Source organism: Pan paniscus, chromosome 3 (assembly GCF_029289425.2).
Source record: "Pan paniscus chromosome 3, NHGRI_mPanPan1-v2.0_pri, whole genome shotgun sequence".
Lineage (NCBI taxonomy): Eukaryota > Metazoa > Chordata > Mammalia > Primates > Hominidae > Pan > Pan paniscus.
In genome coordinates, this window is record NC_073252.2 from 102,787,835 (window position 1) to 102,859,923 (window position 72,089).

Sequence of the window (72,089 nt, forward strand, 5' to 3'; positions counted from 1 at the left end):
TAGGCTCCACCTCTGGGGGCAGGGCACAGACAAACAAAAAGACAGCAGTAACCTCTGCAGACTTAAATGTCCCTGTCTGACAGCTTTGAGGAGAGCAGTGGTTCTCGCAGCATGCAGCTGGAGATCTGAGAACGGGCAGACTGCCTCCTCAAGTGGGTCCCTGACCCCTGACCCCCGAGCAGCCTAACTGGGAGGCACCCCCCAGCAGGGGCACACTGACACCTCACAGGGCAGGGTATTCCAACAGACCTGCAGCTGAGGGTCCTGTCTGTTAGAAGGAAAACTAACAAACAGAAAGGACATCCACACCAAAAACCCATCTGTATGTCACCATCATCAAAGACCAAAAGTAGATAAAACCACAAAGATGGGGAAAAAACAGAACAGAAAAACTGGAAACTCTAAAATGCAGAGCGCCTCTCCTCCTCCAAAGGAACGCAGTTCCTCACCAGCAACGGAACAAAGCTGGATGGAGAATGATTTTGACGAGCTGAGAGAAGAAGGCTTCAGACGATCAAATTACTCTGAGCTACGGGAGGACATTCAAACCAAAGGCAAAGAAGTTGAAAACTTTGAAAAAAATTTAGAACAATGTATAACTAGAATAACCAATACAGAGAAGTGCTTAAAGGAGCTGATGGAGCTGAAAACCAAGGCTCGAGAACTACGTGAAGAATGCAGAAGCCTCAGGAGCCGATGCGATCAACTGGAAGAAAGGGTATCAGCAATGGAAGATGAAATGAATGAAACGAAGCGAGAAGGGAAGTCTAGAGAAAAAAGAATAAAAAGAAATGAGCAAAGCCTCCAAGAAATATGGGACTATGTGAAAAGACCAAATCTACGTCTGATTGGTGTACCTGAAAGTGATGCGGAGAATGAAACCAAGTTGGAAAACACTCTGCAGGATATTATCCAGGAGAACTTCCCCAATCTAGCAAGGCAGGCCAACGTTCAGATTCAGGAAATACAGAGAACGCCACAAAGATACTCCTTGAGAAGAGCAACTCCAAGACACATAATTGTCAGATTCACCAAAGTTGAAATGAAGGAAAAAATGTTAAGGGCAGCCAGAGAGAAAGGTCGGGTTACCCTCAAAGGGAAGCCCGTCAGACTAACAGCAGATCTCTCGGCAGAAACCCTACAAGCCAGAAGAGAGTGGGGGCCAATATTCAACATTCTTAAAAACAAGAATTTTCAACCCAGAATTTCATATCCAGCCAAACTAAGCTTCATAAGTGAAGGAGAAATAAAATACTTTACAGACAAGCAAATGCTGACCGATTTTGTCACCACCAGGCCTGCCCTAAAAGAGCTCCTGAAGGAAGCGCTAAACATGGAAAGGAACAACCGGTACCAGCCGCTGCAAAATCATGCCAAAATGTAAAGACCATCAAGACTAGGAAGAAACTGCATCAACTAACGAGCAAAATCACCAGCTAACATCATAATGACAGGATCAAATTCACACATAACAATATTAACTTTAAATGTAAATGGACTAAATTCTCCAATTAAAAGACACAGACTGGCAAGTTGGATAAAGAGTCAAGACCCATCAGTGTGCTGTATTCAGGAAACCCATCTCACGTGCAGAGACACACATAGGCTCAAAATAAAAGGATGGAGGAAGATCTACCAAGCAAATGGAAAACAAAAAAAGGCAGGGGTTGCAATCCTAGTCTCTGATAAAACAGACTTTAAACCAACAAAGATCAAAAGAGACAAAGAAGGCCATTACATAATGGTAAAGGGATCAATTCAACAAGAGGAGCTAACTATCCTAAATATTTATGCACCCAATACAGGGGCACCCAGATTCATAAAGCAAGTCCTGAGTGACCTACAAAGAGACTTAGACTCCCACACATTAATAATGGGAGACTTTAACACCCCACTGTCAACATTAGACAGATCAACGAGACAGAAAGTCAACAAGGATACCCAGGAATTGAACTCAGCTGTGCACCAAGCGGACCTAATAGACATCTACAGAACTCTCCACCCCAAATCAACAGAATATACATTTTTTTCAGCACCACACCACACCTATTCCAAAATTGACCACATACTTGGAAGTAAAGCTCTCCTCAGCAAATGTAAAAGAACAGAAATTATAACAAACTATCTCTCAGACCACAGTGCAATCAAACTAGAACTCAGGATTAAGAATCTCACTCAAAGCCGCTCAACTACATGGAAACTGAACAACCTGCTCCTGAATGACTACTGGGTACATAACGAAATGAAGGCAGAAATAAAGATGTTCTTTGAAACCAACGAGAACAAAGACACAACATACCAGAATCTCTGGGACGCATTCAAAGCAGTGTGCAGAGGGAAATTTATAGCACTAAATGCCCACAAGAGAAAGCAGGAAAGATCCAAAATTGACACCCTAACATCACAATTAAAAGAACTAGAAAAGCAAGAGCAAACACTTTCAAAAGCTAGCAGAAGGCAAGAAATAACTAAAATCAGAGCAGAACTGAAGGAAATAGAGACACAAAAAACCCTTCAAAAAATTAATGAATCCAGGAGCTGGTTTTTTGAAAGGATCAACAAAATTGATAGACCGCTAGCAAGACTAATAAAGAAAAAAAGAGAGAAGAATCAAATAGACACAATAAAAAATGATAAAGGGGATATCACCACCGATCCCACAGAAATACAAACTACCATCAGAGAATACTACAAACACCTCTACGCAAATAAACTAGAAAATCTAGAAGAAATGGATACATTCCTCGACACATACACTCTCCCAAGACTAAACCAGGAAGAAGTTGAATCTCTGAATAGACCAATAACAGGAGCTGAAATTGTGGCAATAATCAATAGTTTACCAACCAAAAAGAGTCCAGGACCAGATGGATTCACAGCCGAATTCTACCAGAGGTAGAAGGAGGAACTGGTACCATTCCTTCTGAAACTATTCCAATCAATAGAAAAAGAGGGAATCCTCCCTAACTCATTTTATGAGGCCAGCATCATTCTGATACCAAAGCCGGGCAGAGACACAACCAAACAAGAGAATTTTAGACCAATATCCTTGATGAACATTGATGCAAAAATCCTCAATAAAATACTGGCAAACCGAATCCAGCAGCACATCAAAAAGCTTATCCACCATGATCAAGTGGGCTTCATCCCTGGGATGCAAGGCTGGTTCAACATACGCAAATCAATAAATGTAATCCAGCATATAAACAGAGCCAAAGACAAAAACCACATGATTATCTCAATAGATGCAGAAAAAGCCTTTGACAAAATTCAACAACCCTTCATGCTAAAAACTCTCAATAAATTAGGTATTGATGGGACATATTTCAAAATAATAAGAGCTATCTATGACAAACCCACAGCCAATATCATACTGAATGGGCAAAAAGTGGAAGCATTCCCTTTGAAAACTGGCACAAGACAGGGATGCCCTCTCTCACCGCTCCTATTCAACATAGTGTTGGAAGTTCTGGCCAGGGCAATCAGGCAGGAGAAGGAAATAAAGGGTATTCAATTAGGAAAAGAGGAAGTCAAATTGTCCCTGTTTGCAGACGAGATGATTGTTTATCTAGAAAACCCCATCGTCTCAGCCCAAAATCTCCTTAAGCTGATAAGCAACTTCAGCAAAGTCTCAGGATACAAAATCAATGTACAAAAATCACAAGCATTCTTATACACCAACAACAGACAAACAGAGAGCCAAATCATGAGTGAACTCCCATTCACAATTGCTTCAAAGAGAATAAAATACCTAGGAATCCAACTTACAAGGGATGTGAAGCACCTCTTCAAGGAGAACTACAAACCACTGCTCAAGGAAATAAAAGAGGATACAAACAAATGGAAGAACATTCCTTGCTCATGGGTAGGAAGAATCAATATCGTGAAAATGGCCATACTGCCCAAGGTAATTTACAGATTCAATGCCATCCCCATCAAGCTACCAATGACTTTCTTCACAGAATTGGAAAAAACTACTTTAAAGTTCATATGGAACCAAAAGAGAGCCCGCATCGCCAAGTTAATCCTAAGCCAAAAGAACAAAGCTGGAGGCATCACACAACCTGACTTCAAACTATACTACAAGGCTACAGTAACCAAAACAGCATGGTACTGGTACCAAAACAGAAATATAGATCAATGGAACAGAACAGAGCCCTCAGAAATAACGCCGCTTACCTACAACTATCTGATCTTTGACAAACCTGAGAAAAACAAGCAATGGGGAAAGGATTCCCTATTTAATAAATGGTGCTGGGAAAACTGGCTAGCCATATGTAGAAAGCTGAAACTGGATCCCTTCTTTACACCTTATACAAAAATCAATTCAAGATGGATTAAAGATTTAAACGTTAGACCTAAAACCATAAAAACCCTAGAAGAAAACCTAGGCATTACCATTCAGGACATAGGCGTGGGCAAGGACTTCATGTCCAAAACACCAAAAGCAATGGCAACAAAAGCCAAAATTGACAAATGGGATCTAGTTAAACTAAAGAGCTTCTGCACAGCAAAAGAAACTACCATCAGAGTGAATAGGCAACCTACAACATGGGAGAAAATTTTCGCAACCTACTCATCTGACAAAGGGCTAATATCCAGAATCTACAGTGAACTCAAACAAATTTACAAGAAAAAAACAAACAACCCCATCAAAAAGTGGGCGAAGGACATGAACAGGCACTTCTCAAAAGAAGACATTTATGCAGCCAAAAAACACATGAAAAAATGCTCATCATCACTGGCCATCAGAGAAATGCAAATCAAAACCACTATGAGATATCATCTCACACCAGTTAGAATGGCAATCATTAAAAAGTCAGGAAACAACAGGTGCTGGAGAGGATGTGGAGAAATAGGAACACTTTGACACTGTTGGTGGGACTGTAAACTAGTTCAACCATTGTGGAAGTCAGTGTGGCGATTCCTCAGGGATCTAGAACTAGAAATACCATTTGACCCAGCCATCCCATTACTGGGTATATACCCAAATGACTATAAATCATGCTGCTATAAAGACACATGCACACGTATGTTTATTGCGGCATTATTCACAATAGCAAAGACTTGGAACCAACCCAAATGTCCAACAATGATAGACTGGATTAAGAAAATGTGGCACATATACACCATGGAATACTATGCAGCCATAAAAAATGATGAGTTCATATCCTTTGTAGGGACATGGATGAAATTGGAAACCATCATTCTCAGTAAACTATCGCAAGAACAAAAAACCAAACACCGCATATTCTCACTCATAGGTGGGAATTGAACAATGAGATCACATGGACACAGGAAGGGGAATATCATACTCTGGGGACTGTGGTGGGGAGGGGGGAGGGGGGAGGGATAGCATTGGGAGATATACCTAATGCTGGATGACGAGTTGGTGGGTGCAGCGCACCAGCATGGCACATGTATACATATGTAACTAACCTGCACAATGTGCACATGTACCCTAAAACTTAAAGTATAATTAAAAAAAAAAAAAGAAAGAAAATGTGGCACATATACACCATGGAATATTATGCAGCCATAAAAAAGGAACAAGGTCATGTCCTTGGCAGGACATGGATGGGGCCATAAGCCATTATCCTCACAGGAACAGAAAATCAAGCACTACGTGTTCTCACTTATAAGTGGGAGCTAACAAAAAAAAAGAAGAAGAAGTCAGAGTGGGCAGTCTGTAACCTATATATGATCCCAGATTCGCAATTTCAGGATTCCCTTTTCTGCAGTGCAGACTCTCCCATCCCCCAGCATGCAGGGTTAATAACTTTCATCTCTGCCCCAGAAACCTCATGTTTACTTTCAAGATAAATATAGGTATCAAAAACTTGTCAAACAGGAGCCAAATCATGGGAGTTTTCTATACCACGCAAAAAGTGTCTAGATTAATGTTATTGCCATTGGAAAGCATTGCAGGATTCTAAACACAGAGAAAAGAGCATATTTGAGTATAGAAAGATCACTTTGGCAGCAATATGGAAAATAGATTCAAGGCAGTCAAGACTAAAGGCAGCAAGATGATTTAGAAGACAACTGCAATGGTCCAGGTAGGAAATGAGGATATAAACACTGGTAATGGAGGAAGAGCAGAGGGAATGGACATGAGCAGAGGGAATGGACATGAGCAATGTCACAGAGATTGGACTCTCAGGATTTTATACTCCTATGAGATGTGGTACTAGAGAAGGAATTATCATGATATACCACCAGTGCCTGGTTGAATGCCATTAAAACGATCTGAGCAAAACAAAACAAAACAAAACAAAACAAAAAAAAAGAAAAAAAAAAAAAGAAAAACAATTTCATTGAATCAGGATCAAAAGCATATATCAAGGGTATTTAGTCCTTAGAAATAAGTCGGTTCTCAAAAGTACTTTTAAAAACTTAAATAAAGCAAATTTTAATTATTCATATGAATAAAGAATTAATACTTAAGGTGAATTTTAATGTTCAGTAGATATGCATAATTATGTGTCTATTGTATTGACTTTATATACCCTTATGAAAGCAGATAAGAGCATGTAAAGTTTGTTTCTTCTGCTAAGTAATGTTGATTACATCATTACTGGTATTTTAAAAAATATGTATTTCACGTGATATTGAACATCAATGTAATTTTTTTCCTTTTCTATCCCAAAAACAATACATACAAGTGAAACAACTTAGAATATATATATACAATATGGGTACAGTTGTTTGCCATCACTATGAATTCTAATTTTTGCATTAGGATCTTTTAGAATGAGAAAATTCCAAGTTATAGAAGGATTCAGAGATGAAAATGCACTTTTATTGAATCCCTCTTTTTTGCTCCTCTCTCCCTCTGAAGTTATCAGAAAGCTTATCACTTGTCAGTATAAACACATAAGGTTAGGAAAAAATAGCATGAGAATGGTATACATTTACTTTTCTGGAATAAACAACATTGATGACATATTTAAATTGTTGGTCATTGTTCAGTTCACCTTGCTATTGACTTATTTTCACGTAAAAGTACTGGCTTGACAGTTGCACAGTTGTGTAAAAACATTAAATACTACTACTATTACTAACAGCTAACATTTGAGGATTTAGCATATGCCAGGCACTGTATTAAGTACTATACATATTTCTTCTGATTTTCTCAACGAAACACACTATAGGGCAGGGGCAATGTTATTATCCATAATTTGTATATAAAAATATTTGAAAATACTAAGTGTAAAGAGTCTATATAACTAGCACAATGTTACGCAACAGAACATGGATAGAAATCCACACAATCTGAGGGACTTCAGGACCATACTTTAAACCACTATGCTAGCATGTTGTAGATAAAATATGCTGTTGATGCAATATTTAAATGCAAATAAGCATTCACATAAAAAATAAGCCACACTGCAATTGTTTACGGACATGATGAGTTTAAGAATGATGAGACCTACAATAATAAAATCTTAGAATATAATGTGTTATAGAGTCATCCAAGTCTAACACATTTTTACTGACTCTTATCATGGGCCCAACATTGTCCTCACCATTGTAGATATAGTAGTTAAACAAAGTTCTGCTTTTATGAATCTAACATTGCAATTAGAAAGCACACAAGAAGAATGGAGGTTTTTAGGGAATGACAAGGGCTATGGGGGAAAAAAATAAAACAAAGAGCTATAACAATAAGAAGGAAGAATTCCTTAACAAAAGTAGCTAGGTAAGGCCGCTCTAAGGAGGAGGCCTTTGAGTAAATGCTGAATGACAAGAAGGAGTCAGCAGTGGAAGCAGGTGGGAGCCAAGTGTTCCATCAGAGGCAACAGCAAATGCACAGGTCTGAATTTGACAAGGAGTTTAGTTTTCTTTCTGGAAAAGAAAGATGGTCAGTATGGCTGGAACATATGGAGCAAGAAGGAAAAGGACAGAAACAGAGAAGGCAGAGTGGATCACTTAGGACCTTATAGGCAATGCAAAGGAATTTAGAGTTTATACTTTTATATCAAGTGAGAGAATGCTAGAATGGATATAGATGGAGAAAGCAAAACTTCATTTAGGTTTTAAAAATCTCAGTCCCAGGCAAGATGGCCAAATAGGAGCAGCTCCAGTCTGCAGCTCCCAGCGAGACCCAATGCAGAAAACGGGTGATTTCTGCATTTCCATCTGAGATACCTGGCTCATCTCATTGGGACTGGTTAGACAGTGGCTGGAGCCCACGGAGGGCAAGCCAAAGTATGGTGGGATGCCACCTCACCCCAGAAGCACAAGGGATTGGGGAACTTGCTCCGCTAGCCAAGGGAAGCCATGAGTGAGGGACAGTGCTATCTGGCCCAGATACCATGCTTTTCCCACTGTCTTCACAATCCACAGACTAGGAGATTTTCTCAGGTGCCTACACCACCAGGTTCCTGGGTTTCAAGCACAAAACTGGGCGGCTGTTTGGGCAGACAACAAGCTAGCTGCAGGATTTTTTTTTTTTTTTTCTGTAACCCCAGTGGTGCCTGAAACACCAGCAAGACAGAACTGTTCACTCCCCTGGAAAGGGGTCTCAAGCCTGGAAGCCGAGTGGTCTTGCTCAGTGGATCCCACCCCTATGGAGCCCAACAAACTAAGATCCATAGGCTGGAAATTCTCCCTGCCAGCACAGCAGTCTGAAGTCGACCTGGGACACTCGAGCTTGGTGGGGGGAGAGGCATCCGCCTTTACTGAGGCTTAAGTAGTCAGTTTTCCCCTCACAGTGTAAACAAAGCTGCCAGAAAGTTCGAAATGAAAGGAGCCCACCACAGCACCACAAAGCCGCTATAGCCAGACTGCCTCTCTAGATTCCTCTTCTCTGAGCAGGGCAACGCTGAAGGAAAGGCAGCAGCCCCATCAGGGGCTTATAGATAAAACTCCCATCTTCCAGGGACAGAGCACCTGGGGGAAGGGGCGCCTGTGGGTGCAGCTTCAGCAGACTTAAACATTCCTGCCTGCTGGCTCTGAAGAAGGCAACAGATCTCTGAGCACAGCGCTTGAGCTCTGCTAAGGGACAGACTGCCTCCTCAAGTGGGTCTCTGACCCCTGTGCCTCCTGAGAGGGAGACATCTCCCAGCAGGGGTTGACAGACACCTCATACAGGAGAGCTCCAGCTAGATTCTGGTGAGTGCCCCTTTGGAATGTAGCTTCCAGAGGAAGGAGCAGGCAGCAATCTTTGCCATTCTGCAGCTTCTGCTGGTGATACCCGGGTAAACAGGGTCTGGAGTGGACCTCCAGCAAACCAGCAGACCTGCAGAAGAGGGGCCTGACTGTTAGAAGGAAAACTAACCAACAGAAAGCAATAGCATCAACATCAACAAAAAGCATGACCACCCAAAAATCCCATTGAAAGGTCACCAACATTAAGGACCAAAGGTAGATAAATTCAAGAAGATGAGAAAAACCAGCACAAAAAAGGCTGAAATTTCCAAAAACCAGATAGCTTCTTCTCCTCCAAAGGGTCACAACTCCTTGCCAGCCAGGGAACAAAACTGGATGGAGAATGAGTTTGATGAATTGACAGAAGTAGGCTTCAGGAAGTGGGTAATAACAAACTCCTCAGAGCTCAAGGAGCATGTTCTAACTTAATGCAAGGAAGCTAAGAACCTTGATAAAAGGTTCCAGGAACTGCTAACTAGAATAATCAGTTTAGAGAAGAACATAAATGACCTGATGGAGCTGAAAAACACAGCAAGAGAACTTTGTGAAGCATACACAAGTATCAATAGCCAAATCAATCAAGCAGAAGGAAGGATATCAGAGATTGAAGATCAAGTTAATGAAATAAAGCATGAAGATAAGATTAGAGAAAAAAGAATGAAAAGGAATGAATAAAGCCTCCAAGAAATACAAGACTATGTGAAAAGATCAAACATACGTTTGATTGGTGTACCTGAAAATGAGTGGGGAGAATGGAACCAAGTTGGAAAACAGTCTTCAGAATATTATCCAGGAGAACTTCCCCAACCTAGCAAGACAGGCCAACATTCAAATTCAGAAAATACAGAGAACACCACAAAGATACTGCTTGATAAGAGCAACCCAAAAACACATAATTGTCAGATTCACCAAGTTGAAATCAAGGAAAAAATGTTAAGGGCAGCCAGAGAGACAGGTCAGGTTACCCTTTCTCTTCTGAAAGGGAAGCCCATCAGACTAACAGTGGATCTCTCTGCAGAAAACTTACAAGCTGGAAGAGTTGGGGCCAACATTCAACCTTCTTAAAGAATAGAATTTTCAACCCAGAATTTCATATCCAGCCAAACTAAGCTTCATAAGTGTGGAAGGAGAAATAAAATCCTTTACAGACAAGCAAATGCTGAGGGATTTCATCACCACCAGGACTGCCTTGCAAGAGCTCCTGAAGGAAACCCTAAATATGGAAAGGAAAAACCGGTACCAGCCACTGCAGAAACATACCGGATTGTAAAGACCATTGACATTATAAAGAAACTGTATAAACTAATGGGCAAAATAACCACCTAGCATCATAATGATGGGACCAAATTCACACATAACAATATTAACCCCAAATATAAATGGGCTAAATGCCCCAATTAAAAGACACAGACTGGCAAATTGGATAAAGAATCAAGACCCATCAGTGTGCTGTATTCAGGAGACCAATCTCACATGCAAAGATACACATAGGCTCAAAATAAAGGGCTGCAGGAAGATTTACCAACCAAATGGAAAGCAAGAAAAAAAAAGCAGAGGCTGCAATTCTAGTCTCTGATAAAACAGACTTTAAACCAACAAAGATCAAAAAAGACAAAGAAGGGCATTACATAATGGTAAAGGGATCAATGCAATAGGAAGAGCTAACTAGCCTAAATATATATACACCAAATACAGAAGCACCCAGATTCATAAAGCAAGTTCTTATAGACCTACAAAGAGACTTAGACTCCCAAACAATAATAGTGGGAGATTTTAACATCCCACTGTCAATATTAGACAAATCAATGAGAAAGAAAATTAACAAGGATATTCAGGACTTGAACTCAGCTCTGGGCCAAGCAGACCTAATAGACATCTACAGAACCCTCCACACTAAATCAACAGAATATACAGCCTTCTCATCACCACATTGCACTTATTCTAAAATTGACCACATAATTGGAAGTAAAACACTCCTCAGCAAATGCAAAAGAATGGAAATCATAACAAGCAGTCTCTCAGACCACAGTGCAATCAAATTAGAACTCAGGATTAAGAAGCTCATTTAAAACTGCACAACTACATGGAAACTGAACAGCCTGTTCCTGAGTGACTACTGGGTAAGTAACGAAATTAAGGCAGAAATAAGTACGCTCTTTGAAACAAATGAGAACAAAGACATAACATACCAGAATCTCTGGGACACAGCTAAAGCAGCATTTAGATGGAAATTCTTAGCACTAAATGCCCACAAGAGAAAGCAGGAAAGATCTAAAATTGACACCCTAACATCACAATTAAAAGAACTAGAGAAGCAAGAGCAAATAAATTCAAAAGCTAGCAGAAGACAAGAAATAACTAAGATCAGAGCAGAACTGAAGGAGACAGACACAAAGAACACCCTTCAAAAAATCAATGAATCCAGGAGCTGTTTTTTTTTTAAACATCAACAAAATAGATAGACCACTAGCCAGGCTAATAAAGAAGAAAAGAGAGAAGAATCAAATAAACACAATAGAAAATTATAAAGGGGATATCACCACTGATCCTATAGAAACACAAACTACCATCACAGAATACTATAAACACCTCTATGCAAATATACTAGAAAACCTAGAAGAAATAGATAAATTTCTGGACACATACACCTTCCCAAGACTAAACCAGGAAGAAATCAAATCCCTGGATAGACCAATAACAAGTTCTGAATTGAGGTAGTAATTAATAGCCTACCAAACAAGGAAAGCTCAGGACCAGACTTACGGTCAAATTCTACCAGAGGTACAAAGAAGAGCTGTTACCATTCTGTCTGAAACTATTCCAAACAATAGAAAAAGAGGGGCTCCTCCTCATTTTCTGAGGTTGGCATTATCCTGATAACAAAACCTGGCAGAGACAGAACAAAAAAAGAAAATTTCAGGCCAACATTCCTGACAAACATCGATGTGAAAATCCTCAATAAAATACTAGCAAACCAAATCCAGCAGCACAACAAAAAGCTTATTCAACACGATCAAGTCAGCTTCATCCCTGGGATGCAAGGCTGGTTCAATATATGCAAATCAATAAATGTAATCCAGCATATAAACAGAACCAAAGACAAAAACTGCATGATTATCTCAATAGATGCAGAAAAGGCCTTCGATAAAATTCACCACCCCTTCATGCTAAAAACACTCAATAAACCAGGTATTGATGGAACATATCTCAAAATAATAAGAGCTATTTATGACAAATCCACAGCCAATATCATACTGAATGGGCAAAAGTTGGAAGCATTCCCTTTGAAAACCAGCACAAGACAAGGGTGCCCTCTCTCACCACTCCCATTCAACAAAGTATGGGAAGTTTTGGCCAGGGAAATCAGGCAAGAAAAAGAAATAAAAGGTATCCAAATAGGAACAGAGTAAGTCAAATTACCTCTGTTTGCAGATAACATGATTGTATATTCAGAAAACCCCATCATCTCAACCCAAAATCTCCTTAAGCCAATAAGTAACTTCAGCAAAGCCTTAGGATACAAAATCAATGTTCAAAAATCACAAGCATTCCTATCACCAATAATAGACAGAGAGCCAAATCGTGAGTGAACTCCCATTCACAATTGCTAACACGAGAATAAAATACCTAGGAATACAACTTACAAGGGATGTGAAGGACGCCTTCAAGGAGAACTACAAACCACTGCTCAAGGAAATAAGAGAGGACACAAACAAATGGAAAAAGATTCCAGCTCATGGATAGGAAGAATCAATATCGTTACAATGGCCATACTGCCAAAAGTGATTTATAGATTCAATGCTACCCCCATCAAACTACCACTGACTTTCTTCACAGAATTAGAAAAAGCTACTTTAAGTTTCAAAAAAGAGCCTATATAGCCAAGACAATCCTAAGCAAGAAGAAGAAAGAAGCTGGAGGCATCATGCTGCCTGACTTCAAACTATACTACAAGGCTACAGTAACCAAATCAGCATGGTACTGGTACCAAAACAGAGATATAGACCAATGGAACAGAACAGAGGCTGCAATGGGGAAAGGATTCCCTTTTTAATAAAAGGCATTGGGAAAACTGGGTATCCATATGCAGAAAACTGAAATTGGACCCCTTTATTACACCTTCTACAAAAAGTAACTCAAGATGGATTAAGTATTTAAACATAAGACCTAAAACCATAAAAACCCTAGAAGAAAACCTAGGCAATACCATTCACGACATAGGCATGGGCAAAGACTTTTTGACTAAAACACCAAAAGCAATGGCAACAGAAGCCAAAATTCACAAATGGGATCTAATTAAACTAAAGTGCTTCTGCACAGCAAAAGAAACTATTATCAGAGTGAACAGGCAACCTACAGAATGGGAGAAAATTTTTGCAATCTATCCACTGACAAAGGGCTAATATCTAGAATCTACAAAGAACTTAAACAAACATACAAGAAAAGAACAAACGACCCCGTCAGAAAGTGGGTGAAGGATATGAACAGACACTTCTCAAAAGAAGACGTTTATATGGCCAACAGACATATGAAAGAAAGCTCATCATCACTGGTCATTAGAGAACTGCAAATCAAAACCAGAATGAGATACCATCTCACACCAGTTAGAATGGCGATCCTTAAAAAGTCAGGAAACAACAGATGCTGGAAAGGCTGTGGAGAAACAGGAACACTTTTAAACTGTTGGTGAGAGTGTAAATTATTTCAATCATTGTGGAAGACAGTGTGGTGATTCCTGAAGGATATAGAACAAAAAATACCATTTGACCCAGCAATCCCATTACTGGGAATATAGCCAAAGGATTATAAATCATTCTACTATAAAGACACATGCACATGTATGTTTATTGCAGCACTATTCACAATGGCAAAGACTTAGAAGCAACCCAAATGCCCCTCAATGATAGACTGAATGCAGAAAATGTGGCACATATACACCATGGAATACTATGCAGCCACAGAATGAATGATTTCATGTCATTTGCAGGGACATGGATGAAGCTTGAGACCACTATTCTCAGCAAACTAACCCAGGAACAGTAAATCAAACACTGCATGTTCTCAGTCATAAATGGGAGTTGAACAATGAGAACATATGGGCACACAGAGGGGAACATCACATGCTGGGGCCTGTCAGGGAATAGGGGGCAAGGGGAAGGATAGCATTAGGAAAAATACCTAATGTAGATGACGGGTTGATGGGTGCAGCAAACCACCATGGCACATATATACCTATGTAACAAACCTGTACGTTCTGCCCATGTATCCCAGAACTTTAATAATAATCTCTCTGGCTTCTCTTTGAAGGATGGATTGGAGAAGCAAAAAGAGTAGAAATAGGGAGACCAGATCGCAGGTTATCAATGCAGTTGACATAAGTGATGATTGTGTCTTGGACTACAGTTTATGTGAAGGGAAATGGAAAGATCAGAATATGTCGTAGAAGTGAAGTCAACAGGGTTCGCTTCCTTATATTGACTTACAATGGTCTGCATATAATCTTTACCCACTGACCTTGTTTGGTTCTTGGAGGAAATACAGAATAGATTTAATCCCTTCAGATTTTAAAAAGCAGGACACGTGACCTCTCTTAAATATCCCTATTTCCAGACTAACAAGCCCTACTTCCCTCCAACTATCTTCCGATATCTTTTTAACTTTGCTGAATATCCTGGATACCTCCCATTGATTATCTTCCTTTTTGGCAATGTCTCTTTTAAAATGTGGTGTCCAGAACTAAATGAAGCACTTCAGGCATTCCCTGACAACTACAGAGTCCAATGGGGCAATTTCCTTCCAGAGTGTACTGCATTTCTTTTAATACAGCCTAGGGCGTATGCATTTCATGCTTAACAAAGGAAGGTAGTGGTAGGACAATATACTTTGAAGAGTCAAAACCAGGATTACCACCTGCCCATTACTGGATAATATTTGTGAAAGTAGATTTTTTGTGTGTGAAGTAGAGCTATGGAGAGTATGGTTTTCTTGGCAGACGACAATCTTAAGAGAAGGTGCTAAATTAATAATTAAATAAAGGTGCCACTAAAAAGATCTGCTGGGGTTGGAGGTGAGGTGAGGAGAGCACATGGTGAAGCAGGACAGGAGAGTGATTGAGCAAAGCAAGGTTAATAATGAGAGATGTTTCTGAGGAATGAGGCGAGTGAAGTGGAAAATTCAGGTGAACATAAAACAATTATTTCAAGTTGAAAACAATGGTAAACATGATTTTTGCAGTCAAGTTCTCTGGGATCTTTAAGGACCTTAATTGGTTTGACTCTGTGTTTTGCATCAGTCACAAATGATACTTCGTGAACCAAATTTTAATCACTACAAAGGTGATGTCTTAACTATGTTTTAGCTAATTTGTTTCCTTATCAGTTATTTCTATTCCATGGTTCCACAGGACATGGAATAGTCCTTATTGTTAATAGACAATAAGTCTATTAACTCTGAAGCAGTCTAAGGATGTGAGAATTTGTGGCATATTAAAACTGTCTCCTAAATGCCAGATCTGATTTTTTATCTTTGTTATATTTTGCTTTTATTACTCCATGCAGAATATTGCCTTATTGTGTGAATGAGCATCTGAAATTGGGGGAAGACCACGAGATGGTGAAGAGGGACATTTTGAGAGGAAATTAACTCAATCCCTAAGAGGAAATGTGCCACATTCAATGAATGAAAATATATCATTCCATTTATCCTCATTCAGGAAAGAGGGCATTATACACATAGTACTTTTCTCAATAACGAAATGAAATTATAAAAGTTAATATTTAACTCTAATCTTTCTTAAAATTTGTGCTGCAAATGTTGAGTTGGGGTAGACATAAATAGGAAGGTCCCAAATAAAGCTTCCAAAACAGTGTTTTTAAGACAAAATATTTAATATTCACAATCTAGAGTACAGTAGAATACAATCCAGGAATCAAAAGAAGTATACCATTTAATAAGAACTAAAACAGCAACAATATCTCATTTTTAATGCTTTCTAGAACTTGTGAGAATTTTATAGAAATTAATCCATTCATCTTTACAGCTTTCTGAAGAGTAAGTTGAAATAAAAAGGAATAATTTACAAAAAAAAAGCCATCTATTAAAATCTTACTATGTGCTAACCTTATGTTTAGTGGATTATCCTGATGCCTTAGAAAACACCTCAATTCATCCTTGCCAACTGACACAGACAGTATTTCAAAACATTCAAATAACAAAATCATTATCTAAATTCCTTAATGAGGTACCCAAGTACCACACTTCACTGTACTTCCTGAGTAACCTATAACATCTATATGTTAAACTCTGCAGCTTCATCATGCTATGTCAACTCAATGTCTATAAGGAGATTTTAGGTTTGACTAATACCATAAAGATATTTGAGGAAAAAAATGTTACTATTAATATATAAGGAAGAAACATTAGATTCAGTGTAAATATTCTAAATACTTTTGGCAAAACTCTGCCCCAAAGGTTAAGTCCACTGTTTTGTAGATTGGAAACCAGTTGAGGTTTACAAAACAAAGGATAAGAATCAGTTTATTAAGAACTGTTAATTTTTAACCTGGACTGGGACAATTTTTATTGAACCTTTCATAAACTAACTGGAGGTGGTTTATAAGTTGCAGACAACACTAAGGTCTTCCAGTTAGTGAAGAGGTAAACTGATGAGAGTACAATATAGCCAGATAACCTGAGATTATGAGTTGGCATAAAAGTGGTAGCCAGACTCCTCAAGGACAAAGTGCAAAGCAATGCATTTAGCTATCAGTTATATTGCTTAAAAAGACTGGACCTGAGTATCTTTTGGGAGTATTTATTCAAGACATTGGAGCAATTGTTTTCATAGCCAAAAAGATTTAAAAAATCAAGTCAAAGTGCAAACATTACTTTGCCTTTTTATAAGTAAGACCTTCCATTTGCTGACATGGTATATAGTAAGGCAATAACTAATTAATATTCTATTAAAAACAGAGTCAGTGTGTCATTTGGAAGCAGAATATGTTGTTTCTAGTCCTGGCTCAAGTACTTATTATTTTATTCAATAAATCATTCATTTAGTCATTCATTCAAAGTAAGATTTATTAAGTATTTATTATGTATCAGACACTCTGCTGGGTACAGTTAAGTATGTATAGATGATAAAATTACATTCTCTATCCCGAAAGAGCTAATGCTGTATAGGGGAGATGAACAAAATAGCAAACAATGACAATATAATATATTGTCAATACAAGTTTATGGAGCAAACGTGATACATAAGAGACAAAACTATTTCAGATGAGGGTAGAAGATGTTTTGTAAGTAGTTCAGTGTGGCCAAAGTGTGAGGTACAAGAAGAATGGAAGAATGGCAATAAAACTGAGATACAGGAGGAAGAGCTGGTTTATGAACAACCTACTAGGCTAGGCTAAGGTGTTTGTTTGTTTGTTTGTTTTAATATAGCTAAGGTAATGAAAAGTCATAGTGAACTTTAAGGAGAGATGGGCAATGGCAATTGTTAAATTTATATTTCCAAAAGGATAGTTCAATATGGTTACAAAAACTAAATTGGATTATATTCAAGTTTGGAGACAAAGGAAACATTAGAGTACTACTGAAGAAGTTTGGACAAGAAATAAGAAGGATTTTTTAGGGAAAATAAAGAGAAAAATAGGAGGACTTGATGACCTATTAGAATAGGAGATATGTAAGGGAGGAACCAGGGATAAACCCCAGGTTTCTGGGTTGGGCAACTGGGTATATTATGAAAATAATACTGACCAAGGTAGGAAAAGTAGGTGTGTGTTAAAATTTGGGAACTATTGATTTTGAAGAAACTGAATATCCTCCAAGAAAGGAAATATGCACAAAATATTTGCACAAAACAAAATTCTAGACATAAAAGTAGATATTTATGCTATAGACACCGATTTTGAAATTATCAAATTGGACAGTTGAAGCCAAAAGTTTGAGTGAGATTTAAAAATGTCGTCTAGTAATGGAACCTTGAGAGTGTTCAACACCAAACCAGCAATAGGACTATTTATAGATAGATACAAATGTGTGTGTGTATATATATATTTATATTTTAATTTAATTTTAAATAAATATAAATTTATTTTATATTTAATAAAAATAATAAAATTTAATAAATATAAATTTATTTATATATTTAAATTTCTTTTAAATTCCACATTGAACATTTATTCAAAATATGTCCTTAGAGTATAATGGAATTAAAGAAGTAATTGATAACAAGAAGATACCTAGAAAATTATCAAGTATTTGGAATTTAAACAATACACTTCTAAGCAACCCATGGGTCAAAGGTAAAAAATCTCAAGGGAAATTAGGAAATATTTTGAACTGACTGAAAATGAAAATACAACATAGCAAAATTTGCAGGAGGCAGCTAAAGAAATACAGGAAAATGTACAGTATGTAATACTATGTTAGAAAAGTATAAAGGTCTCAAATCAATAATCTAAGTTTCCATGTTAAGAAACTAGAAAAAGAAGAGCATACTGAATACAAATTAAGCAGAATGAAGTAAATAATAAAGAGCACAAATCAATAAAATTAGAAACAAAAATAGGGAAAAATCAATGAAAACAAAAACCAGTGCTCTGAAAAATCAACAAAATTGATACATTCTAACCAGTCTGACAAAGAAAAAAGAGATAAAATGCAAATTACAAATATCAGGAATAAAAGGGATGATATCACTACACACCCCACAAACTGTAAAATAAAATTAGATACTAGAAATAACTGTATATTTTAAATTCAAAAAATAGATTACATGGGCCAAATTCTTGAGACACAAACTATCAGAACTGACTCAAGAAGAAATAGATAATCTATAATTACTGAATTGAGATTGTAGTTTAAAATCTTTCAAAAAAATGAAGACCCAGAAGAATTCTACTACACATTTAAGAAGAAAAAAAAAGTATTCTGCATAATATCTTTCAAAAAATAGAAGGTAACAACTCACAAGGCATTCTATGAGGCAAGTATTACCCTAATTTCAAAACCACAGAAAGACTTTGCGGGAAAAGAAAACTGTAGACCAACCAACATCTCATATGAACACAGACTCAAAAACTATCAACAAAATATCAGAAAATTATATCCAACAATATATAAAAAGAATAATATACCACAATCAAGTGGTTTCTTCTTTCCAGGGATGCAAGCCTGGTTCAATTTTGAAAAATCAAACAATATAATTCTCCACATTAAGAGATTAAATAGCAAAAAATACACGATCACCTTAATACACGGAGAAAAAGCTTTTGATACATGTCAATATGCATATGTGATTTTAAAAATCCTCGGCAATCTGGTAATAGAACTTCCTTAATCTGTAAGAAGCCATCCTTAAAAAAACAAAACAAAACAAAAAACAATTAACATCATACACAATTATGAAAAACTTAATGTATTCACCTAAAGATCTGGGACAAGGCAAGAATGTCCTTTCTCATAATTCCTTTTCTAAATCCTACTAGAAGTCTTAACTAGTCTGATAAGTCAAGGATAATAAACAAAAGACATATAGCTTAGAATAGATGAAATAAAATTGTCTCTCTTTAGAGATTTTTTTTTCTTTTTTCTTTTTAGATGGAGTCTCACTCTGTTGCACAGGCTGGAGTGCAGTGGAGCAATCTTGGCTCACTGCAACCTCTGCCTCCCAGGTTCAGGCAATTCTCCTGCCTCAGCCTCCTGAGTAGCTGGGACTACAGGCATGTCCCACCACACATGGCTAATTTTTGTATTTTTAGTAGAGACATGGTTTCACTATGCTGGCCAGGCTGGTCTCGAACTTCTGACCTCAAGTGATCTGCCTGCCTCAGCCCACCAAAGTGCTGGGATTACAGGAGTTAGCCACCGCTATTTTCTATATGCTTGCAATTAATTCAAAAATTTTCAAAATACCCTTAACAACAGCACCCGAAATGAAAGATTTTGATATAAATCTAAAAGCATAATATCAAGGTCAATATGCTAAAAATTACAAAACACTGATGAAAGAAATGTCAAATCTATATAAATGGGGAGATATACTGTGTTCATGTGCTAGAAGAGTGAATACTACTAACATGTTAATTCTCTCCAATTTAATCCATAGATTAACATAAAGCAACGGAACATTCCAGCAGACCTTTTGTAGATACCAACAAATTGATTCTAAAGGAACTAGAATAGCCAAACAATTCTGAAAAATAAGAACAAAACTGGAGAAATCACACTACCTGATTTTAGGACTTACTATAAAACTAGATTAATCAAGACAGTGTGATATTGATGAAAGATAGATACATAGATAGGTGAAACAGAATAGAGCCCAGAAGTAAGCCCTTGCATATAGTCAATTGATTTGTAAAAAAAATATAAAAATAATTTAATGGAAAAAGTTAGCCTTTTCAACAAATGGTGTTAAAATAATTGGATATATGTAGGCAATCTATTCCTCACACCTAATGCAAAAATTAGCACAGAATACATCATTGACCTTAAAACTGTAAAACTTCTAGAAGAAAATGTAGGAGAAAATCTGCATGACCCTGTGCTTGATGAGATTTTAGAGACATCACCAAAAACACAATCTGTAAAAGAAAATATAAATAAATTGAACTCTATCAAAATTAAAATCTTCTCTGCTAAATACACTGATCCAAGAATAAAAAGACTGGAGGTAAATATTTGAAAATCACATTTCTGACAAAGATCTTGTATCTAGATTATAAAACAAATTCTCTAAACACAACAGAAATAAACAAACAACCCAATAAAACAAATTGCTGAAAGATCTGAAGAGGCACTTTACCAAACAGGGTATATGAATAGCTTATAAATACAAGAAGAGATAGTTAATAAATAAACTGCAAATTAAAACTATGTGCTACCGTCCACATCTATTAGAAGGATGAGGGTTGGAGGAAAATGGCACTACCAAGTCCTGACAAAGATGCAGAATAACTGAAACTCTCATACATTGCTGGTGGGAATTGAAAATGGTACAGTCTCTTTGGAAGACAGTATAGAGGTTTCATATAAAGTCAAACATATATGTACAATATGACTCAGCAATCTCACTTCTGTTTATTGACTAAAAATAATTGGAAACTTCATGCAAAAATTTCTATATAGATATTTATAGCAGCTTTCTCATAATCATATGCACGCCTTTTAAATGGTAAGTTAATATACAAAATGTGGTACATACATACAACATAAAAAGAAACAAGGCCGGGCATGGTGGCTCATTCCTCTCATGCCAGCTCTTTGTGAGGCCAAGGCGGGCAGATCACCTGAGGTCAGGAGTTTGAGACCAGCCTGGCCCACATGGTGAAACCCTGTCTCTACTAAAAGTACAAAATTAGCTGGTTTTGGTGGCAACCCAGCTACTCAGAAGAGGCAGGAGAATCACTTGCACCCAGGCGGCGGAGTTTGCAGTGAGCCAAGGTTGAGACTGTCAAAAAAAAACAAAAAACAAAAAAGAAAAAAAAATATTCTGCATGGATGAATCTTAAATGTATTTTACTAAGTGAAAGAAACCAGACCCCAAAGGCTACACATAGCTTGAGTACATTTATATGGTACTCATATAATTAAGCAAAAAATAGATACATAGAAAATGGATTAATTGGAAAGATCGGTACTGCATTTTGACTACAAAGGGACAGCACAAGAAAATTTTTGTAGTGATGGAATTGTTCCATAAGAAAATGTGGTGATAGATGTCTGACTCTATAACTTTGCCAAAAACTCATAAAAGTGTACACCAAAAAGAGTGAGATTTACCATACATAAATTTAAGAAATGAACCAAAATGTTGGAGAAACTCAAGAAGGAATGCAAACTATAAGGATGAATCTAACTGTATTAAACGTAAATTACATAACCACACTGAAGGAAGTCAGGAAGAAAGTAGTTGATTTCTGTAACCTTGGGCAAAATACTTTTATTAATACTATAAGGCTGAAGAAGAAAGATCTGTAGAAAAACTATAGTTGATAAATGTACCTTTCATAGGTATATCATTTAGCATTTATAAAATTACATGTATATTAGGCTTGAACAAAAATAAGTAAATGTATTATAGATCATGAGAACTAGATTGCTCACTGTCAAAGAAAGAAGTTACAAAGAAAGAAAGAAGGTTAGTCTGAATACTTGGTGGCTAGAGTCAAAGTTATCAATATGATCTCATGGATTTTATTTTAGATAGATTAGATAGAGCGATATTATAGAGATGATAGATGTCAGAGATTTGTGTTCATGCCTGGGTATGTATACATATATATATTTCCTAGCTGTATTCACTGAAAGGAATTCAACACAGGGATATCTCCATGCAATGAGCAAAATTGGTGTCTAGTTCTCTGGGCTTCTAAATATCATTCTCCAATAAAAGCAATCAGGGTTCTTTGAAGAAGTAGTTGATTTCAAGGCTGGAAAAATACAGGAATAACCTGAAGCATCTTGTACTAGAAAGTAAAGAGGCATGCAATAAGACAAGTTGTTTAAGGATGAGCGTATCACTTCCCACTGACTCTTTATCACTAGAATCAGAAAAACTTGAACAACAAAATAAATGATGATAGTATTATACTATGACTGAGAAAATAAATATCCATGAGTTGATACCACAATAAAAATAAGTGAATAAATAAAGAAATTAGATAAAAGGAATGACACTTCCTTATAGAAAAAAATTCAATTAATAAATGAAAGGCATGAGGAAAATAGAAAAAATCACAATTGGGACAGCATGGTAATAATTGATATAAGCAAGATTCACCTGTGGATGCTAAAATTAGCAGTGAAAATTTAAACAAAGGCAAGATATTTGTAGATTCTCAAAGTCTCTTCCTCCAAATATTTATTAATTAGAAAGGGTAAAACAATTAGTTTACAATGTAGTAAAGCACATATACCACTTTACCCAACTGATCAAAATTATCATCATACATATCCATATAACATCATTTACTCATTTATTTGACACCCTGAGAAGGCATGAAGCTCCTGTGGCATTCTTCCCCAAAATGCACAACCTTGATCTAACTATGAAAATATATCAGACCTTGGAAACAACCTAAATGCCCATCAATGATAGACTGGATAAAGAAAATGTGGCATATATACACCATGGAATACTATGCAGCCATAAAAAGAATGAGTTTATATCCTTTGCAGGGACATGGATGAAGCTGGAAACCATCATCCTCAGCAAATTAACACAGGAACAGAACACCAAACTCATAAGTGGCAGCTGAACAATGTTCTCACTCATAAGTGGCAGTTGAACAATGAGAACACATGGACATAGGGAGGGGAACATCACACACCAGGGCTTTTCAGAGGGTGGTGGGGAAGGGGACAGAGAGCATTAGGACAAATACCTAATGCATGCGAGGCTTAAAACCTAGACGACGGGTTCATAGGTACAGCAAATCACTATGGCACATGTATACCTATGTAACAAACCTGCACGTTCAGCACATGTATCCCAGAACTTAAAGTAAAATTAAAAAAAAAAAAAGGAAACAGACAAACACAAGTAAGAACATGCTGCACAAACTCCTACCAGTGCCTTTTAAATACAGTTAGGTTATGAATGACAATGTCACAAAATAGAAGAGACTAAGGAAACATGACAGCAAAGTGCCAAATCAGATCCTGGATTGGATTCTGGAACAAAAGAAGCACAGTGAAATTAGAATAAAATCTTTATTTCAGTTTATAGTATTGTATCAATGTTTCTTTCTTAGTTTTGAAGTATACTATGATTATGTAAGATGTTAACTAAAGGGTAATCTGGGTGGTGAATATAGAAATTCTCTGCCATGCTTTTGCAACTCTTGTGTAAGTCTAAAATTAACTCAAGATTAAAAGTTGAAAAGAAAGTATTGCTGAGGCTATGAAGCAACAGGTACTCATGCACTGATGTTCATCATCATTATGAAAGGCAAATAGTTACAACCACTTTGGAAAACCACTTAGCCTTTTGTCAAAGTGACTGTAAATATGCCCTATTATGTATTAGTAACAATTCTACTTCTAGGGATATAACACGGATTTGCATACTTAGATGCTTCAAAAGATATGTACAAGAATGTGCATGGCAGCATTATTTAAAACAACAAAAAGCTAGAAACAAGCCCAATATCCATCAATAGAAAAATGATACATTTTGGCACTTTCATACAGTGAAATTCTGTGCAGCAACACAAATGAACCAACTACTGCCACATGAAACAACATGCATGGTTTCCATAAGTGTTATGTTGACTGAAAGAAGCTAAACACAAAAGAATATGCATTGGGTAATGTAATTTACATGAAGTTAAAAATAGGCAAACTAATGTATGGTGTTAGAGGTCAGAAAAGAGTGGTCATCACAGCAGAGGAGGAAGGATCTCACGTTAGGGAGGGGACATAAAAGATGCTGTGGGATGCTGGTAAGCTTCTAATTCTTGAGCTGGTAGTTGTATGAATGTATTCGTTTTTGGAAAATTCATCAAGCTGCACACATTAAGATCTGTGTCTTTTTTGTATGCATATTGTAAATTTTAATAAAAGTAAAGTTTGTTTTTATGTGTTAAGACAAAGGATTATTTGGTTGCTCTGCTGAGAATATACCTTAGAGATACCGGAATGGAAGCAGAGTGATCAGTTAGGAGATAATTTCACATTACAAAAATTTAAACTATTTTACTTATGAGGTTTTAGAAAAGGAGAAAGAATACTGGATTGCAACAGCATGTCAAGAGATGATTGAAAATTGTTCTAAAGTCCTAATATTCCTCAGGAGTAGGTTAAGATTGATTAACCTTTGTTAATCATGAATGTTAAAATATCAGAAATGACCACTAAAGGCATACAAATAAATTTAAAAATAGATTTTCTTCCTCCAAAGAAGTAGAAGAGAAAAATAGAATGAAGGAAAAAACAATTGAAAAAAAGCAAGGGGAAAAAAAAAATCACAGAAAAGTGAGAATTAGAAACCACAAAGTAAGATGGTTGAAACAAGTTTAAATATCAGCAATCAAAAATGAATAAATGAACTGACTTCCTTTCAGAGAAGAGAATTCTCAGCTCAGGGAATAAATCCAGTCTTATGCTGTTTTCAAAGTGGCAAACCTAAAATACAAGCTGTTAAAAGGCTAAAAGTAAAAAGATGCAGAGATATACTGAGCAACTATTAATCAAAACAAAGCTAGGGTATCTGTTCAATTTTATGCCAAAGAACTCATAGCGATAAAAAGGGAGTGGGGATCATGACTTAATGATAAAGTTTCAATATAGAAGACCTATGTATTCAAAACTTGTAGCAACTTGTAAAATAGCTTAAAATTATAAAAAAAAAAAAGCCACACTAGAGCTACAGAGGGAAATAGATACCCCAGCATTGTTTCAACACACCTTTTTATATTATTCTTAGGTAAAGGCGACCAAAAAAAAAATTATGACAATAAAAAAGTGGTGAGAATACTAGCTTCATTTAGAGGAAATACATAGGTCCTTGGATCTGACAAATAGAAAATTCCCATTCTTCTCAGGCACACATGAACCACCTTTAAAATGGGTGAGGGGCAAATACTAGGTAATTCTCTACTAATTTCAAAGAATAGATATCATCCAGATTATGTACTGTGACCACGATGAAATTACTACAAAACAAAAACAAAAGATCTATTTTAAATCATATAAAGTTTTTTAAAAAAAAAAACATTGCTCAAAACTCATTAAGAAGATATCATACTGAAATAAGAATTTTGAACTGAACACTAATAAAATTACTTCATATTAAAACTTTGCAACACAATACAAGTAAATGTTTGAGGGAAATTTTTGTCTTAAATGTTTTACATGCAAGAAGCTATAAACAAATTGCAAACCGAAAAAATAAATAAATAAATAACTATTTTTAAAAGTAAGTAAGAAAAACAGACTACATCCAGATCAATGATGAGGAGACACAGGTGGTGAGAGAGAAAAAGAAGTCTCAAAAAAGAAAAATGTGGCCATTATTTTTATTTTTTGAAAAAAATGTTGAGTATAGAATTGTGGAAGCACAGATTTGTAAACAAAGGCTGAAGACAGCTCAGTTGTAGAGACAGGAACTTCTGAGAGAGGGACGCCCTCACCTGTAGCTCTTCAGGACTGAGAAAATAATCAACTGCCATCATGGAAGGGGACAACAGAAGGGTACATGTTCTTAAGCCAGATTCAGGCCTCAGCTCAGTAAGAAGGTGAAAGGAGCTTTCTGTGAAGAAACTAAGGGTGTGAAGCTTTGTTTATCATGATACAGAGGTCCCAGAGGAAGGAAAGAAAAGAGTTGGAAGGGAGTAAAGAAGTGGGAAAGCGAGTCTGGGAAAAACTGCATGATATTAATAGTATTAATAGTACTAGAATGAGCGCACATGAGAGGAACAGACATGAGGCTTTCTTATGGACTTTGGTTAAGAAAAAGAAAACGTGAGGCTCAAGGTGTTTTATGTCCCTAAGGCTCTGAAGGAAACTCAGAAGGAATGGTGTATTAACACTCCCACAGGCTAAAGATCCTGACATACTATAAGCTTGTTAATTCTGGCAAAATGTAGCCCTTGGCCAAAGTTCCAACAGAGCACTGTTACAAAATAGTTGAGAACTTCATGAAGTCCTTCTGGCAAAAAGCAGCAAATCAAAGGACTCCGGTGACTCTTAGAATCAGCTAAGAACTGCCGGGCGCGGTGGCTCATGCATGTAATCCCAGCACTTTGAGAGGCCGAGGCGGGCGGATCACGAGGTTGGGAGATCGAGGCCATCCTGGCTAACGCGGTGAAACCCCGTCTCTACTAAAAATACAAAAAATTAGCCGGGCGTGGTGGTGGGCGCCTGTAGTCCCAGCTACTTGGAAGGCTGAGGCAGGAGAATGGTGTGAACCTGGGAGGCGGAGCTTGCAGTGAGCCGAGATTGTGCCACTGCACTCCAGGCTGGGCGACAGAGTGAGACTCCGTCTCAAAAAAAAAAAAAAAAAAAAAAAAAGAATCAACTAAGAACTGATTTTGGTCACATGTCAGTGGAAATCCACCCCTGTTCAGGTGCTAGTTTTACTGGTTTCCAGGACATTTTCCTGGTATGAATCTCTGGCAAGAGTGGATTTTGACCTCAGTTGATGGAGGCAGTTCAGTTTGTTTCAAAACTTAACAGTTGTGTGACCTAGTCTGAAATATTTAAAATTTCTTAGTTTTTCCCCTTTATATTTAAAATTTAAAATTGATACAGGGTCCTTGAGATGACTGCTGATAACACAGAATAGTGCCTAGCCTTGAAGGCGCCTGCTGCATAGGGGGTAGTTCATAAATTGTAACTCATCATTAGTATTAACACTTGTTGCAGATTATTACTTATCTACAAGTTACAAGCATGCTTAGGTGCTTTAAAAATCACCAGTCCTTTAGCACACAAGTACATGGCAACCACTACCCCTTAGCCAGAGTCTACCAGATCAATAATTTCACTTCCTTTACTGCATCCTGTTGACCAGGTCCAGCTTCCACTTCAAAGTTACCTCACGTTGTCCACATTGATACTGCTGCCATCTCTCCCAGGGGATGTGGGGAGGGACAGTGGGACAGTCAGCAGCCTTTTATGCTGCCCTTTATATGCTTGCTCTAATTCTTTTACGCTGTGCTCTGCTTGCCTCTCTTTTATCCCGCTCTTGATTCATTCATTTATCAAACAGTTATTGAGTGTCCGTGTACTAGGTTGGATACTAGGGATACAAAGTTGACAAAGGCATAGTCATGCCCTTAAGAATATCACAGTCCAGTGGGAGAAGGAGATGTGAGCAGATAACTGCAGCGCAATTAGGTAAGTGCTACTGGAAGGTTTCCATGGTACTTTTGGGAGCAACTAACACTTCTGGGGCAGGCAGACAAAGTCTCACAGAGGTATCTGAGCAACTTTTAAAAAGGTGGGTAAGGGGATTACCAATCCAGGAGATGGAGGTGAGGATAGGGAAGGAAAAGAGAAAGAAAAGAAAACTACCAGAGACTGAAGCATTGAGCAGAGAGAGGGTGGATGGGTTCCAGTGGAGAAAAGCATGGGCATTTAACTTCACTGCAGGATTTTAGGGAGAGGCTTAAGAAAAAAAAAATGAAATTCAGGAAAAAAATGAAGTAATATTTCTCAAGGACATATTGCTTGAATTAGAAGAAAAAAAATTCCATAAGATTGCCCAAGAAAAGAACATATGTGTTCACTATAATTCCCACTGGAAAATTGAAGTCTTTTAGATTCATGTTATACTTTATAGAAATGCAGTGGTGAACAAAAATTATCAAGGCATATTTAGGCATCATTTGGGAAAGTTTTAGTTTAGCTTGCATAAAACATACTTTTATTCTTTTTCTGCCTTCTTTGGTGAGTAGGTAGACTGCACTATACTCTCTTATGAGTGTTATTGTAATGAAAAGAAAAAGGATGACCATGGCAACCCAATGTCCCCATTCACATCTCCAAAGCCTTTACATTTCTTTTACCTTTTGAAAAAAAATTAAAAGTTTAAAAGACTTTTACCACCTCTTTTGCCCCATCAAAATGAAACATTATAGCAAAGTAGGTCCAACCCAATGAGAACCAGCAAAAACACAACTTTCCCACTTTCACGTTCACTCACAAGACCAGTGGGTTACACAGGAGTTGCTGGGAAAAGTTTCTCTCAAGAGTTATTGAGCAGAAACTTCCAACTCTAGGCCCTGAAAGGTAACCATACTATAAAATAAAACAGAGGAAAAATGTCCTAGGACTGATAAGGAGCAGGAAGAATATGTTAATTGTGGTGAAAAATGACCCAAAACATAACTTTTGACTACTTTTTCTGTTTTCTTCCTTGTCCCTAGATCCTCTCCCTAGCTCTTACAAAAATACCCAGTTCCTGTGGGTTTGTAACATCTCGTTATTCCTGAAGGAACAGATCTGGAAGAAGGCAGACTTTTCTGTAAGCCCAAAAATTCTTCAGGGTTCCTGGTAGGTTGATATTATATTCCAGACCAAGAAAATAAGAGAAGAAAGGCAGGATAAATTTTGTATTATTTTCTCACAAATATTTACAGGTCAAAGTCCCTAATCCTTAGCTACTGCTTAGGGTTGTCATGTGTCAGCAGGGTTAGCTTGGATTTGTTTCATCTTGGTTAGAAAGCTGGTATCAGCAATTCTACTGAATATTAGAAACGTGTTTGTTTCCTGGACATATAGATCATACACACATCATGTCTTTTTGTCCTGTGGAGTTTTATTCTAACATTTATGTTGAGACAAAGATAGGCCCTATTTAGATTCTAAATCATTAGTACAAGAAGATGTTTTAGAGATCATCTAATGAATGAAACCACTCATTTTTTGTGGAAATTGAAACACCTTAACTTGGTATCTAATATTGCGGAACAGTAAACAATTTAATTTTAACGTGTGTAAGCTACAAGAGTTTCAGTACCTTTAAGAAGAAGAGGAGGGGATATTTTAATTACTGTAAAGCAACTCATGATCACAAAACAAATATTTTCATACTATTTTGTAAATAACACTAAACTCTTTTTATCTCCATCAGCCTCAACCACGTGGTACCATTTTGCATGCAGACCACTCAGGCTGAGGAGCATTAAATTTAATTTGTGCTAAAGTTGAAGGTGGAAAAGCGTGAAATTAACTTGATACATTTTTATGGCATTTTCTGTCTCCTAGCTTCTCTGAGCCTTTCCAATCCAGAATGACTTGATTGGCTGTGTCAGGATCTCCCCATCCCTGGAACTTCCCTCTACTCTCTGTTCGGTGAAATTTTGAGGTCTGTGCATGTGTAGCCCATTCTACCTTTGCCCACGGGCGACCCAGCTGAAGAAAATGCTGATTTATTTGGCTTGGTATTTACTTTGACCAAGCTTCAGTCTGTGCTCAAGGTTCACTCTTCTTGGTGATTCATCCTTTCAGGAATATGTGTGTGAACAGCAAAAGATGAGTCAACTCATTCAAGAAATCATTCAGCATGGTCCAAATAGCTTGCAAAGATTTTGAGAGAAAGCTAAACCTTTTATAAGGCTATACGGTAAATAGTAACTTTCCAGCAATCAGTTGCTAGTATAACACCTACAAACTTTCAAGGTTTTTACAGATATGCCTCAATCTCTGGGGATAAAGCTGAGATATTCCATATTGTATTCATCAAGGAAGCACTTCTACACAATTTAAAAAACCCATAGAGCAAGAGCTGATTGAAGGCAATTATGTTTAGAAAGAGAGAGACAGATGGAAATGAGACTGTGGGTTGCCTACTGTAGATTTCATTTAGTGACCATTTGTTAAGTGTTATAAAAAATGTCTACACCAGGAAATGTAAGCACTCCTATCCTATTATTACAAGTCTTGGAAGACATTGCTATCAATTCTGTTCATCTTCTGATATGATCATTCAAATAGTATTATTTAAATAACATGGTTGTACAGAGATTTTGGAGTTTCGTGAGGATAGCTTTGCAATGGGGTATATTTGCAATATTGAAGAGGATAATAAAAACAAAAATGAAATGTATAAATACCACAAATTGAGAATTTTACCTTATTACATTAGTATTTAAAAGGTAATCGTGAATGAATATTTTGTGCATGTTTACAGAAATAACCATGTAGTAATTTTGTAAAGGTACCTATTTAAAATTTATTATGCTCATGACCATGTGTCTTTTCCAGTACTGGCCAGTTTGCCCTTAAAGAAACTCTTTTACCCCACAAAATAATTTATCTTTTTTTCAAGAGAACATGTTTTTTACCCCAAATAGGACTTGTACTCCACTTGCCAATACCCAATACAAACCAAATCTTCGGCATTAATTGATTCTGTCTGCTGTACAGGGACATTTCCACAGGTGGTGGGCTCTAGTGGTGCAAGTGTTATGCGACATCATGCATTCCTATCTGATACATGTAAATAAATAAGTTTACATTGGCTCATGCCTGGATTTTATCAAACTTATAAATAAAGTCCTTCTTGTTTCTAAAAGGACTGTAGAAAAAAAATCAAATGATTCAGTCTCATGGCAAGGCCTTTCAAAGAAAGATTAAAGGGCTTCATAATAAACCTATAATTTGGGAAAATAAAATCAGTGTCTTTCCATTAATATTGGAAATATTAAGAACACCAATAACATGGAGAGAAAAAGTAGAAATAAGAGAATATTTATGTGTGGAGAAAGAAGGGGTAGATTTATTTGTCCTTTAAAAGAATAGTTGAATAAGAAACTCACAAGATAGGAATTTTTTTATCCTCGTTGAACAAATGAAAAAACTGAGGATCTGCAAAAGTGTTACTTGTCAATAGTTATACCAATAGAATACAGCAGAACTAAGATGGAACCCAGTTCTAACAATCTGCAGAACTTAATCCTTGTAAACTTAAGGAAAGTATCTCAGAGAAGGTTATGTCTATGTTAAAGTTTGAAGAAAGAATTAAAGCCTGATTTATGAACATCTAGGTAAACATTAGAGAAAGAGTATTCTAGACAGAGGGTGAGTAATTACAATTATAGCTATAGTTTATAGCATTTACTGTGTGTAGACACCTAATGCACAAGGTACATAACTATTAAACAAACATACATTGAACCTCCTAACAATCTAACAAAGTAAGAAGACAAAATGAAGGCCAGATAAGGTTTCAGTAATCCATTATAGTTATGACATGTCAGAGCCTGACTTGAAGCCGAGTCTGAAGGATCCCCAAAGTCTGTGCCCTTTCTAAATTCTTAGGGTCACTAGCATAGCTGGATCAGAGGTGATGGGAGAAAAAATGGTAGAATTGAGGCTGTTGAGTAGAACAGAGGGCAGGTCACAAAAAGCTGTGATAACAAAGCTAGGGTGTTTATGACTTATTCTTGACTAATGAGAAGTCTTTGAAAGATATTAAATGAAGACATGACATGATCATATTTGTGTTTTAAGGTCATTCTGGGTAACGGATAAATTGGAGAGGCTCACTCAAATTATGAGGCAGAGACCTGGTAGTAGACTATTTAAATCACCCAAAGCAATAAATACTATTTAGTTAAGTAGCCATGGAATTGGTGTAGACAAGAAGGGTTCTAAAAGTATCGAAGAGGTAAAATGACAAGGTATAGAGACTAGCAGATTTTCTTGCCAAGAAAGAACTTTATAGTGATTCCAGGTCTCTGATTTGGTTACTGGAAAAATCAAAGACTATAATGGAGATTAAAGATATACAGTAGTCATTAGGAAGTAAATAATATCTAAGAAAGATCCAGTTATCAGCCTAGGTTCAAAATTCATGAAAAAATTTTGGTGTAGTGAAGATTAGAAAATGTTATTATTAGAATAAATTTGGAGAACACATGAGAAAGCAAATTGCATTGAAATTACAATATAGATTGGGGCACAGTGGCTCACGCCTGTAATCCCAGCACTTTGGAAGGCCAAGGAGGGCAGATCAACTGAGGTCAGGAGTTCAAGACCAGCCTGGCCAACATGGTGTAACCCCATCTCTATTAAAAATACAAAACCTTGCCAGGCGTGGTGTTGGGTGCCTGTAATCCCAGTTACTTAGGAGGCTGAGAGGGAGGATTGCTTGAACCTTGGAGGCAGAGGTTGCAGTGAGCCAAGATTGCACCTGCCCTCCAGCCTGGGTGACAGAGACTCCATCTTAAAAAAAAAATTACAATATAGGTGATTTTTGTATTTACAAGCATTTTATTTGTGTTTATGTTTAATTTTGTCTACTTCACATCCCTAAAGCATACATTTCTTGACAGCAAGAATTTTATATTCTTGTTACCACTCAAATCTCAGCACATAGAATAGTCCCCAGCATAGACTAAGAACTCAGTAAATATGTGTGGGATGGATGACTGTGCATTGCATATGCTTGAGATCCTGACTAGAGGAATCCTCATAGTTTATGCAGCATCTTCAGCCAAGTGTTAATGTGCTGTTTATTTCCTGTCCTGATGAATGAAATCGGGTTTATTTCTGACATTCTGACAAATAGAAAATGTGATAACAAAACTCTCTGAACTCTGGTGCTACCTTCTTCCTCCAAATAATGAGTACCAAATAAATTCTCATATTAGGCACTCTTCAAACTCCCTAGAAAAATCAATAATACAAAGTGATGAGACTAAGGTTAGATTATTGATTCATCAATTAATATTCTCTTAACTTTTCTGACAAGAGATGGTCTCTTCAAGGCCACTGATAGCCACCTAATCTCTACTTCTTTTCCTAATCTTTATTCTCCTTGTTGTTTCATTTAACCTTGAAGGTCGCCCAGCATGGCCAGGGTCTCAAACCCTCTAATTCAATCTGCTCTAATGGAGTCAAGCTGACAGTAAAGAGAAGATCAGAAACAGCGAGTCTAATCTGCCTATATGGGAGAAAATTCAGCAAACAGGAACCAGCTCAGAGACCAAGAAAACCAAACAAGGTTATTAACCCACATCAGAACACCAGAGAGATAACAAGAAGTTGGTTCCAAGATGAAAAATGCAAGAGAGAAGCAGACTGTGGAACAAAAGAGAGGATATTCCATGTTCATATACACCTGATTGTACTTAGAGCCTCACCCTTCCTTTCTATCTCAGCAGGGACCTTCTGGAGAAGCTTTTCATTCTGTGCACTTTTCTTTCTCTGGCTTTCTTTGTCTCTAGATTTTCTTTGTTCTGTGCCTGATCTGTCATAATCCTCTGAGGTTTTATTCTCATTCCTCTGCATCTCCCCCTGAAAAAATCTTATTTTCTTACAATTTCAGGTATCCCATAATACTAATTATGGCTAAGCACCTCTTTGTTTCTATGTGGATCTTTTCTTGAATCCTTGTTTCATACCATTAACTGCATACAAAATATCTCCATTTAGAAATGATATTGCAATTTCAAACTCAACTGTATGAAAGTATTTTTATTGGTATCTTAAAAACACATTTCCACTGATAATACCAATATTTGAGTACTCCTCACCTTGTGTTCAGATTACTGCAATGCATTCCTATCAGGTAATTCTTCCTTCAATCTCCTGCACCTCAAATCCAACTTATTAATATCTTCAAATTTAAAAGAATTAAATTCCATTTTTAGCATATTATCCCTCTGATTGAAAGGAAAAAATCTTAATTTTTTTGTTACAATAAAATTTCTTAACTTAAAATCAGCTGAGAACTCTTGCTGTGTTTGAGGTTACAAAAGTGCTTAACTAGAGACTGTAACAACACTATTCAGCCAACAACAGGGGTTATTTTTAGAATCCTACTTACCATTAGAATTCTAAATTTGAACCTGGACTTGCAGGTTACTATGAGGACATATTTGTCAATGTTGGAGAATGCAACATATTATATTTAACAATTTGTTTTCCTAGTTTGTTATTTCATGTATGTAGGTATAATATGCAATTGTACTCCTGCCCCACCCTTGAAAATCTAGTGGATGAGCCTAGAAAGAAACCTGAGGAATCTGATAAGACATGAGCAGAGGCAGAAGCTTCAGCAATTGTGGTGGCAACAGCCACAAGGGAGTGTATGAGGTAAAGTTTGAAGATCTACTAATACATTTAAGTTAGAAGATTGAGGAATAAAGTCTATATTCATTAACCCATCATTACTAACCCTTCATACAGTTCATCAAACATTCTTCGCTCGTGCTTTTAAAATGGAATACCATGCTCTGCCTCCCCTTTCCCACTTCACCCCACCTGCACCTCACATACCCTGACTGCTTTGAATCTTTCTGCAAACCCTGAGTACTCAACCTTCTATAAACTCCTACTCTACTCCCTATACTACATTTTTCTCCTAACTCCTAAGGCACATTTTTGCCTATCTTGGTCATTTGGAAATTAGCATTCCCAATTTTATTCAGCCTTTTAAACTTCTTAATGTTATAAACATCATATACAAAAGCTCTTCTAGATTGTGATCTTGTTGAGTTAAAGTACCATGGCTTACTGATCTCTCTTAGTGAAGAGGGAATGTACCGAACCATGTTAAATACCCAGATGAAGTGAGTTAAAGTTATTTTCCCAATGTTTGTTTCTTACGGGTGTTCCCTGAAAAAGGATTTAGCATTAAAATAAGTTTGGGCAGTTTTTACAAAGTTAAGCATGTTTCTTTACTTCAATGCTTATCAGAGCCTTTAATATACTATTAAATATGATTAATATCTAAAAACGAATAATAGTGAAGAGTTGACCATATTTATTGACCTTTTTTTCAAGAATATCTTACACAGCTAGTGTTACATAATAGATACTTTTGAAAAGCCTGGCTTAAAAGCTAGTCCTCAATCAACTATCTACATATGTATTATTCATATGTAGTATATAATTCCAAATTTTCATATGTATTCAAAAGGCTACTTTTTACTTTGACATCCCTATTCCAACTCTGGGAAATTGTTCAGACTCTACAAAACTATCTGATATGCACATTTCCTGCTCACTCAGTCTTTAGAGATAAAAATTCAGGTCTCTTTTACAAAATATAGTGATGGACTGATCTCCATGTCCATTGATAAAAGATCCAGAGTGAATAGCTTTATATCAAAACATAAAATATTACGATTCCAGTTATTAACTGGAATGTGTTAAGGAGGCAGATGAGAGATAGAATCTTTCGCTCTGAAGAGCATCTGATTTTTCATGGCTAAAAATGGTTTTGACATCTGTGAGGTGGACCTTATCAGGATTTCTTGGGTTGTAAGCATCCTGTGGACAGACACAACAGCTTTCTTAGTTTTATAAAGTATCTTAAGAGAACATCAGCTAAGAATATTGACAGTAACAATGAACAGAATGCTTTTTGCTCCCTCCCTCACAGAGATGCTGTGAAAATTAATGACGGGCAGTCTGATAAGTTTCTTGAGCTCCTTTGGGTAAGATCATATAAAATGTAAAGTACTTTCATATAATGATGTTTTTGTCTAAGTCTGTAAGCATTTGTAAATTATATGATCTTAAAATACATGGTCAGTGAAGCATTAACTTCTTTGAGAGGCAGACAAATGAAGTTTATGATTGGCATGTGTGTCTGAACATTAAGAAGCTACTTAGGCTGGGTCCAGTGGGTCATTGACTTAGTAGTTCTCTTTTCATTATTTACAGATATCAAAGCAATCTAAATTTTGGCATATCACCTTCAGGGTCAACAGTAAGGAGGATGGCCAGTCCCAGAAACACTCCCACTATTATCTTAGCTGACCTGCAAGTAACTACATTGAGAAAAACTCTATCTAATTTGTGATAATGCCATGGAATTAAGGTTTCCATTAGTACTCTCAGACATTGTGGAGTATTTTCCTCAAATACTGTCACCTTCATTTTTTCTAATTGAATTTCTCATTTTTGAAGCCAGAGTTTCTTTTATCAATACTGTTATTAGCATTTGCATTCCTATTTTTAACTCCCATTTCAAGGCATGCCTTGAAAACATTTTGTTGAAAGCAGTTATTTGCCATGTTTAGTGTGTTGCAGTTTGGCAAAATTGAAAAAATACCTCTACTGCATTAGTAACATAAGAACAAAAATGTATTTTATCACTCTGAGTATGTAAACACTCAGAGAACAGAAAATCAAATAATAGAAAGAAGAGGAGACATAGTCTAATGGACTCAGCAGAGAATTAGGTGCCAAAAATATCTCAGCTCTAACCTTGGCTCCGATACAGGGTTCTATGTCCTTGGATCTGTTCTTTTCTCTTCATGGAAAAGAAGAACTGAAAAAAAAGTGCTTCATTGTGGTAGAAATGGGGAACAGTAGTTGGAAGAATCACAGACATTTCAGTATGATTTAAAGCAAGATTTTCACCTTAGCTGTACCGCTGTTATTGCTGTCACAAATTTGACACTGTCTCTGTTCATGCTGCCATAATTCTAATTGTTTTGTCTCTATATCCTTTGAACTTGAATGCTTTCCGGGTACAAATAAGTCATTTGAAAGACCTAAGTTAAAGAGCCTTATCCTTTATTCTTGTTATGACAGTGGTATGCAGCTATACATGCCTTAAGGAGACAACCAGTTTAGGAAACAGAGTATACATGCCTTGTGGTGTCAAGTTTTTCTTAGGGTTTGACCAGGTTGAATATATTCTATTACACACAGTCACCATCTGTGATGTTTGGACAGAAAATAGAACACATAGTACCTCACCAGCATCTTGTATAAACTTGTCATTTTAATTAGTGAGAGACCATTTGTGTGAGGGCTTACACATCACCTCATGAAAAAAAAAATTATCTCCTCACATCAGCAAAACATTCCAAAACACAACTTAAAGGCAGGAACTGTGTGCTGCTCCTCTGTATTTCCAGCATCTAACAAAGTTTCGACAAAAAGAGTGGCCAAATAAGTGTTTATTAAATTGACATGTATAAGATTAAGTTTCTCTTCCTAACTATATAAGTAATAATACTTATCCGAGCACCAGTAAAGGGAAAACTAATGGGTAAAAACAAGAATGAAGCTCCTTCGAGGTTCACTTTCACAGATGCACCTGCTGCTACCTTAGCCACCACCTCCTCTTCCCTCTCAGCACACATGGGCACAGAGTGGACCACAGTGAGGACCCTGCTATTAGGGAACCCTTCTCCAGATGCAGTATCTTGGTATTCTTGACAAACTGCAGTGCAGTACATGTCGCCTCCTCTGCTGTCTCCACTTCTCCTATGGGTCTAAATAAGTTAGGAAGTATCTCCTCTTCCCACTACAATGGGCTTCTCAAAATTTCTCTGTGCAGTAGTGGAAAATGTCGCTCAACTACTTCAATCTTTCTCTACCTTGCAAGTTCCCACTACCAACCCTCCACTGTCCCCCAAGCTAAATGGACAGATTGCTGCCTCCCCCAGAGTCTTCCTTTAGCCAGTTAGACCCTTTCTGTTGGAAGGCTTCCTCTGCAATGGAAAAGATACAATTTGAGTAAATCACTACAGTTACTGCCCTAAAAGTATCCTTTTATTTGGGTTTTTGCATAAAGACACCGCCATATCTTTGGAAGATAAAATATGTACATACTTCCAAATTAAATTCCTTTTAAAATTCATGAGGTTCTTGGGGTTCTATATATAAACTGGAACTATTAGGGAATAGACTTTCTTCCCAGAATATTCCTTTGTTGGACCTCTTTCCTTCCCTGTCTCACTCAAATGAGACAAAGGCAAAATGTTACTGTCTCCCAAGGAGCTTGGTTTTACCAAATGTGCAAGTGGAAAGGCCCACATAAAGCTTCCTTTCCCAGACAGAAAGGGAAGTACAATGTTATTAATACTTTTAACAGGAAGTAAATCTGTTTGGAGACTTAACTGCTGTATACCAGCAATGAAAATATGGGGGTTCTAGAACAGGCCAGGATGATTTCTTAGTCTTTTGCCAAGCCAAAGTCTCTCAGTATGCAGTAAGTTTAGTGGGACATGGGAATAAAATAAATCAGAGACCCCTACCTATGCCAGAGGTAATAGACGGTAGATGGTAATCTGGCATAGTTAGAGATTTTCCCCCATCTAGTTATCCAGCTTGGTGTTGACTTCAGTGTTAATAAATTGAGGGTGGAAGAAACAAGAATAGACAGGAGCTCTAAGCTTACTGGGTAAAGGGGGACAGATTAAGAGACAGCATTTCCCTTTGAAAACTCTTGATATAATGGGCTCCAACCATATATTCTTTGGAAGAGCTTTGACATTTCCCCTTTTCCCCTCATACTTTGACAAGGGAATTATTTTATTTTCTGCCTGAGCTCTTAGAGAGATGGCTATGCAAGAAAGCAACAAATGGAATATATATGGCATACGCTTTTCACTTAACCTGGGACAAGTGACCGATCAAATGTTCTAAAAATGAGAATATGGGGTGCTTTAGGTATGATTCCAACCTACCAACGTGGTAATATAGATAGACAAGTAAATACATTTAATAGCAACAGAGAGTAAACCTAAAATGCTCACAAACTGTTAAGCATATATGGACCAACAGAGAGATCAAGAGCCCAAAGGAAGCACAAATTCAAAACCATTGCTTTCGTGTCATCTACAACATTCAAAACACAAGGTTACATAAAACTAGGGGAATGACAAAAATTAGCAAAGGACACTAATCACAGTATGATAGGCCATTGAAATACTGTAAAGTTTCAAGCATCTTATTACGGGAAAAATATCAAAGAGTTGAAAGGTACAGAAATGACAACAAAATGAAAAATGTTATCAATGTTTATAACTGAAAAAAACATAGAAAAATAGGTTTTTTTCATTAGAAAGGAAGAGATTAGAAGAGATAATTATTGAGGTGTCTAAAACTCTAATGACTATTGAGAAAGGAGAGACAGGAAATGGCTCAAAAGCAAAAGAGAACATGAGCAGAAAGAAACAAAAGACTGCATTAAAGGGAATTCAGAAGCAATGTATTTGCAGAGTGTAATTACTATGGTCTGCAGAAAAGGCTACTGATATCAGATGAGCAATATCCAAATCCTGAGTGTATTTTTACAATGAGTCAGATGAGGGTTTTGTTTGTTTGTTTTCATTTGCTTTTTGTTTTGTTTATGGCTGTGAGAGGTGGGAATGAGGGGGACTCGGTGGGGAGGGTAGTGGGTCGGAGGTGGGAGAGGGGATACTCTATAAGGCACAGAACCTACTTACAGGGATTGATTCATCAGGACGACATGGCTCCTTTCCTTCCTGAAATGCGAGCTGCTCTCGTTCATTAAGTTAACACACTGATCTGGCAGAGCCACATCCTGGAATCCTAAAAACATCAGCTTCCATCTAAACTTTTCATTTCTTATATGCTTAATTTGGCTTAGTCAGCTTGATGGCAAGTTTGCAATATTATAAATATGCATATGGCCTGGTATCTGCCACCCATCTGATCCTGACTTAGTTGCCTATAGGAAAAAGCATAAGCCAGATAGGATGTGCCGGTGGGCAAAGCTCCAGGTTTGGAGTTCAGGTTCAGTCTTGATAAATATCAGATAATACTGACTGCTTATCTAAACTGCTCAGTCCCATAAAGCCTGTGACCTTTCTTCAATCACCTGACTAGGTCTTGTTCGCTCAGGGTAGAGCAGAAATTTTAAAAGCAACCCACACAAGCCACAGTTTTACCATAATTTTGCCTAGTACTGTTATAAAATATTTTGACATTCAAATGTCTCATTGTTCAGGGTCAAACCAACACTTATTATTCTCTATGAAGATGTATTCCCCTACATTATGCTATCCCCAAAAATTAAAGGTATAGAAATTCAGAAAATAGCCTTACCACACTGGGTGCTTGTGTCACATTGGTGCATCCATAGGTTGGTAGTATCACAACAAAAAGTCTTTCTCCCCTCAAACTAAAATTCAACCCTCCTGCATCCATAAGATATTGCTTTGCTAATTTTCTTCTAAAATGACAACCTCATTTTTCCTTGAACCTGTAAATGTTTTAAAATACCTCCCAAAGAACCTCCTCCTGTAGTAACAACTATATCCCAACCCTCTAAAAAACTTCTCTCTGTGGCAAAATAAATTAATTAATTAAATTTTTTTAAAAATAAAAGGAACAAACTCACAGACTCTGCTTCTTCGAAGTCCCCAGCGCTCATTTAGGCCCCAGTCTCTACTTCAATATTTAGTTTGAACATCATTTTTGGTGCACCTTCTCGATCCAATCCTCTCCATCCAACACCAGTCATGGCTAAGCATATTTTGGACTACATGCCCAAAGCATTTTGTAAAAGTCTCCATTAGAGTTTATATCACATGTTATCTCTGTATGGTTTGTGAGACTGCATTTCCTATTCAATTCTGAACTCCATAAGGTCAGAAATGATGTCTTATCATTTTGGCCTTCCCTAGTAGAATGATTGGTATGTAATAGATATTCAATAAATGTTTATCAAAATCAATAAAGTTGTGCTAACTGTTCCCAATAAGGGTGGCTGCGGATGGTTGGGAAAGAGAGCCTGCTGGTGCTAAGGTCTCAATATTTGTATCTCCCTACATTCATATGTGGAAACAGTTCCAATGTGAAGATACTTGGATGTGGGGCCTTTGGAAGATGTTCAGGTCATGAGAGCAGAGTCCTCATGAATGGGATTACTGACTCTATAGGAGATCCCAGGGAAACTCTTTCCCTTTCTACCACATGAGGACATAGGAAGGTGCTGTCTATGAAGCCAGAAGAGAGTCCTCACCAGACACCAAATCTGCTAGCAGCTCCAGCTTGGACTTCCCCACCTCCAGAACTGTGAAAAATGTATCTCTGTTGTTTATAAGCTTCCCAGTCTATGGTATCTTGTTACAGCATCCTGAAAGGACTGAGTCACCAGGTGATCACTTTTACCATGAAAATCAAGGAGAAGGTGAGACTGGACAACTTTTTCTAAGGTAGTTAGGAAAATTACCATGAATTTAAGCCACTAGAAAAAAAGTTTTTAATCCATACTCTCCCTCCCCCACCAAAAAAAGTGCAAAAATTCAAGTTTTTGAGCAAATGCTTACTAACCAACCCCAGAAGGTATTTTAGAGGTGTCTAGATCTGAATTTTCTTAGAGAAGTTTAATAGTAGCAACACATGTGGTATATGGAGCATTTTTTCCTAAGTGTTTCCATCTTTATCTTGGCATATATTTTCACAAATCTAGCCAGCAGATATGAGAATATACTGAGATTTCATTTAGCAGATGAAGAAACCAAAGACTCAAGATGTTAGGCAATTTTCTCAGAATTATACAATGTGTCAACAACTGATTGGTATCCAGTCTCCTAAATCCACGCTGCACGTTCTAGCAACCTAAACTTGTCCTCTTTATAAAGGATTCTCCTTTATTAATGCATACATTCATTCATTATACAAATATTTTAGTTAGACCTATGATAAAAGAAAAAGAATCATCAATTTGGAGCTCACAGGCTTGACCTGGAGTTCTTCTAACACATACGTAAGCATTCAAATGCAGCTGAATATAATGAAAAGAATACTTGGAAGATCTGGGCTCGATTCCACTCCACTGCTTTCTGGCTAAGTGATCTTGAGCAAGTCATTTCACTTCTCTGAACCTCAATCCCTTTTTCTACAAAACAAAAATAGAAGTATTTATGTGATTTACTTCATAAGGAGCTTTTGAGATGGAAAACCTGAAACCACCTTGTAAAATGTAAAAGCTATATAGTGACATTGATAACATTTATTGAATATTTACTATGTGCACAGTGATGCCATAGATATTTCATAGGCATAGACTAATTTTAATCCTCACAATGATCCTGTGAGGGAGACACTATATTATTCACATTTACAAATGAGAAATTCAAGGAATGAAGGAGTTAGGTAACTTTTAGAAAATCAAACAAGTAGGAAATGGAGCAAGGATTGAATCTAGACAGGGACATGCCCAGGACCATCTCTAAACCACTTAATTATGCTGGCTCCCAAACGAAGACACTGAGCATTTTCATGTTCTAGGAATTTAGGATGTATTAACTCATGCAATAACTCTTTGTATGTATTATACCACTCAATCCCCTCTACAACCCTCTAAGTGTGTCCAGAGGCAGTTAATAAAGATAACTAAGTTCCATGCTTGCTCCTCTATTCTTTCTGAACACAGCAGCTGGAGTGAGCCTTCGCTCAAAACCCACTAATGCTTCTCATTTCATTCAAAGTAGAATACAATGTCTTTGCTATGGCCTAAAAGGTCCTGTACAGTCTAACCTTTTGTTGCTTGCCCTACCGGTCACCTAATTTCTCTTTTCAAGTCACACTGACCTCCTTGCTGTTTCTGAAAAATGTCAGAAACATGTTTCTTCTCAAAGAATAACCTATCAGAGGTTCCTTCTTTTACTATTCAATATAAAAGAGAAACTACCCACTCCAACCCCAGCCAATTTCTAGCTCCTTCTGGGTTTTTTTTTTATGGCACTCATTATCATGGGGATTTATTTTTGCCACCTTATATATTTTATATGTATCTGTTTGTTATCTGTGTCCCTCCTGCCACACATACATAAACACTCCCTCACCACGTGTGTGTGCATGCATGCACACACACACACACACGAATATGAGCTACTTAAACCAAAATCTATCTGTTTTCTGCTGTTGCTCTCAATACCTAGAACGGTGCCTGACATGCAGCAAAAGCCTCAAAACTTGCAAGTTTTATGAAAAATTGATTCTGTGCACTCAGATTTTAAAAATCAGATAAAAAGGCAACGGAAACTTACTAAAGATTCTGAGAAACAGTTTACAGTGAAAAATTGGGGGTTAGTATGTCTTTACTCCATTTTTTAGACCCTTTCAGAAGCCCCAAATACAGTCCTCTATTGTGAAATAAGGTAAAGTATATCTGACCAAATCAATATCCAACTATATCTCTCACCTACAGGAGTCCCTACCTTTGCTTCCACCAGACAGTAGCTAAGTTTGTTTTCAGTCACAAATAAAGGATTAAAATTTACCTGATTCAAGCCAGGCATAGAAAAAAGAATTAGAGTTTAGGTATGTGTAGAATGTGATTCTTGTTATCTCTGATATACTTCACGGGAAGGTTTGTTTCACTAGAAGTTGCAATGGACTCATATCACAAAAATACCTCGTGCATCACTTTTAATCCAAAAGAAGGTAGGTCCTAACTAACTTATTATTATTATTCCCTTGCTTTTTCTCTAAAAACACTTATTTGCCTCTGTTTTATAACACTATGGGACAAATGAGGTGAGGAGGCAGGTGTCTCAATAAGAAAATGCTAAAACAGAGCAAAGCATGGTAGAACTCTCCCGAGAGGAAGTGTTCGCAGAGGTTTCAGAAGGACCTGAGCAGGCAGGAGGAGGAGATGCTGTTTTGTATTGGTCCCATGTATTTGGCAACCCTGGAATATAATATGGTGGTGTTATCATCATTTCATGGAAGAATTGTTCAGAAACCAGGGAACTGGAACATAAATCTCACTGTTCTCTGGCTAGGTCAGGTACCTCAATCTCTTTCCTTTCTATGAGGCATTAGTAGCCAGTGGAAAAAGCATGAACTTTAGAATCAGACAAAATTGATTTTGAGTTTTGGATCTACTATGTGTTAGCTGTGTGATTTGAATATATCACCTAACCTTCCTGATCCTGTTTCTGCCGATCTAAAATTGCATTTATAATATCTGCTCCCTAGGACTTTTGTGAGGATCCAATTAAGTTATGTGGTAAAGACCAAATGGTCTTGAGCTATGAAAGTCTGTTTCCTTCTTTATTGCCTTCTTCTCCCATAATAAAAACAAAAACATAAAATACAATCAGCTAACTCTTGATAAAGGCTGCAACTGTTAAAGTAACATCTTATCATTTGTTTTTGAAGTAAAGATTCCAAATCCTTCTCCATAAGTGTCTAATAAAAAAGACCTAGGTGTCAAATAATGTGGTTAGGGATTAATGAAAACTTCTGCATTTACCTTCTATACTTTGAGTAAAGCATTTAAGATCCAATGGTCGGTACATGTCCTTGCAGCGTTCATCCCTTAAATTTGGTAAGAAAAGAACTGCTCAAATCTTTAGCTTGTAGGAGGAGACATAAGATAAAATGCAAGAAAAACTTTGGTATAAAGAGGAACCGAAAACACGATTTGCCCCTGGGGAACGTCAGCTCTCCTCTGTCTGACTCTCTTTTCACTCACACACAAAAAAATACTGAGAAATTTCAAAGTCACTTGGTTAAAAGAAAACTTTAAAACAGCCAGGGTGCCTACAAAGCAATCCCTATTCTGCCCTGAGTTATGTAGAGAGCAGCTTGGATCTTCACATATCTAATACAGTGTCAGAGCCAAGCCAGTCCCAGGATTATCATGAATCTTGTATGAAGGCTAAGTGTGGCTTCAGCCTGCCACCATTTGAGGGGTAGGAATTGGAACCCCAAATTTAGCCCTGCGTCCTGCTCATGTCTCAAGGGAGTGGGAGCCTTGAAAGCTTATTTGATTGCCCAGTTTGATATTCCCAGTGTTTAGTAGTAAAATCTGCACCACAAGCTAGCAAAAATAGAAACTCTGATTCTAAGAGGAAAAAATAAGATGGATGCAATTATACAAGGGAGGAGAACAACAACAACTCTGAAGCTGCATGAAATAAATATTTTCTTAAAATCATACTATGGTCCTTTTGAAAGGGAAATAGAGCTAAATATTAATAAACCATATGGCTTTTATTGAATTTATTTCATTTAAAATATGTCTAAAGGCATCAAAATAACTTTAGGCTCTAATTTTAAGGAAATTCATTTTAAATTCTCTATTTTGAAATTTTATTTATTCACATTGCTTATCTCTTGAAATGTAAAGGTTTGATTTGTGACAATCACTTACTCTATAAGCACCCAAAAGTGTTAATGACATCGTGGAGGTGTCCTAAGACTAAATCTAGCAGGATGAATAGTAATGCATTCTGAAAGATTTCTAAAAAGCTTAGTGTATATTTCTATATAACAAATGTATCTGTGCAATTTTTATCTTCCTAAAAAACAAAGGATTAGAAGTTACATTGGGAAAGAATGAGAAATGAACAATACTTACAATATTTTACTGTTGTTTACTATCTTATAGCTCATTCAGATATTTTTTACAGACAATATAGTTTCTCAATTTTACATAACAACATGCCTGTTAAAAAAAATTCCCTCTTTTAGCAGGTGATGAAATTGGGGCCCAGAGAGCTAAAGGTTCTTTACCAAGTAAAAACACAGCTAGAAGATAGTAAAGCCAGGGCCAGCTGGCAATTCCTCTGGCCTTTGAGTTATGGTCTAGGCCAGCAGGCAATGAGGATGAGCCACATACCTAGGCCAAATGATTTTTTTTTTTGAAGCTATTTTTGTCCCATACCTATGATACTCCTATGTCAGTATTTTCCTTTTTTGCTTTATACTATAAGAGTAACATACTTTTCAAATTTCTGATTTTATAATTCAGGAACAAAAGTAAAAAGGTTTACTGGAAGGGAATTTGATAAGATTATTTTCAAATCATTATCCAAACATCTTACAGCTTGCAGTTTGTTTAGCTTTATTATGCTTTTATATTTTAAATAACAACTGTTTTAGATAGTATTTTATTGTTTTTTGTTTGTTTTTTGAGATGGAGTTTCACTCTTGTTGTCTAGGCTGGAGTGCAATGGGGCGATCTCGGCTCACTGCAACCTCTGCCTCCCGGGTTCAAGCAATTCTCCTGCCTCAGCCTCCTGGGTAGCTGGGATTACAGGCATGCACCACCACGCCTGGCTAATTTTGTATTTTTAGTAGAGATGGGGTTTCTCCATGTTGGTCAGGCTGGTCTTGAACTCCCAACCTCAGCTGATCCACCTGCCTCAGCCTCACAAAGTGCTGGGATTATAGGCGTGAGCCACTGTGCCTGAACTTAGATAGTATTTTAAAATGTACATTAGGTACATTTCTTCACAAAAGGTGGTTTTTGTTTTTTGGAAAGTTACCTCTATATTTAGAATGGAAAGCTCTATATAATTTTTCCCAATGACATTTACTATGCTAAAAAAAATCGAGATTTTTTTATTTCATTCAACTAAGCAGAACAATAAAATATAAGACATTCCATTGTTCAGTTTGTCTCATTTAGAAAAGAGCCTCTGCTTGTAAAAGTAGTCTTGTGATTTAGAAATAAAAATTGTATATCTGAAGATGATTTTTTCAGAATTTATACATTTATTTTATATTTATCAAAAGCCTATTTATGTACAGAAAAACAAAATCAGATATTGTACAGCTGGAAAACCAGTATTCCACAACAGATTAAGAAAATATACATAGCAAAGGATCCAGGCCTGCCATTCTGTTTTCCTTTTAGAATTTTAGTCAACTAGGAAATAGAGTTCGAAGAAATGACATTCTCTTTCTGCTGTTTAATTTGGCAAGCGGTGGAGGGGTACCCACAGCTGGCCCCCATCACTTGCACCCAAGATTAATACAAGGTGATTTGGACAAACCTTAACCTCCCTTCCCCTGGCGTCTCCTTCCCAGGAATCAGTTGGGATCAGGACTGCCAAGTCAGAGCTCTGGGGCTGTTAACTATAGGAAAACTCTGAGAAATTAAGATACAGAAAAATCTCCAGAAAACTACATGAGGACTTATTTCAAAATATTGTACATAATAATCAGAATTCAAAATATGAAAGAAGTACCTCCAAGACTGCCACTCCAGAACTTTCTAATAAATATTGTATTGGCTGTCTTGATAATTGGTGAGCTCCCCAGGTTTCCACCCCACCATTCATGTGCCTACTATGAGTCAAGCACTATGCCAGGTGCTGATCACACAAACATAAAGATGGTTCATTGTCTTTCTTCAAGAAGCTTACAGTCCATAATGCAATATTGTGAGATAAGTGCTGTGCTAGAGATTGGCAAGAGGAAGAGCTCTTAATCCAACCTCAGGGGAGAGGGAAGATTTATAACTGGATTACTTGCTCCATATAAACAAAGGCCAACCTCAGCACCAGGCACTATACCTGTTCCCTGATAGAATCTCAATGAAGTTGACAACAACTGAACTGAGTCTTACAGAATGAGCAGGATTTATATAGGTGATGAGAGGAGGGAATGGTTTTTCAGGTACGCCCAGGAGTAGAAACGGTAGAGAAGGTGAGTTTTTGAAATTGTAAGCCAGGTTTTAGATGTAGCTGAAATGATGAGTGTCAGTGGAAAACCCTGAGCAATAAGGCTAGAAACATATGTGCGAGTATATCTTGAAGATTTTGTAGACCAGGCTGAGAACTATAAACACTTTATAGAAAAATATCAAAGTTCTTACTTTCAGAGATTGAATAAACCAATCATTACAGTATAGTATATGCATAGGTTACTGCTACAAGAGTACAGGAGAGATACAACATAATTAAACTGCCCAAGAGGCCTTACCAAAAATGTGATCCTTGAGTACTATGTTGTTGAACTTCACCCTGAAAGAAATGGGGAAACATGGAAAGACTTTACGCAGAGGAATCATATGTGCATACTTCCATTTTAGAAAGGTCTGAATATGATGTGACTAAGAAAATCAGTGAAATGGTTCTCTAAGGGGCAATAAATACTACACCAGGAAGCATGTTGAAAAAGCTTTGCTGTCACAAAAAGAAGGCATTATGAGCATTCAGGATACAGGGGTGCAGGAATGCTGGAGATCTTGCAGTTACTGCAGTCCAGAGTAAAGAAGAGATTATTCCTGTGCCTAACATTGCTTTCTAATGTTCCATTGCACATTCAAGTATAGAAAACCCTCTTTAATGATCTGGATTAGAATCTAACACTGTTTTACTTATTAAAACAAAGCACTTTCCACTGTTTTAATATATACTGAATTGTACATAAATGCAGGTACCCTATAATTTAAGATAAAATTTTTATTTTGTTTTCCTTTGAACTTTGTCAAGAATTGTACCCCATTCAGAAAAAAAGAAATGCATCAAGGAAACACTGTTTATTACCAATACAGCATACCTGTATCAGTCAGCCCTTATAGCTGTTGTATTCACAGTGCTTCCATAGGCACAAGCTTCCAGAATTGGTTTAGACATCTTTTCTTCCCCAACAGCCTTTCCTATGACCCAGCCCCAGTTCCAGCCACAAGACCAGCTAATGGAATCTCAGCAGGCCTCAATCCTGCTCTCTGTAAGGAGGGGTATTAAATAGAGATCTAGAATTCATGACAGACAACATCATAGACAATTTGAATTGGGAATAAAAGTGTATTTGAACAGTGGCTCTCAAGCTGAAGTGTGGATCAGGATCAGAATTACTCAGGTAGTTGAATTACAAAGGCAGGTTCTCAAGTTCTACTCTCTGAGAATCTGTGTCAGCTAGTCTGAGGTGAGGCCAGAGAGTTTAAATTTTTAACAAGTTCCACAGGGAACTCTGTTGCAGATGTTTAAATCTTGGAATACCTTGAGAGAACCACAACACTGTCTAAGGTCTCCTTGAACCTAACATTCTATGATTCCTTGAAGACTATGGCATGGGAGTGAGAGGCTTCCCTCTGTCCCCTGATTAGGCCCACCAGAACTCTGAGCACCACCATCCTGACCTTGACTCCAGATAAGTCACCAGATGAGTCACGTATGTGTTAGTGATCACACAAGTATGCTCTAAGCAACTCACAAAACAACTACATTTTTCTATTTGTTGTTAGGTACACAAAGTGCCACCCTTAGCATTCATAGACATTTATAAAAGAGTACATGGTCAAAAATGACTCAAAATATATAATGTATGTCATAGCAGGTGTATAAGAAATAAAGTTTGCCAAACTGCACTGAAATTTACTCCAAGACAAGAGCAGTGCATTTTCTCCATGGCTGTCATAGATTTCATGGATCCTGAGAAATCCAGCCATTTTTAGAAATCCCATGAAATTTACCTTTTCACTCGAATCCACATGAAATCAAAATTTTTCCCTAGGAGTCCCCATAAAATTGGCACATTTCCTCAGAAGACCCCATGAAATTATAAAGAATATTGCAGATTCTTTGCTTCTAGCCCTTGTTGCACATCTTAAAGAAACAGGTTAGAGATTGCAGAATTATTTCATTTCTCTGATGATATTTCCCTAAAATCACTATGAAAAACAGCAAGGCAACAGCTGTTAAATAGGTAATTTCCGAGTGAAATAGAACTTGAACCTACTATGCATAACCTAAAAACATAACGGAAAATTTTTTCAGATGAAAACAATAGTAATATTCCAAACATCTAATAAAAATAGGAAGTTGCCCCAATTTTTCTCTTAAATAAAATGCCCATTATTACTCATTTTCTAATTGCTCTTAAATTTATCTACACTTTGATATTATAAAAATTTCTGGGAAGCCAACTGAAGTTGGGAAGTTAGAAATAAAGAGAATATTCCAATTTTCACATTAGCAAACTATGTAATCATCACATCGAAACAAAATATTCCCCAAAGCAAAAAGTTATATTCTCATATATAGGTTTGCAATGGCAAACGATGTCTTTCCTAAGTTCTACTTCACAGGATGTTGTGAGAATAAAATGGGATAATGAATGTGCAAATGCAGACTGTAAAGTGCTTTAAAAATATACAATAGTAATTTGGAGCAGTTTTCAGATTTAATGAGAAAAAAATTGATTATAATAAAGGAAAATATAGATATTTCTGCTAAAACTAGCATACATATTCCAATTAATACAAAATGAACATTCAGCCCTTTCTCTTCTCAAAGAAAAATTGAATAAGAAAAAATGTTAAAAAGGCATCACAGCAAAACAAAGCAAAATTGCAGTACATCAATGGTTTTAAATTATTACTATTTATTCAGCAGGAAAATAAAAGGAACACACATATTTCATATTCCTATAATAATCATAAAATTTCTTCCTCCTGGTTTTACCTATATCTTGATTCCCTCAGGATGGTTAAGCAAAACAAGCTCTCAGTTCAAGTCAGTAAGGCCACACCTCAAATGTCATTTCCTGAGTGTGAACCAGTATTCCACTAGAAGGAGGAAGTTTTGCTGCAGATGGAGGCTCTTGAATGGTAACTGGCCTACAGAAATTCAAAGCTGCTTTTGCGTTTGCCTTAGCACTTTCATTTTGAATCATGGAAATATTGAACCATTTATAAGATTCATCACGCACGATCACAAATCCAGAAAGGTGCTAAGGATGACCACACAAATCAGTATAATGAAGAGAGTTACTCCATGCTGCCAGCCAGAAATTTTAGGAGCATATACAGTATTATTTAAATGTAAATAAACAGATGCAACTACAGAAAGGAAAGAAGAATTTAGCTTGTTCTGATATTTGGAATTCTATTCTGATCCAGATGGGAGATCTTGTGCTCTCCCGGTAAAAACATCACTGTAGACAGAAAAGTGCTTCTCCCAGCTCTCTACCAACATTGATTGGATTTCCCTTTAGGTTAATCAATCTGCAGCTGAATTAACTTTCTTTCTGTTCCGATAAGCTTTCAGGCTCTCCAACAACACCCAGCAGATAGAACATACCGTTGAAAATCAGCGGAATGGAGTTCTAATCCTAATTTCGCTATGAAATACTCATGTGACCTTGTGCACCTCAGTTAACCTCTTTCAGCTTCATTTTCCTTATCTGTAAAATGGGGACAATAATCCCTTACATGACAACTTTTCAGTTTTAATAAAGCTCATGTAACATGCTGTCAACTGAAAAGTACGGCACACCTTTCCAGGCTTTCCTCAGAAGGAAATTGAGTATGCAGAAGACCCCTAGGAGTATGCTTCTGAAGCCAGAGCCAAGGGGCGACCCTCAAGTACTTTCAGGATCCTAATGTTTGGACTTAGCAGAGTGAGCACATACATCTGTAAGCAAACCATTCTTTATGCTTCAGATTTCTAATCTAAAAACAACCAGGATAACAAAATTGAAACCAGTGTTTCTTGTGTTATAAGAGGTTTTGAACATTGATTGACTAAACCAAACAAACACATGAGCACCTTGGCAAAATATCAATAATCCAGAGCTTTTTACCTGTTGATGAAGTGGTTTAGCCCTTTGCTCTGTTTAATTAACCTGTGTGCTAAGTTATATTATTTTCCTCACTTTATGATGAGGCTTTGATGAGGAAACCACAATGCAAAGATTATCCTAGGGGCCTCCAGTTAGGAAGTGATGGAGAAGGGACTTTTTTCAAGTGACCTTAGCCACCAAGTCCCAGGAGGCTTTTGTCTTTGTTTCCATTGATATTTGGGAATAGATTGTAAAATGTTTTGTTAACAAAGAAACATTGTACCTTGTTTTTTAATTAATGAAGAGACCATTTGAGGGTGGAGATTGTAATTTAGAGATGTTTAAGGAAGACTTATAAAGGTGAAGTTAAAATGCAGGAGATAGAGTTTTACCACTTCTTATTTTTATGTCTGAAAATCAGAATAAACCAGTAAGGTTAGAAATTACCATAACAAGAATTTTTTTGTGATTAGTTAAACATTAAATTGCTACTACTATATATTTTCCTTCTTATCTTGCTTAGACAAATGAACAAACAACAACAAAACAACAACAACAACAAAAACCCTGGCTGTCCTGAAGGCCCACCTGTAGAAAATCTATGCTCAAAAAATTAAGCAGGTAAAATGCAGTGTGGACTGAGGAAGCAGCTACCCATAGAAATGGTCCTTAGCCCATCACCAGAGACAATTTGTATTTCTCCCAAGCTACAGAACTACTCATATCTGACTTGAGACATTTAAATGAACTGATTGCTTGACTGAGGCGTCCCAAAGTCTGTCCGTCACACTGACTTCAGTACTCAAAACTTGCCCCAAATTTGATAAGTGTTTTTAAGGAGCATAAATATGGGACAAATAATGCCTAATTCGTCTGAGTTGTCATAGGATTTCATATTTGATATTTTAAAAATATTAAATAACAGAAAATAGTTGATTAATATACTGCAACTAAACGGTTGTATTTCATATATTTTCTTTACAACATCATTTATATCCTGGCATTTTTCTTCATTATAAAAGGGCATTTATTAATTTATCTACTCACTAATTTGACAGCTATTTAATGAACTGCTACTCTGTACCAGGCACTAAGCTAAGTTCTGGAAATTCGGATATGACCACAACTCTTTTCTCTTTTGTCCTTTAGATCTCTTCAAGTGGTTCAAGGTAGTAAGGTGTATATAACTTACCACAGAGGTTCATTAATTAGAGCCAAGAACTAAGCCACTTCATCAACAGGTAAGAAGCTCTGGATTATAGATATTTTACCAAAGGTGTGTGTGTGTTGGGTTTAGGCACTTGATGTTCCAAACCTCTCGGAGCATAAGAGGTTCAAAATAGTGAGGTGGAAATCAGCCATCAGGCAACTGAAATGGGATGTGTAATTAGAATGGTGCGTGGTGCTATACTGGTTTCCTCAGGATTGGATTAACAAGGATTAGTGCCTTTCCTATGTCCTGAACAGTAGCAGGGCTTAAATCAGCATGCTCATACATGTTAGCCCTATAAGAAGGCTAGCAACTGAGCATAGATACCAAGCAGCTAGATGCTGTGGGTGGGGGTTCATCAAGAAGGAGCTGAGAAAAGGCCAGAAAAAGTTGATCCAGAGCAGATCCCCATAGCAGGAAACTGTGTGATGAGGAGACTCTTGATGGATCCACACACATACCCCCCAAAAACTCAATCACTTGAACCATTTGCCACACAGATAGTGTCCATGCCCAGTTGAAGATTTCCAGGGAAAGACAATGATTATCAATAGTCTACAGAGGTATCAATTAAAGAAACAGAACTAATAATCTCTGTGTGATCCTTCATGCCTGTGTCAACACAAAACCAAATGGCGAGAAAACAGGAGTTAAGTAGCAGGGAAGCTCCCCACCCCTGACTCCCATTCAAATTATCCTCTTCAAACCTAAGCTAGAGAGAAGAGAATGTTACACTGCTTATAAAGCTGTAATTTTAAATTTGACTGATCCTTTTTTTTTTCAATACCTGAATGTGATCAGGCAGCCAAGGGATTCACCTGAGATGTTAACGAATGGGAAAACCATGTTTAAAGGTGGTCCCTCAAGAAATAATAAAACTCTATCTCCTTTGCAGTCCCTGTGGAGTTTGGACTGTTCAAAACCCTAGTTGTAAGTGTTATAAATAAGGTATAGGAGTAACCAAGAATGTCGTGAGAGCACTTAGCAAAGACAACTGACATAATGCTGAGGTGTCAAAGAAGCCTCAGAAATGTTTATAGCTGTGAAAAACCATTACCTCAGTTAACCTCTCTAAGCCTCAATTTTGCTTCTGTAAAGTTACTTGCCAAAGTCATTGAGTCATGTTTATTTTGGTCTTGACTCTAGATTGCTGACTTTAAAAATAGCAAAGGCCTTGCTTTACATAATGCATAGTCTAGTCCACTATTATTAATTTTTTACATAAGTGAGTTTCACTTTGGACAAAGGTGATTTCATTCCTTTGACTGGTTGACTTGCCTCAAAGTGTTTTGAGGATGGAGGGGTTTGTTCTTGAGTTGTTAGAGAAACATGAGGTCTAGTGCAAATACAGGCTTCAAAAACCATATCTTTTGGGTTAGTCGTATTTCTCAAGGAGGAAAAGGAAAGTGAGCGGAACAAAAGAACAAATACAAGACATTCTGAGGAACACCAGAGCAGGACTCCAACTGACTTACTGAGGTTTTATCCACATTAGGATGGAAGCTGCCACTGAGGAGAGAGATGCTCATCCTAGCCTCGTTGTTCACCCAGGTGTGTGACCTAGCAGCTCACACCTCCAATCTTACCCACCTCTCCTCTGTCTATTGTGGGTGTGCTTTAAGTTCCAGCAGAAGAAACAAAGAAGTTTTTTTTTCTTTTCTCTTTCCTTTCTTTCTTCCTTTTGAAAAGTTTCTTATGTCTGATTTTTATATTCCGTCCCTTTTGTCTCCTACCTTGTGTACTCTGCCTACAAGAAATGAAATAAACCCTCTGTAATGGCAGTGACTCAAGAGAATAAATTCTCAAACCAAAAGCAGCCACTTTATTCAGAAAATTTTTAACATATCTTGGCCTGGCAATACTTTTACTTTCATTTCATTAAGAGATTTCAAAACCTGGGAAACATTAATGGTTTCTGCTCATATATATGCCCATATATACCCATATATATGCAGTGTTCATAATGAATCATGAATTTTTTTTTTTTTTGAGACAGAGTCTCACTCTGTTGCCCAGGCTGGAGTGCAGTGGCATGATCCCAGCTCACTGCAATCTCCGCCTCCCACGTTCAAGCTATTCTTCTGCCTCAGCCTCCCAAGTAGCTGGGACTGCAGGCACCCGCCACCATGCCTGGCTCATTTTTGCATTTTTAGTAGAGATGGAGTCTCACTGTGTTGCCCAGGCTGGTCTCGAACTCCTGACCTCAGATTATCTGCCCGCTTTGGCCTCCCAAAGTGCTGGGATTACAGGCGTGAGCCACTGTGCCCAGCCAAATTATTTTGTTCTACTAACCAAACAGTATTCCTTTGCAGTGTTCGGGTTTTTATTACAATTTTTTATTTTCAATTTTTGTGGGTACATAGTAGGTGTGTATATTGATGATATACATGAGATATTTTGATACAGGCATGCAATGTGAAATAATCACATCATGAAAAATGGGGTATCCATCCCCTCAATCATTTATCCTTTGTGTTACAAATAATCCAATTATACTCTTAATTATTTTAAAATGTACAATTAAATTATTATTGACTATAGTCATCCTGTTATGCTATCAAAATACTAGGCCTTATTCATTCATTTTATTTTCTGTACCCATTAACCATCCCCAACTAACCTCCACTCTACTCCATTACCCTTCCCAGCCTCTGGTAACCAACCTTCTACTGTCTATCTCCCTGGGTTCAATTGTTTTTATTTTTAAATCCCACAAATAAGTGAGAACATGAAAAGTTTTTCTTTCTATACCTGGCTTATTTCACTGAACATAATAATCTTCAGTTCTATCCATGTTGTTGCAAATGACTGAATCTCATTTTTTTCATGGGTGAATGGTACTCCATTTTGTATAAGTACCACATTTTCTTTAACCATTCATCTGTTGATGGACACTTAGATTGCTTCCAAGTCCTGGCTATTGTGAACAGTGCTGCAACAAACATGAGAGTGCAGATATCTTAATATTCTCATTTCCTTTCGTTTGGGTATACACCTAGCAGTGGGATTGCTGATTGTATGGTAGCTCTATTTTTAGTTTTTGAGGAACTTCCAAAGTGTTCTCCATAATGGTTGCATCCTTTGTAGGTTAGCATTGATTGTTTTCATCTTTACTTGTTGCAAATTCTGGCCCAAGTTGTATATTGAATGTTAAAAAGTGGCTTTATGTTATAATTATTTAAATTGAGAAGAAAGCTTCTTTAAATGGAATGACAAAATCCTCTAGTTTCAGAAACTGAAACTTTTTTATCAATAAAATGCTGTAACATTTTTTTGCACCTCCTGTAAATTACTACTTGTAATTTGTGAAGCTGCTATCATTTAGCATTTGGTTATATGGACTAGTAATAATTTTCTTCATAATAGATAATAAAAATTTAATATAAACTAGGTTATATCATAGTGTGGCTCCTTTATCTAAAATTAATTTAAATACAGAACATGAATAATAGAAAAATATTTTACATGCAATTTAAAGAAAGGATATGCAAAGTACAAAGTACATTTTCATCTCATAAGACAGTTACCAGATTTATTCAATGAAAACAGATTCTGGTTTTATAATTTGCACATTTATAGCTATATAAACCTTTTTACACTTTTGCACTGTATTTTCTTTTTAGTGTGCTTTCATTTGACTGGGGAAAAAGAACCAAATCTCTGACTCTCAAATCTCTATTTACAAGTTTAGAAAAAAGAGACTGTATTGACTCTAGTTAAGTTTAATTACTTAGCCAATACATATTAAGATAAGACAGGCTTAATATGGCTCTTTTAATAATAATAATGATCAATTATCCTCAACTTCCTGTTACTATTTTAGTTTGGGGATAAAACATTTCCATAAACCTCACTTTAGATGTAGTTTTGCAATTTGGAAAGTAGTTTTGAGTTTCCTAAAAAGTATCTGTTTCCCTCCAACCCCAAATAAAATGGAAGTGTATGTCTATGCAAAGGCGTACATGTGAATATTCACAGAAGCATTATTCACAAATAAAAAACACTGGAAACAATCCAAATGCCTATTAAAAGGTGAATTGGAAAACATAATGTGGTATATCTATGTGTTAGAATACTAGTCAACAATAAAAATGAAAGGAGTCACTGATAACATGCAACAATATGAAACCTCAGAAATATTACACTAAGTGAAAGAAGCTACACACAAAAGGCTACACATGGTATGGTTACGTTTATATGAAATTACTATAAAAGGCACCACAATAGAGGCAGAGAACAAATAGATCGATGTTTGCCTGGGACTTGTGATAGGAGTGAGGATTGGCTGAAATGGGCATGAAGCAACTTTTCAAAGTGATAAAAATGCTCTCCAACTAGATTGTGGTTTTGATTGAACTGTAAACTTAATAAAACTCTATCAAAATGTACACTTAAAATTGGTGAATTTATGGCAAGTTACACATACATAAACCTTTGAAAAAAATCTAGGCTTATTCTATTCTTCTTTTGTTAATATTTCATATATTTCTCTGCTTTTTATTCATGATCAGAGTAGAACATTTTTCATTCTGTGATCTTCTTCTACTGAAAACTTACCCAAATATAGCAGCTCTTTATATCTCCCTCCTTCTGTCTGCCTGGCTTGTTCATTCACTCAGTCATTCAATTATTCAACAAAACTATATTGAGCATCTACCAAGTATCAAGCCCTGTGCTAGGTGCTGAAAATGCAAGATGAATAAGTCATCTCCTAATGCTCCTCTCTTCCTTTCATTATGAACTCTGTCTTCATTTTACAGGCACACTTACCCATCTTGTCTACTTCTACTAACTATCTTATTTAGGTCAGCAATTTTCTATGTTGGTTCAGTGCTTTGCAAAAAGTACTACCTTGAAGTGTCAATCTTTTATACTATAATGAATGTATCTTTAAAAGACTTAACCAACTCAAAATTAAGTAATCAGTTAAATGATTTATTTATTTATTTATTTATTTTCTCAAAAGACACACCAGACAACACCAATGGTTTGGGTAAAAGGATTTTTGTTTTACTCAGCAACACCAACTTTACTGTCCCCATCAGTAACATCTAAGGCAGTTCTGAATTTGTGTAAAAGTTTCTCTCTACGCTGACGGAAGGACTTCCAAGCCTTCTCTGGAGATGTCCCTAAAACCAAAACTGGCCTTTGGATTGGGATCCATTTTCTAGACTCAATGTGATATACTTAATAGTTTCCAGAAATTATTTTTGAGTTAATTACATTTTCTGGATTCGTTCATGCACTCTTTCTGCAAAAATTTTCATCTTGTAACTCTTGCTCATCAGACGTCAAGCTAAATAAGATGTCTGCAAGATGAGGCCTAAAGTTTGCCCTGGGCATACAGTGTGAGAAAAAGGCAAGCAAAATGACAAGACAGAAAAGGGCAAAACAACAAAAGCCTATACAGAGAACAAAAATTACATATACAGTGTTAGATAAATATAGCTTTTTCTGAAGGTAATATTGAGCTGATTTTCAAAAACTAAGGGTGTCATAGGAATACAAAGAGTAAAATGGTAAGGTACCCAAGCTAAGGTAACAACATATGCAAAAGTCATGGTCAGGGGCATTATATATAACACAGACAGATAGTTGTAATGTGTGGTGCAACTGGGGAAGTGTCTGGACGAAACTGAACTCTTCCTCAAGGGTTGAATAATGAAAGACCATATATACTACTCAAGAAATTATATTTTATATTATAGATAATGGCCACCCATTGAAGGGTCTTAAGTAGGCAAGTAACATGAAAAAGACCTGTTTGATGCCAGTATAGGGGATATATAATGACTGGATTTGAATTGTTTAGATGATGAAGGAGATCAAGAGATCTGGGCTGATTTCTCCATTTCACTGACTTTTTTACAACTGATCATGACTTGAGTAAAAAGTAAACCCCTTCTCTACTAAAAATACAAAAACTAGCCAGGCGTGGTGGCAGGAATCTGTAATCCCAGCTACTTGGGAGGCTGAGGCAGGAGAATCACTTAACCCCAGGAGGTGGAGGTTGCAGCGAGCCGAGATCATGCCACTGTACTCCAGCCTGGGCGACAGAGTGAGACTCTGTCTCAAAAAAAAAGAAAGAAAGAAAGAAAGAAAGAAAGAAAGAAAGAAAGAAAGAAAGAAAGAAAGAAAGAAAGAAAGAAAGAAAGAAAAGTAAATCTCTTAACCTTAGAAAATAGGTGTCCCACAGATTTTCCTTAGATAATGCCAGAAAACCCTGTTAAATTATTGATATGCCAGGCTTCAGGGGCTAGATATGCAATTAAAGTCTATTTCTTCTATGTATATACATGTTTTTAAGTTTCTGATTTCACTCATGTTTAACAAAGACATTACTATTACTAGACATTACTGTCTTTGGTCTTCTTTCATGATTTTTTTTGCTGGAGAAATCATTTAGTGGCCAATCCTGCTAAAAGCACAAACATAAGGATTCTATCAATGCCACTATTAAAATCTGGTCTCTCCCTAATGTTTAACCCATTTTTAATTATCTTTTTTCATAAAATAGACATTAATACAATTTAAAGTTTTTAACATTTTAAATATATCTTTTTGCATTTTGTTTATGCATATACTTTGTGGATTTCTCTTTCTATCAATCCCAGCATTCTGAAGAGTAAGAAAAAATTCTATGAAAAAAAGAATGTGTATTCCAAAAAACGGCACATGAACGGGTGCCTTAAGGAAAAGTTGAGTATCCCAGAGGAGAAGAGCAACTCAAACCTTGTGGATCTATTGGTTAGAGATGCCCCCAATGATTGCCATGAGTTGTCCCAGGGGAAGAGCAATGTTAGGTACAGGGTTGTCTCAAACCATCAAGATCTATGCAACCGAGCATACATGTGACCCAAAGGAAGAAGCCGCTGACCCTCAACACTCTAGATGCTGGGAGGTCCATAATTCAGGAGGTGGTATCAAGCTTGTGTAAAAGAGCCAAAGGAGAAAAAATGTCACCCAGTGGCCCCTGAATGATTGTCTCCTTGGGCCCCTATTTGTTTGGGGACTTTGAACCTAAAGGTAGTTCCTCCTTCTTTATAGCCTCAAGGTGTGGGCAAGTTTGTATCAGTCCCTTTTAAAGGATTGAGGCTTCCTAAACTCAGAGCTTCTCAGCTATGATACAAACTTTGTAGCTCTATTGGTAAGAGCTACACCCACCTGAGCCTCTCTTTATCTACCTGAGCCTCAACATCCACCTGAGCCTCTCTGCATGGCCAGTATTAGTGCTTTGGTGGGATCAGAAGAACCAACAACAGGAAGCTCATGCTGCCTGTTGTGCCATGAGTAATAAGGTCATTTGTCTCCTACCAAGGAGACTTGTAGCTTTGCAGCACCCAGAAATTATGGTAGGCTAACTTGTTACCTTGCAATTATGTAATAGTGACATCTTAGATTCTTCACAGTTCATGACTGTAACCACAAAAGAGTGGTTTTTTTTTAATGTGACAGGAAAAGCAGAAGTTCCTGATGTATCACCTTTACTTCCATGTAAAACATTAGACTTTACCTGTTCAGGTTTCGTGCTTGCCTTTATTCTGTTATTCGATAAAATTGGAAATTATGTTGACATGAGAAATAGTACAGCATCCCAAAAGAATTATCTTGGAGTCACTTATAATAAATCTTTTACCCATTTATTGTTCAAAGCCTTTGTTTTTCTCTTGAAACAGCTCCTATCTCATTTCATAGTGTTATTCCTTTGTAGTGGGCAGTTTGGTTTCTGATAGAATTGTCATCTGCATATACTGATGTTTTTATTTCACACAGTGCACAGACCCTTGACTCTATCCTCAAACCTGGTCAGAAGCATGGATGTCAAGTGCTAGAAGGATTCTCATTCACAGTCATGAATCAAAATAGAAGCCTTATATAAATCAATCACACTCAAGTAAAAAAAAAAAAGAGAAAGAAAGAAAAGAAACTGTAAAATTTGGTGTCATCTGTGAAAATTGTCTGCTTGGTTTGAATTCATATGGAAATGATTTAAATTCAGGTTCTAGAATGATGTTTTGCTTCTATCAGTTTTAAGGCATCTGAAGGTGTGGGCCCTAGGAAAGATTTACATTAATAGAAAGACTTCAGTATTCATTGCTATGACCAAACACTTCATTTAAAAACAGTTTTGACATGTTATGTTCAAAATATGTCTAAATGTAAGAAGAAAAAGTTTATTCTTCCAAAGAACTCAGATTTAAAACTAGGAGTTGGGTGAATCAAACAAGGCTCATTAAAAACACATAGAAAATGTAATATTGGAATTGTATTTTCTAAGAAATACAAATTAGTAGGCATTAGCAAGGAAAAAATAAGTGAGAGGAGTGGTAGAAAAAAGGAGATTAATACTAGGAAAATTTCTCCTCATCAGCAATAATACTGTGAAGGTAGCCATCTTTTAAATGGAAGTAAGTTATCATGGGCTCTTTGCTAACTAAGGGACAGATAACAGAAAGATGGTACTTTGTGTATACATTTCTATTCTGAGATAGAAAAGAAAAAGATAATAATATAAGGTGATTTAGAAACACAGCAGGTATACAGAAGCCTTAAGATGGGTTGCCCTTTCACAAGTACTAAGTAGATAGTGAGACCTAGGTAAGAGGTCAGAGTCTTTTTTTTCTAAGAAGAAGCTGAAAAGAATAACAAGGTGATGCCTGAAGCAAAAGCTGCAGGAGTCAGGCTCTGTGCTTCACAGAAATATTAGCATTTGTGAGCAGAGCAGCAAATAGGTTCAATACAATGCAAAGAAGAACAATACATCAACATTTCAAATTTGACTGAAACAGAAATTCAAAATAGATTACAAACACACTATATGTAGCTATTAGTATTTTCTTCAGTCTTGCCTCCCAAATCAAAGAAATAATCTCTTAAATGTCATTTGCAAAGTTGAAATTATATTCTTGTCTTCTAAATCAAAATTAACATATTAGTGAGAGAGACATCAAAATACACATTTTGAATACATATATATGTGTGTATATATATATTAATTTTAAAGAATTCATATTCCAGTATGGAAGTGTAATTTTTTTTTTCATTTATCTCAAGTAACCCTACTAGAAAAAAATAATTCATTCAGTCTGAGTTGCACAATCTGTGGCTAATCCTATCTACTTAGGATTGGCTACCTACATTGCAAGAATTATGCCTGAAAGGAAATGATCAGCCTGCATTGAAAATTCACTCTATTTTTGTGACGGCATTTACAAAATTACTGTCATTTTTGAAACTTGGTTTTGAAAATTTTAACATTTGTACACAGAGATTTAAAAAGAGAGGACATGTTATGATGAGTTGGTGGGGAGCACCTCTGTTAACAAGGGAAAAACCATTCTGATCAATGTTTTTAACATCAGTTGTCAGTTTGGAAGTGACCTTCAGCCATGCAATATGCAGTCAGAGACATTCGAGCCATACACAGTGCACATCATCCCAGGGTCCTATGCTAATTAAATCTGTTCAGGGGACTGCATTCCCTCCAGTCTGTCTTAATCTACAACTGCACTGCAGGGACTAAATCTGACCTAGAAACATTTGAAACACATATGGTTAGTAAATTAATATACCATTCAATGTACGTACTCCTTCCTGTCCATAATAGCTTTCAGCATGATAAAATTTTGGCTAAAAAAATCATTTCTAAAACTCCTCAAGCTACTTCCTTTTTATCAGAAGAGTCTCTTTTCCATATGCATTGGGCTATACCATGTTCCATATTCTCTTTCTGGAATCAGGCTATAGCATGACTGCATAATGCATGTGCTGCCAACACAACCTGGAAGGTTGGGGGAGTTAACACCCCATGGGACACACCTTGAACAGTAAACAGAAGAATCCAGAAGATAAATTCCTCTTCCTTTCTTCCCTTTGCCGGATGTACAAGGCACCATGAGGCCATATGATTCTCCATAGCAATCCCCAAAGTAAATGTCTGTTTTTTTGAAGCTGTGGCCACCTCAATAACATATTGCATTACATTTGCTTTCCCTTTAGTCCTTCCTTACTTCCCATTTCCCTTCATTCCTGCTGCTCCAGAACTGCATCCTACAATAAAGCACTAGTGTATAAATTTCATCTCATATCCTGTTTCTTATGGCTGAAAAAAGATGCCAATGAGTTTAATTAATTTGATCATTAATTTGATCTAATGCCATCATAAGCAGAAATTATCAACTAATAATATCTAATCAAAAGTCGTTAACAAATTTAGGACACGATGGAGCAAGTTTATCCCTATTATTTCACAGGAACACAAAGAAAAAGAAGCATGAACAAAAGGTTTTACGTGGGGAATTTACAGATGTTACACTGACTTTATCTTTTGAAAGGAACGCAAAGACTGACACATCTTGATTTAGAAAAATAGCCATTGTGGCCGGGCACAGTGGCTCAGGCCTGTAATCCCAGCACTTTGGGAGGCCGAGGCAGGCAGATCATGAGGTCAGGAGATCGAGGCCATCCTGGCTAACACAGTGAAATCCCGTCTCTACTAAAAATACAAAAAATTAGCCGGGCATGGTGGCGGGTGCCTGTAGTCCCAGCTACTCAGGAGGCTGAGGCAGGAGAATGGCGTGAACCCAGGAGGCGGAGCCTGCAGTGAGCCCAGATTGCGCCACTGCACTCCAGCCTGGGTGACAGAGCGAGACTCCGTCCCACCAAAAAAAAAAAAAAAAAAAGCCATTGTTTATTAATCCCATATGTTCACGTAAAATGGAAAAAAAAAAAGTACTGTGTTACAGTCCCAGAACTATTAGGCCCCAGAAGAGATTTTCCTGAATGTCTCCTTTATGTTCTTACACATAAGTTCTGGATATACCAAAGTTCTCCAGACCAAACAGTGTAATGTTCTCAGACTTCCATATCTTGGCACAGGCTATTCACTCTACCTGAATGTCCTCCCTTCCCCTGCTCCCCAAAAAACACTTTCTGCCTTGAATACTCATGATTCAGACAAAGGATTTTCTTTTTTGGAGCTTCCTCAACCACCACTTCTCCCTGTCACAAACTTAAGTGTTCCTACCTCCACTTTCATAAACTCCTATTTATACTTCTATTCTAGGACCTACCTCATAGACAGTACCTGTCTACATGTCTTTTCTAACTATATGGGGCCTCTCTGAAATTTCAGATTGTGTTGCTTTTTATTTTTCTATCCCCCTGAAGTTGTATGTCTCCTGAGACATGATATGAACTCAATAAAAAGGAACAAATGGAAAGAGGCAAAGAAGAAGAAAGAGGAGAAAATGAGAATGTACCTGATAAAGTTTCCTCCCATTCTTCCTTTCTCTCCAAATTCTGGGCTTGAGGCAGAGAATACAGAGCTAAATAATGCCACATATTTTTGAAAGTCCTAGAAAATATCCCAGACTTCAATGCCCTGCATGATAAAATATCCTGTCAATCCTCTAGGGATTTTTTTTTTCCTATTTGAGACATGATTTCAACAGTATAGTACAAATCAGTTAAAAAAAAAAAAAAAGATTTGCTTTCCAGAAATTTGGTTAGAGAAAAGTTGTGCTGAAATGTTTTAAATATATAAACTAACAGATATTTTGTATTTGTATCCTGAAGTTTGAGAACACTATGGGGCATTATAAATTAGAATGGATCATCCTGTAACTAATAATAAGCCTTACTTGTGCTAACGATGGGAAAAAAAACTTGTAAATACAGTGTTTCAGCTACAAATTTGATTGTGCACTAACAGACAAACCCCCTCCTGATCTTGAACCTTTAGAGAGATAAGCCTAGATGCATGGAAATCCTTCCAAAACATAATAGCCAGTGGTGCCATGTTCATGCTCTGAAACATCATAAGAAACTGTCATTTCCAGAATGAGATTCAGTACCGTAACATAGTTTAAAGACTGAGGAGGCAACTGCTATTTTTGATTGTGCTAACCTGTGCATAATTATGTAATTACCTACTAAAATTTAGTCAAAGTGTTGCATATCTAAATCATTAACTTTAACAATTGACAAGCTGCTTTGATTAGTATTTTCATAGTATAGGATAACATACTTTTGTCAGCTTTCATATGATTAGTTATGACTGGGAATTTGTTTATGCAAAATGTTTTCATTGCCTGTTTGAAGTAAAAGAGAGGGGGGTGGTGAGGGCAGGGGAGTCCTTTCCCTCCCTTGGCCAACTTCCTAATGGTTTGGCTCAGGAAATGTCAATGATGAGAAAATACATAAAAGGTACACATTATCAATCCCCAAATGGCAGATAGTTTTAGTGTCAAGGTAGAAGAGTATCTAAAGAATTCAACTTGGGAGATTAGGCTCTTGTTTGTAAATTAGAATAACAGGACATCAGGGTCGGTGACACCAACTCAGACTGTCACATGCAACCCCCGGCTTGGCCAGACAGCCCTTTTAACAGCATTGATCAGTACAGCTGCTGTTCTAAGGAAAAGGCATGTCAATATATTTGTTATTTATTTTCTAGCAGAAACACAGCAGCTGTGGCAATTTTTGAGAAAATTCTCTAACACGTCTGATTTGCTATGAGTCCTAGGTGTTACTGACTGTAGACACACATTCCTAACAGGCTAACATCTCTGAATGCAGCTAGCTATTGAAATAGAAAATCCCTTAATTTCTTGGCTATGAAGCAGCTGTATGATGCCAAATTTCAACTCTCTATGGAAGACAGAAAGTCCTCAGGACATGAAGCGTTTCTTGTCTCCTAGGGCAAATTGGCTGGGCTCATTTGTTTGAAGCAAGCAATTACAAAAAGTGGCTTAGATAAATTTTAAAGTATAATTAAAACAAAAATACTCCACTGGCTACTATGCATGTATTCCCTTTCCCTTTTGAGGGAATGTGTTTGGGGTGAAGACAGGAGTAATCAGAACAGGTTACTATAGGTAATGCATTCTAATTTGGAATGAAAAAATATGTGTGTGATTTGCCCCTGAGATCAGAAGATGAGACCATCCCTCCAAAAGAATTTTTAGAGCAAATTGGACCCTCAGCGCTCATTATTCTTTTCTTTCTCTCTGCATTTTTAGGATGTTATATGCTAGTGAAAATGCCTAGAAAAGGATTGTTTCATAATATGATAGTCATTGTTGTCTCCCTACCCAAAAGAGAAATAATACTTAAGTGCTGTCTTTCAAAAGGAGCCGAGAATGTTGTATCACATGGGAGATATTTTTCTTTATCAGATTAGAAATGTCAAACTTCACAATCATAAAGTATTGATCGCTCAAAATCAGACATCTCTGTCTCCATGTCTCACAAGCATGAACATCTGCTCCATCTTTCACAATAAGACTCTTCCCCATAATCAGACACACTACTGTCTTTGAGATCGCAAGCTTAATTATACTGTTTTTAAACCTTCGTGATTGAGCACGCATGCAGCAACACCGCTCCCTCACTGTGGCTTTAATCTCGTCTTTCTATGTCTCTAAGTATAATTTAAATGTAAAGCTCTTTCTTTACAATTTCAAATCACCATCGAGTCTTATAATTTTTCTTCTACTCTGTATTAATTCTACCTTTTGACCGCAAGTCAATGAAAGCTTCTAAAAATCATAAAAGTTTCTGTTATTTCCTAAACAGCAGAGACTTAACAGTTTTACCAATTTAAGAAATAGATGCCTTTCTGAAAATTTGGAGAAAAATTCTACCCTACTTCTCTTCTTTGAGAAGAGAACATTTTATTATCTATTCTGTTTTGCAAAAAGGAATGTTATTTGATGCTCTGCCATATTCTTTTGCATTTTAATTAAAATAATCACTCATTTTTATCAATTACGTTAGTATCTCCTTCTTTTAATGCCCTACATATACATAAATATTTGCAGCAAATTTGGTGCTGCAATAGGCACTTCCTCTGTCTGAAGATTGGCTACCCTATAATGCCAAATACTATGAAAAGAAAAGAGTACAAGTCACTTGAGTATTATAGGTAAAATGCATTAATTCATCCTGGTGCATGGACATATCATAGCTTGGGTATATCATACTCAATGAAAACATTTTGTGGTCTAAAGAACTAAGCCACTCAACTTTCAACTTTTTTTTAAACTACAATATATTTGAATCCAATTCTATAGTTGAAATTTAGGTATGAGATGATGCTTAGGAATGGGGTCAGGAATGGGCTACCATTAGGGTCTGAAATGGAGAGAGATGCAAGAAGAGGCTTAGCAAAGAAGGAGAGAATGGAGTAAAATCTGAAATGGTATAAAATAAGGAGTGCCTCTGCACACATTACTCAGTAACAATAAGTTATATTTATATTTTAACATGGCTGTTTGGGGCATCAAACAAAAATAGCAAAAACAGAAGAAAAGAAAACAAAACTCTAAACCAAGATTTCTTTGTTCTAGTGTTGAGCAACACTTGTAGCTTCTACCCACCAGATGCCAGTTGCCCCCTTCAGGAGTTGTAATAACTTAAGGCACTGTCAGATGTCCCCTGAAAAAATAAAACTGCTTCCAGTTAAGAACCACTGTTCTGAAAATTATCTTAAAATATCTCACTTTACTCTTGACCTCATAAACATCCTTAATACTACCTGCCATATGATTTTTCAGGGTAAAGGCAAGGGTCCCTAATAATGGTTCCCTAGAGTGTAGCCACATGATCAGTAAGGGAGGTTGATGACCCAGCCCTATCATCAATTTATAAAGACCCAGTCACAGCTCTGTTCTCCACAAGAGAATCTAGACCATAAGCAAGCAAAACATAGCTAAGTGTCCCCTCCTTTCACGTTTGGATCACTCTTGCTACAGGCACAGGGTACTCTTTGTCTACAGGACCACTCCTTTCCACATTCAGTACGCTGTTGACGAAAATCTCAAGAATGGTTAAGGCTGGACCCCGGAAGAGGGAAGCCAGTTTTTTGAAACATTCTCACAGAGCCTGCCAGTTTTTCTCACTGAAGAAGAGTCTCATCTCTGGATAAAAATAATAGTATTTCCATATTAGCAAATTCAAAGGTCCATAATAAGGTTTTCTTTCATTGAAAAATCCCCACCATGATCTCCTTTGCATTCCAATAAATCTTAAAAATATGCCCTTTGTCTAAAGGATCTAGATGGAATTGTATATAGTATGTACCTATCTAACAGAATTTTTATTTAGAGTTTTATAGACAGTAGATTTGTTTTCAAATTGGAAAAGTATATTACTAGTTAGCTTATAGAAATAATTATTACACATTTTACATAATTTAACATTTCGGCCTTTCTCTTTCTGATCTCATAAGCTTTTCTAAATTTCTTAGGAAATGAAAGATTCTAAAAATCATAAAAGTTTCTGTTATTTCCTAAACAGCATGCAAAGCTGTTGCATAATCTCAGAAAAAGATAGACAGGACAGACCTTACAAATATATTTAAATCTCTGAAATGTAGACAAGAATATGTAAATTGAAAGTAAATTTATTTTAGTGAACTGGCAAGAAGGGAAAAAATATAGGGCCATATGTTACCATCAGTTTTGCTATGCATATTTGGGGGGGGAGCTTCTTAAGCCAGACATTTTCAGGCCATAAAATGTCTTCCATAGGTAACCACAAGCTGGCAAAAGTAGTAGGCAAGTGTTGGAAGTTAGAAATGAGGACGATGCTTTTATTGGTGGCTGAGCAGAGTTGGGAACTTGGTGTAAGAGGAATGGAGATGAGGGTGTGATTTTACTTATGTGAAAATGGTAAGGAAACTCGGTGCTTGAAGCAGAAGTTCTTTGTTTCACCTGCTTTCCTCTTATTGGTCTCCCTCCATCATGAGGAGCAATTTTGAAAATAACCTACAATGTACAGAATGTGTACTCCAGTTCGCCTACCTGTTCTAGGCGCCAAAGTTATTTCTTCTTTCATAGCTTGTCTCAATAAAAAATATCACAGCACACAGGATGTTCAGTTTGAATTCTAGTCATGGATGCAAATAATAAATTACATGAATTTTTAATATTAATAATAAGCTGTATGAAAGCAAGACTTTGTTCTGACTTTGATCCACAGTGTTGTGAACAATGCCAGGTATTCAATAAGTACTCAACAATTTTTTAAATACATGAAAAAAATTGATATAATAAACAACAATTATGCTACAAATGGTGCCAGGAGCTTTAAATATTTTAAATTAATAATTATTCTGCTTTGTGTGTATATGCATGTGTTTGTATATGATTATATTTGGACACCACACATTTTCATGAAAGATTAAAGATTTCTCAACAACATAATTTTATATGTGTGTACTCCTTTAGCATTTATAAAGCATCTTCCCATAGCTTGTAATAAAGGAATTCACAAGACAGAATTCCAATTATTTCAAAAGACAGAATTATATTTGCTAACCAAGATCATGGACAGATAACCGACTCTCCAACTTCTATTTCTTACTCTATGAAGTGATAATAACACAACCCTTATAAGGTTCCTGTGAGGATTAAATGGACTGAAGTATAGAAATTGCTCAACAAAATGTAAAGTACTGAATAAACATAAGTAGCATTACTGTAGTTATTTTCAAAGAAAAAAGATCATAAGTAAATAGGTAGATCATCTGCATATTAACAATTACATGACCTCTTGAACTCCAAGATGTTGGAAGTCTCAAGGAACAAATGCAGCTAACCAAGAATCCTGGGCTCCAAGTCTAATTTTAGCACTGATATGCTATGATATTTGTCAGAATTCACAAGCTTTTTTGTACCTCAGTATCATCATCTGTATAAAAGGGTTCTCATAATTTCTCAGAGGTTCCTTTTGCTCCAATGTTTTATGATTCTACTACAAAAAAAAAAAATTAATGAGGCACCTGGAGCAGAATGTAAAGATGAATAACTCAACTTGGGGAAAGTTTTAATAAAAAGAAGGGAGTATAATTGGTCACTTCTTGTGCCCAATTTACAGCCTTTTACCCCATCTTATACTCCAATCATGCTGCAGCAGTGTCCCTGTGTTGCAATCTTGCTCCACAATGTGGGACTCCTTGAGGAACCCATGGGACACACATGTGCAACCTAGAAGTACAAGGAAATTAAAGGCCAATGGGGAAAACTCATCAATGGAGGATAAGATCCAACGGACAAAACTCCCCTCTTCTTTCCCACAGGTGGACAATTCTGAGGCAATTCTGTAGGGTTCCTCAGAGGGTCCTGGTGGAATCAAGCCCCAGTTTCTTACAGTGGTGACCAACTTAATAATGCATCCTTTAGTGCCTTTTCTTCTTCCCTATTTCATGCTTCCTAATCCACCACTTTGGTTCTTTGGGGTCCATTCTCAAAATACACTATCTGAACATAAGCCCTTACCTTGAGCTATATTTCATTGGTTAATCGCATGCTAAGAAACAAGTGGCCCTAGAAAGCAGACCATCAGGATGAGATTTTGGACCTGGATCATTCACCAAATACACAAGGATATAAACACCATTATTGCAGTAGTAAGTGAGATGCTGATAACTCCTGGCATGCTATCCCATCACATGCTATACTGTCATTATTAAGGTTGTCACTAAGGTTTAGCTGGAACACTATAACAGCCATAAGAATCTAAGGGAAATATTTAGAGAGGACTTTGTCACCTGCAACCATAGAGCAAAGTGTGCAGAAAATTAGGCCCTGTGTTCAACTCTAAGAGTGGAGTTTCAAAAGAGACAGAATGTATGGGTTAAATAACTTTTATAAGCCAATGACAAAGTCCTGATTAAAAAAAATCAGTGGCAGCCGGGCGCGGTGGCTCACGCCTGTAATCCCAGCACTTTGAGAGGCTGAGGCAGGCAGATCACAAGGTCAGGAGATCGAGGCCATCCTGGCTAACACGGTGAAACCCCGTTTCTACTAAAAATACAAAAATTTAGCCGGGCGCGGTGGCGGGTGCCTGTAGTCCCAGCTACTCAGGAGGCTGAGGCAGGAGAATGGTGTGAACCCGGGAGGCAGAGCTTGCAGTGAGCCAAGATCGTGCCACTGCACTCCAGCCTGAGCGACAGAGCCAGACTCTGTCTCAAAAAAAAAAAAAAAAAAAAAAAATGGCATTTCAAGACTGAGACGGGAGCATTTTTGTGTCATTATTTTTAAGCTTTTAGGCTGCATGGGAGAGAATGTATTGACATCAAAGCATTCATGTTTTAGGATTTAATGTTTTAGCAAAGAAGCTAGAACCAGTCTCAATATGCTTCCAGGGTGACACTTTGAAGCTTGGTCTGCAAAAATGGCATAGAGGTTATCAGAGGTTCCTCAGCAGAGGATTGAGGAAGAAGTCAGAAGCCTCAGAAAGAAGAAATAATAGGATGGATTTAAAAAAAAAAATGTGAGACCAGATAATCTACCACTTATTAGTCTGCTATCTCAATGAAATTCTAGAAATCAAAAGGTCTAGATCAAGCCAGGACATCCTCAAGCCTTAAGCTAACCCTCTAGGATAATAGAGAAGTTGTTGCACCTTGTATTTTTACTACTAAATAGTGGCACAGCATGTAGTAAGCCTCTGAATTTTAGGGACAGTGGGAATACTGCACTTGGGAATACTTCTAAAATACTTTCTGATGACACAGAAAGTTGCCAGTTTTGGGCAGGTTTCAGACCAAGAGAAGGCATTATAGAAGTTCCTCCCTCTAGTACAAGCTGCCTTGGCACATGGGCCATAGGACACAGCAGATCCAATGGTATCTGTGTTGGATTCTGACACTGAACAGAGTGCCTGACAAGTTCCAATAACAGAGTCATGATTCAAACAACTGTTTTCATTTTGAAAATCACTTCCTGGTTTGCTACTAATCCTTAGTGAGGAAAATACCTTAACTATGTGACATAGGAGAATAGGCCACCAATGCAGCCTTTTCTGAGCTGAATTTTGTCCCAACCACTGAGTTATAAGTTTGGGTGAATAAGGCAGTGATCCATTGTATAATGGGTTGTGTGCAAGCAGGTCCAGAGGGTGCAAGGCAACTTTATGAACATGTGGCCCAGAATCCCACTTCTCCTACCTCTGTTGCACCAAAGATGTTCCTCAGTTACTACATAAGGCCTCATGGAGTGTTGCCTAACCCAAATGGCAGAAAATTTACAAACGTGGACTTGATTCACCAATTGAATGTCTTAATATGTTGGTACTCATCAAATACAGACCACTGAGACAGTGGCAAAGTGAAAGCCTCCAAAGTTCTTCTCTGCTCTAATGTTCTATGGTTCTGTATCGGAACAGGTATACTGGAGCACGTGTGGCAGCATCCAAAATAGAGGGGATATTTACAAATACTTAGAAAGGAAGA

At 36.9% G+C, this 72,089-nt stretch overlaps 1 long non-coding RNA gene across 1 annotated transcript; it reads left to right on the forward strand.

The window, feature by feature from the left end:
* Window positions 1-4,345: 4,345 nt before the first annotated feature.
* On the forward strand, window positions 4,346-35,574 carry LOC134730280 (uncharacterized). Its single transcript, XR_010111990.1, has 3 exons — window positions 4,346-29,160; window positions 29,875-29,974; window positions 33,455-35,574. It is a non-coding gene; the product is annotated as an uncharacterized LOC134730280 (long non-coding RNA).
* The last annotated feature ends 36,515 nt before the right edge of the window (window positions 35,575-72,089 follow it).